This window comes from Armigeres subalbatus, chromosome 1, assembly GCF_024139115.2.
Source record: "Armigeres subalbatus isolate Guangzhou_Male chromosome 1, GZ_Asu_2, whole genome shotgun sequence".
Classification (NCBI taxonomy): domain Eukaryota; kingdom Metazoa; phylum Arthropoda; class Insecta; order Diptera; family Culicidae; genus Armigeres; species Armigeres subalbatus.
The window spans coordinates 219,032,080-219,104,168 of NC_085139.1; the positions used below are offsets into that span (position 1 = coordinate 219,032,080).

At 41.0% G+C, this 72,089-nt stretch overlaps 5 protein-coding genes across 5 annotated transcripts in view; 3 read left to right on the forward strand and 2 right to left on the reverse strand.

The window, feature by feature from the left end:
- Window positions 1-4,689: 4,689 nt before the first annotated feature.
- Window positions 4,690-6,304, reverse strand: LOC134211065 (serine protease Hayan-like). The gene is made up of 2 exons (XM_062687643.1): window positions 5,912-6,304; window positions 4,690-5,854 (listed from the first exon to the last, which is right to left on the reverse strand). Exons 1-2 carry the CDS (start codon window positions 6,024-6,026, stop codon window positions 4,854-4,856), a joined length of 1,116 nt encoding a protein of 371 aa, XP_062543627.1. The 5' UTR covers window positions 6,027-6,304; the 3' UTR covers window positions 4,690-4,853.
- A 21,591-nt stretch (window positions 6,305-27,895) lies between these two features.
- On the forward strand, window positions 27,896-30,614 carry LOC134205778 (ubiquitin-like FUBI-ribosomal protein eS30 fusion protein). Its single transcript, XM_062681362.1, has 3 exons — window positions 27,896-28,057; window positions 28,404-28,486; window positions 30,161-30,614. The coding sequence occupies exons 1-3, from the start codon at window positions 27,910-27,912 to the stop codon at window positions 30,482-30,484; spliced, it is 555 nt and encodes a 184-aa protein (XP_062537346.1). The 5' UTR covers window positions 27,896-27,909; the 3' UTR covers window positions 30,485-30,614.
- A 1,828-nt stretch (window positions 30,615-32,442) lies between these two features.
- Window positions 32,443-33,375, forward strand: LOC134207001 (uncharacterized). The gene is made up of 3 exons (XM_062682741.1): window positions 32,443-32,564; window positions 32,637-33,024; window positions 33,364-33,375. The coding sequence occupies exons 1-3, from the start codon at window positions 32,443-32,445 to the stop codon at window positions 33,373-33,375; spliced, it is 522 nt and encodes a 173-aa protein (XP_062538725.1).
- Window positions 33,376-34,403: 1,028 nt separating this feature from the next.
- On the forward strand, window positions 34,404-35,338 carry LOC134207002 (uncharacterized). The gene is made up of 2 exons (XM_062682743.1): window positions 34,404-34,714; window positions 34,771-35,338. The coding sequence occupies exons 1-2, from the start codon at window positions 34,611-34,613 to the stop codon at window positions 35,336-35,338; spliced, it is 672 nt and encodes a 223-aa protein (XP_062538727.1). The 5' UTR covers window positions 34,404-34,610.
- Window positions 35,339-47,994: 12,656 nt separating this feature from the next.
- The window catches only part of LOC134211073 (dehydrodolichyl diphosphate synthase complex subunit nus1), a 44,397-nt gene continuing 20,302 nt past the window's right edge, over window positions 47,995-72,089 (reverse strand). Inside the window, exon 2 of the mRNA XM_062687656.1 lies at window positions 47,995-48,808. Coding sequence (XP_062543640.1) covers window positions 48,327-48,808 — 482 coding nt within the window. The 3' untranslated portion in view covers window positions 47,995-48,326. The remainder of the gene's footprint in view (window positions 48,809-72,089) is intronic.

Sequence of the window (72,089 nt, forward strand, 5' to 3'; positions counted from 1 at the left end):
AGAGCGATGGAAAATGCAAATGGCGAAAAGTAAAAAAAAACGAGAGTCGCTTATTATTTCCACGTGCTATATAGAAATATACGTCCATAAGAAGTACAGTAATAATGGCACAAATATATTTCAAGTTTTGGATTGAATTTGGATTAAATTCGGATTGGATTTGGATTGGATATGGATTCAATTTGGATTGAATTGAGATTTGGATTGAATTTGGATTTGGATTGAATACGAATTGGATTTGGATTGAATTTGGATTTGGATTAAATTCGGATTGGATTTGGATTGAATTTGGATTGGATTCATGTTTGGATTCAATTTGGATTGGATTTGGATTGAATACGGATTGGATTTGCATTGGATTTGGATTAGGAATGAGTTTCGATTGAATTTGGATTGGATTTGAAATGAATTTGGCTTTGGATTGAATTCGGATTTGGATTGAATTCGGATTGGATTTGGATTGAATTGGATTGGATTTGAATTGAATTCGGATTGGAATTGGATTGGATTTGGATTGAATTTGGATTGATTGGATTTGGATTTAGATTGGATTAGGATTTGGATTGGATTTGGATTTGGATTAAATTCGGATTGGATTGGATTGTATTCGGATTTGGATTCAATTATTTTTGAATTTGAATTTGGATTGAATACGGATTGGATTTGCATTGGATTTGGATTAGGATTGAGTTTGCATTGAATTTGGATTGTATTTGAAATGAATTTGGATTGGATTGAATTCGGCTTGGATTTGGATTGAATTGGATTGGATTTGGATTGAATTTGGATTGAATTCGGATTGGATTTGGATTTGGATTGAATTTAAATGGGATTTGGATTGGATTTGGATTTGGATTTGATTATTCTTAGATTGAAACTAAATTGTATTTGGATCGGTAGAAAAAGAAATTTGTTTTGATTAAGTTTGGATTGAATTTAGTTTAGATTGGTATTGATTTCGATTGAAATGAATTTGATTACTATGTGATTTGGGTTTGTAAAGATTAGAATTAGTGTCAATATGAATTCGAATGGTGCTTGGATTGGATTTTGAATTGTTTTATATTTGATTTGGTTTGGACAACGACTGTATTGAGATTAGTGTGCGTTCGATTCTGTTTAGCATTTGGTTTGAACTTGATTTTCGTCGAATTTATAGCATTTGTTATTAAATGTGAAATTCATTAGAATTTGATTTGGCCTGAACAATAAAATCTCCTTCAGATGATACATGCCATAGAAGTAGAGAAGAGGAAGAATGTGGAGAATGAGATGGGTACAAGAACAAATTTAAAATACTTGCTCAGAAATGATTATTGTCATTTAATTATTCAGAGCAGTTTTATAATTTGCGGAAATGTTATGCTCTGTTTTGGCGTGTTTTTAGTAAACGTGTAGAGGGCTAACTTAAATTCAGTGACGGACGGCTTAGCCCGTCAATTTTCGGAAAAGGATCGTAGCAAAACGAAAAACCAAAAAAAAGTCAGTTTGCTGAGTATTGTTAAGACGGACGGTCTAGTCTGGCACGCTCGTCCGGGTCACGACAACCGGTAAGACGAGGAACCGTATCGGGATGCCTTTTGCCCCTCTGGACAGCGTTGGATCCGAAGATTTTTAACAATAGAGCCAAAAAGAAAACTATCATTACGAAGAGCTAGCTGTGTTTTTTCCAAAATAATGATGGTCATTGTCGTATTCAAATCGATTTACTTTAAATGACTATCAACAATCACCGCAGCTACACCATAGACGAATCCAAGTAAAAATAAGAAGAAGACACACGACGGTGTTAACTTTGACAGATCCTACAGCACAGCATAGGAAGATCATTTTAAAATGCTTATAATAAATTCTAGACAAATTGTAATTAAAATCTGATTAATGTAGGGTTCGGAAAAAGTTCTGAATTACATATTCGGAAGCTTATCTCAATTTTTTAATATTTTCCAAAAATGTATCTATCATACAGTTCAGAACTTTTTCCGTATCATGCTTCAATCAGATTTTAATTACATTTTGTCTAGAATTTATTACAAGCATTTTAAAATGATCTTCCTATGCTGTGCTGTAGGATCTGTCAAAGTTAACACCATCGTGTGTCTTCTTCTTATTTTTACTTGGATTCGTCTATTGACGACGCGACCAACATCAACGCGGCAGCCTTTGTCGCTTGGAATGCAACCGAACGAAATGTTTACTCCCGTGAGGCTGCCGTCCCGACCGTCGCTCCACCATCGTTGACTGCCGCCTATCCTGCCGTAATCTGGAAAAGTGACGTAACAGCCATTTTACAACATGCATGTTTTCCATTTTTCTGTTAAAGAGCTCGATGAGTAGTACTCGTTAACACCATTTTTGGAAAATGGCGTATACGTCACTTTTTCAGATTACTCCGCCCGACAATCGCGTCCAATGCTGGTTCAAGGCTACAAATGAAGCATCGTGTTCGCTTTCTGAGAATGCTCGAATGAAAATGACGCGCGCGTCCGAGACAAGAGTCTTTTATGCATAGAGAAATGGAGCAATGGGCGATAAGAACCGTAACTTATAACAAACTGATGTCCGTTTTGGGGATGCAGGATTATTGATTGGGTCTGAATTTTTACTGGGTTTGGAAAGAATTGAAATTTCCACTAGTTTAACGTTGATAATCAAAAGTTTCAATAAAATTTGCAAATTGGTGGCGAGTTTCCGAGGTGCTTGATATATGAATCTCAAAAATTCATCAAAAAATTAAGATTAACGTTTGAAATCTTACATAATTACGTGACGGTCCCCAATTTTGAGATTTTCATCTTACGCCCTGTATCAGAGCCTCCGCCTTAGACGTATACTATAGTTCACTTCAAAATGCGATCACATTACCAATTTACTATTCATATGAATATATTTACAGCTACTTCGACGCACGCTTGTGATTCCACTTCTGACATCAAACTTCTGCCATCGCCATGCGATTATATTTTGTGCTTTTGAGACGCAATTTTTACGATTGAGATCCTTTAGATGCGATCTTTATGATTGATTTTTCGGTTGTGTTTCGCACTTTGTACAAAATTACAAATAACAGCAACCAAACGATTGCTCGAAGCTTGCGAAAAAAAATTACTTGTTGCTGACAATAACAACTAGATGATTTCCTATTTTTTAAACGAATTTACTCTCAGTCTAACCCATTTTCTCTCATGTAAAATGTATGGCCCTTAAAAGGACCGTTTGATCTTCGATCATGCGGCTTTCCAATCACTAGCTCAACAGCAGCCAACCGATAGTCCCAGTCTTGCTAGAAAATTGCACTCGAGTGCTGCTGTCGCCGATGACCACAAAATGATTTCCATCATGTTGAATTTTCAGCCACAACCTTTCCGTTGGAAGCGCTACCCACGCCATCGATGGGAACGAATTTTCTGCAGCAAGAACGCTGACAACCACCACCCATGCTGATAGATACACAGCAAAAAATAATGAAAAGTAAACAGCGCGTAAAACTTACGTAAAACTACCGTTGTCCTGTTTACCGCCGAGTATTGTCCGCAGCACCTTACGCTCAAACACTCCGAAATCTCTCCGATCAGCCTCATTTAACGTCCATGTCTCATGGCCGTATAAAGCCACCGGAAGAATCAGAGTAGTATACAGCGCGAGTTTTGTTTTCGTTTGCAGACTACGAGACGCTCTCCGTGACATCCAGCATGAAAATGACGCGCGCACGCGAAACACGGGGCTTTTTATACACAGGGAAAACGAAGCAGAGGATCAAAAAGCCCGTACCTTACTGCAATCTGATGTCCGTGTTGGGGATTTATGAACGGGATTGATTATTTCTGAATTTTTAGCCCGGTTTGGAAAGAAGTAACATTTTCAATAGTTTTACGTTGATAATCAATAGTATCAATAGAATTGGCAAATTGCTGGAGAGTTTCCGAATCGATTGATAAGCAAATGTCGAAAATCCATCGAAAGATAAAGACGTTATTAGCGTTTGAAATCTATCCTAATTTCGTGACGGTCTCGAATTTGGAAATTTACACCCTGTATCTGCGTCTTCCCCTTAGACGTAGTTTACGTCAAAAACGAAAGCATTTGGTCATTTTTATGAAAAGTTGTTCAAATTTTGCGTGGCCTAGAAAAAATCTTACAACATACAAACCGCCCTGCAGAATAAATAAGGTTGTCAATCCAAAAAATAACTCACCACATAAAGGTCATTTGTCTAGAGGATCTACATATACTAAAAAATACGCTAGAACAAAACTACTTTAGTTCTCGATAAAACAGGGGGTGATCAAGTCTCCCCGGGGATCAAGTCTCCCCACCTTCCCCTACGACTTCTGGTCGAAGACGGCCCAAGTAACCATGAAGCTATATATGCTTGTTAAAACACAACCATAAAAGTTGACTTAAAGTGGAAAAGGGCAATTATAAGACCGAATTAATGGTTCATTACTTTGGCATGTTGAAATAAAGCATCAGTAATGCGTCGCTGCATTCGTATTGCTGGTTTAGAGTATCGTTGTCTGACAGTTGATAAATAAATGCAACTTTACATCGTTAAAACAAATCTAATGCAATTAGCATTTAGCATGCCGATTTGTGATTGATATATGTGCAATATTGTAATGCTTGCTGTTACTTGGGGGTGTTCCTGTCTTTTAATATCTCGATACCATCATGCACTGATTTCTCCTAGTTTTTTTGCTCCATGAAGAAGTAAATCACATATCCAGAACTCTCGTAGTTTCAACAGATAATACAAATAAGAAATAGTCCGTAATTAGATACATCACATTGTTCACACAAATCATGGAGTTTATTTTTTACTTTACGTTTATATTTTGATACTTTATCTCTTATCATGACCACACGATTGACTCAATCCAATCGATGAACTGCGACACCCGGGTATAAACACTTGGGAATCTCGTTCCACAGATCTTGCCAGTCGATGTCAAACCGACGATGTACTTTCGGCGACCCAGGGAAAGCTCCAGCGGTCCACCAGAGTCACCCACGCACGTATCGTTCGTTTCGTTGTCGTTCAACTTATTCCTACCGAGCGCACACAACTGATCGTCATATAGTTGGACTTGTCTCTTCCAAGATTGTGTTTGTACTAACGTGGCGTTGCACTGATCTCGTTCGTACGTTGTTATCTCCGCTTTCAGTAAGATAGGCGACATGATACCATCGTTCGAGGAATCGACGCCACCCCATCCAGCAATTGCCAACGGTACGCTCGGCAAGGGATCGGACGGTTCCGTGTACAGACAGGCCGGTATCAGGAAGTCTTCATCAACGGTTCGATTCAGTTTGATCAGAGCGATATCGTTTCTGATGGGGCGTCTGGTGTAGTTTGGATGGATGATGATGTCCTCGATGCCAATGATAACAGGTGGGTCATCGTCAAGGTTGTCCAGGAGACTTAACACTCCCAGTCGAACGTGGATTAGTTTCTTGCCTATCAAACAATGGGCAGCCGTCAGCATGAATCGATCCGAAATGAGGTTGGCTCCGCAACGATAAGCTATCGTAGACGATTGCAGATCCTGCAGTGCCAAGGCGCCCAGATATGGGAAGTCCTCTATGTCAGCTATCGTTCCGTTGAGGATGCTGTTCTTTGTTTGAGGCATATCGGGAAAGTTGGCACACTTCTCATCGCTCTTATGTTTGAAGTGACCTCTGACGTCTTGAAGGGAGCTGGGCTGCCGATCCATACAGCAAACCAACGATGAATTTTGGTGGAATGAACATATTCTCCAGTCCTTCTGTGGAATGGTCTTCAGGTACAGACAGCTTGTATCTCGGAGGCACGTTCCACGGGTTAGGCCATCCGCCAAGAAACATGTGTCGCCCTCTGGAAGAAAATGAATCACTCACATCATGTTCGATATCGAGAACATCAAGAACTCACCGTAAAGTGTAGAGTCATAGAAAGATATCCTAAACGCTGACACGAAACATATGATATTCAACGCGATTAGAATTAGCGCCTGAAACATTATGAGTTCGACACTTTCCCCATGCATATCACAATCAATCAAGTAAAAATTATCGCACTTTGCCGCAAACGCAGGTATAGCGTGCCGGTCGGAATATTTTAATACTTTTGTAGTGATTTCCGCGTACTGTGGAAGTTGATAACATCTAAAGGCTCGAAATAATCAATAATGCATTTCCACTAACTAATTCAGAAATTTAATTAATAATCAGTTAATAAGACGTGCTCTAATCTCTGTGGAGCTCGTTCTCTGACTGTTTGTCGAAAATGATCGATTCTAATGGGGAATACTCTGAGAAGCTGATAACCATCACCATCCGAATGATCCGTTTGAGAGTATTTGCAATTATAAGTGTTGAACTGGTATGAATTCACCACATGGGTACATTTTCAGGATCGTTTCTGTGAGTTACGGAATAAAAAGATGTGTACGTAGAATTGTTATGTTTATTGGAATTCATTAGGTACTACGGTACGGTTGCCCCGCAAAAAGTAATCAGTAATTTGTCCAGACATCTGGTTTTCAAGTTTTTTTCTCCGGTGCTTTCTCCATCTGCGGTATCTGATCTTCCACTGCGCTTGCGTATACAAGTGGGCGGAATCTCGAAGAAGAAGAAGGGAAAAGGAAGAAAAATAAGGAAGAAGGAAGAAATAAGAAGAAAGAAGGAAGGAAGAAGAAGGAATAAAGAAAAAGGAACAAGGAATAAGGAAGAAGAAAGAAGCTATAAGGCAGAAGGAAGAAGAATAAAAGGGAGAGAGAAAGAAGGATGAAGGAAAAAGGAAGAAGAAGGAACAAGAGTGAAGGAAGAAGGAAGAAGGAAAAAAGGAAGAAGAAAGAAATAAGAAGGAAGAAGGAAAAAAAAAGAAGGAAGAAAGTTAAAGACAGAAAGAAGAAGGCACAAGGATAAAGAAAGATAAGTGAAAGAATAAAGATTTAAAAACAAAATAAAGAAGAAGGATGAAGGAAAAATTAACAATGAGAAAGAAAAAGAAAGAAGTAAAAAAGTTAATAAGAAGTAAGGGAAAAAATTAAAAACAAAAAAAGCAAGAAGCAAGAAATGATAGATAACAAAAAGCATGAAGCAGCAAGGGAGAAAGATGAATAAAAAAAGAAGGAAGAAGACAAAAGAAGAAAGAAAAAAACGAAGAAAAAAAAGAAAGAACTGGCTTCTCATTTCTCATTATCCCTCTTTTATTTCGTATTGGGCTTAATGGCCATTCGGCCTAATGGCTTGATACCTGTTTCAAACAACAGTCGCGATTCGCTGGTTGGGCCACGACCTCGGCCCAACAACGAATTCAGTTTTTTAGTTGGGTCAACTGACAGCCATTTGAACACATGTATTTCGACTTGAACATCACAAATGATGTCCAGTGACTCCCAATCCCGTTTTCCGTGTTTACATTGAATTTTGACGTACGGTTGCTTTTTAATTGGGCCATGGTCCAACCAGCGGAGGCCCAACTAAAAAGTGACCCAAGTATTAAAATCCCAACCAGCGAATCCCGACTGTATATGACTTTGTCCCCGTGTAGAAGTATTTATCGGATTTCCAGACTCCCTTTATACTTTTAACCGGATAATTGCGTATAGCATGAGGAAAACGACTTTAAACTGAACACTTCTTAATTTGAACCCCGTTTGTTTTTACATCGTTTAAATTAAAAATGGTTCAAACGTCAAAAAGAAACATCGTGCAATTAATAATGATTTAAAATCACCATAATAAAATTAATAAAAATGATATTAGTACATTCTGTAATGGAGCGCAAATAACCGGGGCCAGGGGTATTCCTGTGGGGGCAGCAGGGACTTTGTCCAAGGGCTTGACGACCCCTCCCCATGGCCACTGCGAGTTAGACCGGGACCATCGTCCCTAACCCCTAATCCCAAGGCGTCAAGCGACCCGTGCCGAGGGGATGCATGGCCAGGGGGGTGAAATAATAAGCTAGGCCTTTAACGGAGCCTGTGGGGTACCTGGGCACCCTCCACAGTAATTGTCCCTTACCGCGTCATGCTGGGCTCTGGCGTGGTGGACCTCTTTTCCCGAGCAACTCGTGGGACCAAAATGGAAAACCAAGTTAATTCTTCAATTAGTGGTAGTAGTGTAGGCGACAACCCCTTCGCAAGAGGTGGCTTGTTCAGGTCTCCGCCTAGGAGGCCAGAGGCAATAGTCGGCAGCTCAGTGCGCAGCGCCAGCGTGGGTCACTCAACCTTCCTCTCGGCGAAAAAAACGCCGGTAGGGGATATTGACGGCCCATGGCTTGTAGATGCGATGAACCGCAAACGCGATGGGCTTTCGGCCTTCGAGGTGGCGACGGAACAGCTGGACGCCATAATCGACTTTGCGTCATCGAAGCATAATTTATTTATTTAGTAGTAATTGTCATCTGACATCTGATGTCTCAATGACTACAAGGGTAAAACTTATCACTGAATCTAACAAGCATACACATAATACATAATCATAATACACAAGAATTAATCACTACAGTAAAACAGAACTTAACAAACTACGTTTGTGTCAAACGGTGTCTCGAAAGTGTGTTGTGAAAACTCGCTGTAGATTTGCTGGCGATAGATTAAAATCAAAGAGGTGGAACACTGCGTTGAAATTGGATGACATATATCGAACTGGATCATGCTGACCATATCGACTGTTTCGAGCACCAAGCTGAATGAAGTCCCTTCTCCTCAGCGGACGCATAGGAGCGTAAAAATTCATCTTACTAAGTATTGCTGGAGAGTCAAAAGCACCATTGAGGATTTTCGCTACGAACATGGCCTGTGCCACACGGCGTCGAACATTTAAAGTATCCAGCCCAAGCAGCCGACAGCGGTTTTCATATGGAGTGAAATGTTGGCCATCACGCCAAGGAAGATTGCGCAAAGCAAAGCGCACGAACTTTTTGCACAGATTCGATCCTCGAGATCCAGGTGGCTTGATAAGGGCACCACACAGTGACAGCTCCAGTGTTGATCGTACAAGCGCACAATAGAGCGATCGCAGGCAGTATGGGTCACGAAATCCTTTGGCGATTTTCATTATGAAGCCAAGTTGTCGGTTTGCCTTAGAAATCACGTAATCGTAGTGGAAACGGAAGGTTAGTGCGTCGTCAAGTATAACTCCAAGATCCCTGATTTGTTGCACTTCGCTCAAGAGCTGTCCCAGCCAGCATGTAATTGTAAATAATAGGTTTTCGTTTTCTGCTGAACGTTATTGTCTGACATTTATGGATACTGAGTGACAAATGGTTTCGCTCGCACCACCCTCTAAACGGGTTAAAAGCATTTGTAGTTTAATGCAGTCCTCAAGACTATTGACGACAATGTATATCTTTGCATCGTCAGCATAGAGTAGCCTCACTCCAGGTGGTAGCACCAGTGTCACATCGTTGACAAATATTGAAAACAATAATGGTCCCAGATTACTCCCTTGTGGTACCCCAGATGGAGTAACGAAAGGATCCGAAAAAGATGATCCGACTTTCACACGCAATTTTCTATCCGTCAGGTAGGATCTAAACCAATCCACGCACGCAGAGGAAACGCCCAACTTCTCCAGTTTACTAAGTAGAATACCATGATCAACACGGTCAAAAGCAGCTTTGAGATCTATATATACAGCATCCACTTGCCGCCCGTTATCAAGAGCCTCAATGCAAGTTGTTGTGAATTCTGTCAAGTTGGTCGCGACCGATCTCTTAGGGAAAAATCCATGCTGGTCCGTTGAGATGTACTGCTTGCAGCAAGCGAAGAGCGTGTCGTTCACTATGATTTCGAAAACTTTCGAACAAGCGGAGAGAGTGGTTATTCCACGATAGTTGCTCACATCGCATTTGTTCCTTTTCTTGTGTACTGGGAAAAGGTATGACGATTTCCAGCGCATGGGAAACTTTCTGGTTCGAAGCGAGAGATTGAAGATTTTTGCTAACGGTTTGATAAAAGCACTTGAACACCGGCGCAGCAAAGCAGCGGGTATCCCGTCCGGCCCAGCACGGAAAGAAAATTTCAGTTTCCGAATCGCCCGGCACACATTTTCATCACTGATGGGAAAGATGTCTAAATCCAGTACATCACGAGGAGCGTCGCGAGAAGCCTCAACGGCATGAGAGAGCGGAGCTGCGAAATCGTTGAAGGAGGTCTTGAACTGTGTAGCAAAGAGCTCGCATTTGTCAGCGGGAGTGTCAGCAGAGACACCATTCAGTTGCATTGACGTAGGAAGACCATCTTCGTTCCGTTTGGACCTAACAAATTTCCAGAATTGCTTGGGATTTAGACGCAGATTTCGTTGTGTGCGGCTGATGTATCGGGAATACAAAAACTGATTATAACTTCTGTATACACTGCTGGCACTATTGAACTGCTGCTTGTTGTACGTGGAACGATAATTGCAGTATCTACGAAGTGCAGAAGAACGGCGACGTTTAAGTATTCGTAATCTGTGGTTGGACCACGCAGGCTTCCGTGCAGGTCCTACAATCGGAACATGAATAGCAAATGCACGAACGATACTGTCGGTGAAAAAGTCCACGGCATCGTCGACGTTATCGAAAGAATTGATGCAATCCCAATCAACTGCAAGTAGCATTTCATTCAGTGCAGAGTTTACTGCTTTTCGGAAGTTATAACTGCTCGAATCTTGTCCAGACTCAAAGGTAATGGGCGGCACGTACGACACCTCCAAGGTAAGCGGAGGATGGTTGACAATCAGCAAGGACCTCAAGAGGAGCTTGCAGAAACTTCGAAAGTCGATGCTGGACGCCAAGCTGGAGAGGGCGGTCGGGACGGCCAAGTGTAAACCCGTGAAATCGGTGGAGTCGAGGTCTACCCAGACTGAGGCCCAAGGATTCGCGGACTCGGGCAAGGTCGAATCGACCGAGGGCGTGCCAGCGAAGACGGTGGTACCAAAGTCTACCCAGACTGAGGCTCAAGTATTTGCGGGTACGTCGGGGGTGACTGCTCCAACGGAGCAGACACAAAAACGAGGGAGACAGTCTCCAGGGGATGAGCTCCCTGGGGGCCGCTCCAAAACGCGGATGGTTACTACCCCGAACAAGGGTAGTGGGGCTGGGAAGCTGAACCCCGGCCAGGTACCTCCAAAACCGGGGGAGGAAGGACCTGGAAAGGTCCGCAGCTCAGTGAAGCTGATGAAGCGAAAAACGTACTCTTTAAGGTACTTTTGGTTACTTGGGCGTCCACTCAGGAAAGACGGTGGTAAGGGGTTACGGCAGGCTGAAAGTTCTCAGCCGCACCAGACCAGGGAAATAGGGGGGATGGCGCCTCTTGGACCCTGGTCAAGAACAAGAGGAAACAGAAGACGTCCAGGGCCGAAAAGAAGGCCCAGGCGAATGAGGGTTTCAAGAAGTCTAGGGTAGGCGCCAATCGCTCCAGGGGCGATGTCCTAGTCATCACGGCGGACGAGGCTAAGTACTCGGACGTTTTGAAGGCGATGAGGAGTGACGTCAAGCTCGGTGAACTCGGCGCCGACGTACGTCGAATAAGACGTACCCGGATGGGCGAGATGATCCTCGAGCTGAAGCGGGGCGTCTCGCAAAAGGGCGCCGCCTACAAGAAGTTGGCGGAGGAAGTTCTAGGCGAGACGGTCAAGGTGAGGGCACTCACTACGGAGGTGAATCTAAGGGTCAAAGACCTGGACGAGATCACCGAAGTCGAAGAGCTCGTCACGGCGTCGCAGCATGCGTGAAACTATAAAAATGACAGTTGTGCGTTGCTTCCGTATCAAGTGGTTTGCCCTCAAAAACGCGAGCACTTTGAAACTTGGATTCCGTAAGGAGTGATCTTAAGGTCACTCCTGACGGAATCCAAGTTCCAAAGTGCTCGCGTTTTCGGGGGCACACCACTCGATTCAGAGGCAGCGCACAACTGTCATTTTTGTTGATTTTGCTTTGCTGCGTCGCAGCATGCTTGAAATGATAAAAATGACAGTTGTGCGTTGCTTCCGTATCGAGTGGTGTGCCCCCGAAAACGCGAGCACTTTTAAACTTGGATTCCGTCAGGAGTGACCTTAAGAAGTTTGTTCACCGATGGTTCAGCGAAGTTGTGCTTTCTAACAAATTTAAGTTAGCACAACTCCACAATCTTTCCATCCCAAGGAAAGAACTTTGTGCCGCGTTATTGTTGACCCGATTAACTTCGAAAGTAGTGCCATCGAACCTTTTCTATTTTTCTCAAAATACAGTTGCTTCCGCAAAACCCAACGTTTTGCGGTTTGCTGCTAATTGGCGACTAAGCAACCCAAGCGAGCGAAAGAGCTACGTCAGGCAACCAAAACCATAATCCACGTAATTCAACTGGTTCAATTTGGAAACGAGATTCAACGTATTGTTGCTCGTAAACCCTGTAAGAAGTTGGGCAATTTGAACCCAGTATACCTTGACGGACTTCTTCGTGAGGGCGGTCGACTCGCTCGTTCCCAGTTACCCTTCGTTTGTCTTCGTTTGGATGACTACCAAGGCGGTTCATTTAGAAGCGGTATCCGATATGAGCACTGATGCCTTCTTGGCATCTTTGCAGCGATTCATAGGACGACGAGGAATGATACACCAGTTGCACTCAAATAATGGCACTATTTTCAGAGGTGCCCATCACGAGCTGCACGCTTTGTTCAAACAGTTTCAAGATCAGCAAACCGTTGACAACATCGAAAAAATCTGCCAAAACCGTGAAATAGAATGGTGTTTCATCCCTCCTGACGCTCCTGAATTCTGGGGTCTTTGGAGGCTGCCGTTAAAGCCGCCAAGAGCCATCTTAAGCGAATCATCGGGAACACGAAGCTAACTTTTGAGGAGTTATCCACAGTATTGGTTGAGATAGAAGCGGTGCTTAATTCACGACCACTATTCTCCGTTTCCAATGATCGGTAGATCCGCTGGTGATTACGCCAGCGCACTATTTAATACGACGCCCTCTTACCGCTATACCGGAGCAATCAATGGAGAACGTTAAGGCTACCCGTTTATCGAGATGGCAGCATCTACAACTAATGCGCGAACATTAAGGGCGAGCGTGGAGCCGAGACTACTTGAACACTCTTCAACCCAGGAAGACAAATCTCCGAGTCATGACGAACATCCGTGAAAACATGGTTGATTTGCTTTACGACCGAAACCAACCTATCCTTCTGTGGAAATTAGGTCACATCACAGCTGTGTATCCTGGAGATGATGGTTTGGTCAGAACTGTCGATATCTTGGTTGGAGGTAGGGCTTCCATTCCCGGAAACGATTTCCCGGGAAATCATATTTCCCGGGATTCCCGATTCCCGGGATTTATGTATCAGTTTCCCGAATTTCCCGGGAAATGAACAACTTACTAAAATATTTTGTAATAATTATCTTATTTTTTTTTAATTTGATGATAACGGGTTTTGGGGTATCAATTACATTTTTTAACTAGCATCATCTCACAATTTATTTCACTTTTGAAGTTTAAGAATCATACGGTGCATTCCAACACGTGTTGAAGAGAGGCGAGACGTCGGTAAGCGTTGTGAAGTCGAATTAAAAATTTAGTGTCTGTGGTGAAACAGCAGAGCTATCAATGTTCGCAAATACTGAGGCAATAGCAGTGACCGCGTTGGTAGTTTTGTCCTATTATTGTAAAAGGTTTTTAAGACCTTCAATCCTTTTTGATTCAATTTCCGAACAGACTCATATTCCACAGACTCGTTTGTATTTTGAGATATTTCTGAAATATTTCATTTGAATATTTTATAATATCCCACATGGAAAGAAATCGAGCATCTCACAGGAATCTACCTTATTTAGACACCAACCCATGAATGTGCTACGGGTTTCATTCTATCCATTGCACATTTGAGCATTATCACCATATTGTTTTCAAACCGCTAGCCGAAAGCACACCCTTCGTCGATCCCCTCGCCTAAAATAATTTCGACGAGCTAAACCGAAACGGCAATAACGGTTATAGCGCTGTCAAAATAACTTCCCTCGTGTTTTTTTCTCGTCGCCATTTTTTTTATCTCCGTGGTGTGCTGTGCAGGATTGCGAAGGAATCCCCAAAGTGTTCGCACTGAAAAAAATCTCCGCAGTATTTCCGAAGTCATCCCAGCCGAACTCCCGAAAAAATTCCCGCAGAAGTCCTGAAGAAATCTCATCAGTTTTCCACATACAGTCCCGCAGCATTCCCGAAGGAACCTCCACAAGATTTCCTCGCAGAATTCCCGATGGAATCTTTAAAGGATTCTTAGCAGTATTGCCGAAGGAATCACCGCAGTATATCCGATAGAACTGCTGAAGGATTCCCGAAAAAATCTCGGAAGTGTTCCAGAAGGAAAACCAGCAAGATTCCTGAAGAACCTCCCGCAGTAGTCCCGAAGGAATTGCCACAAGATTGCCAAAGTTATCCCCCCAGGATTCTTAAAGAAATCCACGAAGGAATCTTTGCAGAATTCTCAAAGGAATCAGGATTCCTAGGAAGGATTTCCAGCAGGATTGCCGAAGGAATCCCCACAATGTTCACAGTTAAAAAATCTTTCCGAAGACAACTCAGCAGTACTCCCGAAGAAATTCCCGCAGATAAAGGTTAGAATTTGTTCCGGAATTCATTCAGGAATCCTTGAGTTTAATGAGCAATCCATTTTCTTCCTTTACCGCCAGGAAACTTCTCTGAATTTTGCAGGATGCTTTCTGAATAATTCTTAAGAGCTGAGCAGAGGATAAGTTTGCGTATGTTTTGACAATTTTTCCATGGAAAAACTGTCAAAACGCATGCAAACGTATCCATTCTTCTCAGCTATTTACTGCTGTGGTTTTAACAACAATTCTGATGCTGTATGAAATTGAGTATTACTGAATGTTTTTTTTCTTTTCAGAAAGTTATCTTCGGAATATTTCATGACAATGTTCCCGGATTCACATGTCCGATATTTTTCAACTATGGATTGACGAATAACTCGATATACGCTATAACATTGCCTGAAAACAGTAAATGAATATTACATATTGTTGAATATTATGAAAAACAAAATAAATAAAAAGAAATATCCACTGATTAATATTTAAAATGATTCCATGTTTTCACTGTACAAAAGGAAGCATAAAAAGCAACAAAAAGAAGAAGAATCATTAGGTATCAATATCTATACCATATCTAGCAAAAGTCTAGAAGAATTGTGGTTCTCATGTCTAAGAGATATCTCTGCTAAATCTAGAAGATCCGATATGTCAAATTCCTTTCGGTTCAAACGGTTTGCTCGTCTAAAACTCGAGGTAGACACCGGTGTAAACGGTTGTTGCATTTGAGGCGGATTTGAGGTGTGACAGGTTCTAGACATCGAAGAAAAATATCTAGGAGACTCAACTTTTTGTCTCAGAGATATCGCGGAGATGTCTAGAACAAATTTCCGAGCGGGATTGGTGGGCTAACAGATCTTGATGGAAAAACAGATTTTATGTCTTAAGTATGCGATCATTACAACTGTCTTACAACAAATACTCGCAATGCAAAAGTTTGATGCGTTTTAGGTGCTGTTCGGCATTTCAAGCAAAGTTTGACTGAAAAAAATGGTATAGTCAGGATCATTAAAGTACGACAATCAAGCACTCGCATGACAGCTCTTTTTTATTTCGAATGGAAGAATTCTCATTTCAAATATTTCATCTGCTTTAAATACAAAACGTGTTCAAATGACGTACATGAATAAAAATGGTTTATCTTTCCAAGTTGACCAGAAGATTCCATGCATTAAAAAAGTCGTCGAGTATAAGAATAGTTCATGTTATGAATGTTTTGGCGATAATAGAAGAGAATCTCTCGAAGCCGTCGTTGTCCAAAAACTGAAAAACATGGGGATATAACCTGAAACAGTTCTTTAAAAAATATGGAGAAGTAGCACATAGTGGAGCTCATCAGGACACTGCAGATCTTACTCTTGATCCAGAGCAGATGCTGATACTTATGACATGGCGAACGTTTTGTAGAAGGAGTAAACGCTTTTCGAACTGAACAAAATCTTTCTCAGGCTTTCAACAACTATTTCAACATTTGAGGACAAAATAGCAAGCCTCCCTGATGTCGAATGTATATTTTCAAACCCATATTTTACGACAAAATTTTAACTACGATTTTATAAAAGACAGGAAACTACGATTATTATTTCATTTCCCGTTTCCCGGGAAGTTGATTCCCGGGAAAAATGGAAGCCCTAGTTGGAGGTTCAATCTATCGTCGACCGATCAATAAGCTATACATACTACCCATCGAAGATAATTCACCGCCTCCTAATAATAGTTGAGTTATCTCAACCGGGGCTAGTATGTTTCGTCTTCATCGAAAGTAAGTCGAGAAATGCGCCAGCGTCAACCAACCGAAAGAGGTATACGGGGATGCCTCATAGAAGTTCGTTGAGTTTTATCAAAGTTAATTGCCTATTTCCGGGGATTAAACCACCCGACTTGGACGTTAATTTACAATGTTATGAAAACTCATATGTGAATATGTACGTTATGTGGAAGATATTGATTTGGAAAATGTATTGTAGGTAACCACATTCCCTTCGATGGGACTCGAACCCATGACCCTACAGTACGCTAGACTGGTGCTTTAACCAACTAAGCTACGAAGGACCTCCGTCGGCCTTCGCAACCTAGCGGCTACTGAACGAGCTCGAGATTCCCAAATTGGACATATAGCACTCGCAATCCATTCCTCAAGCCAACACTTCCACATGTGTATAGTACACGTCCACATTAGAGGAGCGTGAGTTTTCATAACATTGTAAATTAATGTCCAAGTCGGGTGGTTTAATCCCCGGAAATTGGCAATTAACTTTGATTGAACTGAACCTGAGTTGCGTGCTCTTGCCTACGAAATACGGTCGGGTCTGAGTTTGGATTGCGAGTGATTTGACTGATTTGAGTGATTAGCTTAGTTGGTTAAAGCACCAGTCTAGCGTACTGTAGGGTCATGGGTTCGAGTCCCATAGAAGGGAAAGTGGTTACCTCCAATACATTTTCCAAATCAATATCTTCCACATAACGTACATATTCACATATGAGTTTTCATTTGATACTTTTTAATCCGGAAAATTCCGAATTAGCGAGATCCGGACTAACGAGTCGTCGGATTAGCGAGGTCCGGATAAGCGGGGGGATACTGTAAATGAAATATGGATGTTTCGAATTGTGAAATCTGGTAGTCAAATGCTACCAGAATATGAAAATTGGTAGAATTGATAAGAAAATATTATGAGTGGTCGAACCAAAACAATAATATCCATGTTTGCTTCAAACATTTAGCTGGTTGAAAAAACTTGAAACGCACATTTGATTCTGTAATGACCGTAAAGATGTTTCGGTGAGATCATAATTAAAAGACGTGTTGCACAGTTTAGTGTCTGAATACTTCTGACAATGTAGAACATTTATTGATATCCTCTTTAAATAGGGTAAACATCTGATTCTTGTCTGATCCGAATGAGGGTGGTCACAACAACTCCTTCCCCCTTGAGTTGGATCACATAACTCAGAACGGTTTATTATTAAGCTTTTATAAACCTAAACAATCATAAAGTAAACCAAAATGTATGTACAAAAGCGATTCTTAATTACTTATGAAATGTCAAAATTGATTTTTTTAAAATAATTCTGTTTGACGTTATTTAATAAACATATAAATAATAAATATATTCCTACTGCAAAAGTAAAATAACTGCAACTGCAGCATTCTAAACATATGTTGTAAATAACGATTAATAACGATTTTGTAAAAATATATATTTATTTACACCAAAACACTGCATTAAATATAAATTAAATTGGGTGCAATGGAAAATTATAAATCGCCACGCTACACTAATGGGTAATAAAAGGAAAATACCGTCAACAACGTGAACACTGTTGCAAAAAGGAAAACAAACACAAAGTATAAACCATGCAAACAAATATAAAATCAACAGCGATGAATCTGCATAAATGATCTCTACGATTACATAAATACGTGATAAATTGCCTTAAAATAACAAAGAATTTCGCCAAGACGATCAAGGCAATCAGTTTTACATGTTTCAAAGGTCCTAAGACATAGCAGTTTTTTTTTCTTCATTTAACCACGTGCTGATTAGCTCGCTGCTCACTGCGGAGGTGATAGTTGTATGGACGTCATTCTCATTCTCATCTTACCACCTCGTTGAGTGACTTGAATGAGTTCGAGTGCTGGGATTCAAAACGCAACTCTCTATCATCGACGTCGCTTGCGTTCTCCACAAATACACATAAGAGCAAAAACAAGAACAAAATAGTCGAACGGGTCACACTGTTGTACAAAAAGCAGGTAAAAGCCATGGAATACAAAAGAATCTATTGATTCAAAATGACACCCTCTGCTATACATACTATGCATGTTCTAAACAGTTCTAAAAAAAGTGCTCGGAAATATGGATAAAAACTCAAAGGTGCAGCCAAAAGATATTTTAGTTACTAGATAAAGCCCACATGGAAAGAAATCGAGCATCTCACAGGAATCTACCTTATTTAGACACCAACCCATGAATGTGCTACGGGTTTCATTCTATCCATTGCACATTTGAGCATTATCACCATATTGTTTTCAAACCGCTAGCCGAAAGCACACCCTTCGTCGATCCCCTCGCCTAAAATAATTTCGACGAGCTAAACCGAAACGGCAATAACGGTTATAGCGCTGTCAAAATAACTTCCCTCGCGTTTTTTTCTCGTCGCCATTGCAAAGGAATCCCCTCAGTGTTCGCAGTGAAAAAATCTCCGCAGTATTTCCGAAGTCATCCCAGCAGAACTCCCGAAAAAATTCCCGCAGAAGTCCTGAAGAAATCTCAGTAGTTTTCCACATACAGTCCCGCAGCATTCCCGAAGGAACCTCCACAGGATTTCCTCGCAGAATTCCCGATGGAATCTTTAAAGGATTCTCAGCAGTATTGCCGAAGGAATCACCGCAGTATATCCGATAGAACTGCTGAAGGATTCCCGAAAAAATCTCGGAAGTGTTCCAGAAGGAAAACCAGCAAGATTCCAGAAGAACCTCCCGCAGTAGTCCCGAAGGAATTGCCACAAGATTGCCAAAGTAATCCCCCCAGGATTCTTAAAGAAATCCACGAAGGAATCTTTGCAGAATTCTCGAAGGAATCAGGATTCCCAGCAGGATTGCCGAAGGAATCCCCACAATGTTCACCGTTAAAAATCTCTTTCCGAAGACAACCCAGCAGTACTCCCGAAGAAATTCCCGTAGAAAAAGGTTAGAATTTGTTCCGGAATTCATTCAGGAATCCTTGAGTTTAATGAGCATTTTCTTCCTTTACCGCCAGGAAACTTCTCTGATTCTTTCTGAATAATTCTTAAAAGCTGAGCAGAGGATAAGTTTGCGTATGTTTTGACAGTTTTTCCATGGAAAAACTGTCAAAACGCATGCAAACGTATCCATTCTTCTCAGCTATTTACTGCTGTGGTTTTTAACAACAATTCTGATGCTGTATGAAATTGAGTATTACTGAATGTTTTTTTTCTTTTCAGAAAGTTATCTTCGGAATATTTCATGACAATGTTTCCGGATTCACATGTCCGATATTTTTCAACTATGGATTGACGAATAACTCGATATACGCTATAACATTGCCTGAAAACAGTAAATGAATATTACATATTGTTGAATATTATGAAAAACAAAATAAATAAAAAGAAATATCAACTGATTAATATTTAAAATGATTCCATGTTTTCACTGTACAAAAGGAAGCATAAAAGCAACAAAAGAAGAAGACTCGTTAGGTACCAATATCTAAACCATATCTAGCAAGAGTCTAGAAGAATTGTGGTTCTCATGTCTAAGAGATATCTCTGCTTTATCTAGAAGATCCGATATGTCAAATATCTTTCGGTTCAAACGGTTTGCTCGTCTAAAACTCGAGGTAGACACCGGTGTAAACGGTTGTTGCATTTGAGGCGGATTTGAGGTGTGACAGGTTCTAGACATCGAAGAAAAATATCTGGGAGACTCAACTTTTTGTCTCAGAGATATCGCGGAGATGTCTAGAACAAATTTCCGAGCGGGAGATTGTCGCTGTCGTCGCTGTCCGGAACATCCCGCTTGGAAAGATCTTCTAGACTTCTATCGTGATATCTCTGAGACAAACAAATTAGTCTCCTAGATATTTTTCTACGATGTCTAGAACCTGTCAGACCTCAAATCCGCCTCAAATGCAACAACCGTTTAAACCGGTGTCTACCTCAAAATTTTAGACGAGTAAACCGTTTGAACCGTTTAAACCGAAAGAAATTTGACATATCGGATCTCTAAGATAACTCAGAGATATCTCCTAGACATGAGTACCACAGGTCTTCTAGATTTTTACTAGATATGATGGAGACATGGGTACCTAGTGATTCTTCTTCTTTTTAGTTCTTTTCATACTTCGTTTTGTTTACATTGTAAAATTTTGGAATCATTTTAAATATTTTATTAGAATCCTTTTTACATTTCTGTACAATATTTTAAAAATATATTCTTTTCGAGTTAACATCCATAAATTGATCGACGAAGAGAAACAAATAGAACCCGTCGGTGGTGAATAGTCGATGACCCTGGTATTGGAATTGGCAATTCTAAGCTACGGCTTCCAGGAGTATATTTAAAATCATTAAGGGTTGCGATATATTACAGCAGGATTTTTCTGGATTCCATTCGGATAGCGCTTAAAACCTTTTGATATCATTCAAAATTCTTTGAGGCTCCTCTGTTAAATCCTAGGAGGATTCCTTTGGGAATCGTGGGAGGATTAATTTGAAAATCCTGTGAGGATCCAATGAGGAATCGTGGAAGTATACGCTGAGTAATCCTGCAAGAATTATTTGGGGAATCCCTTAGAGGATTCTTCGGGGAATCCTTGGAGAAATACTCGGCAAATATTGTAAGTATTCCTTTTGGAATACTGAGAGGATTCCTTGGGGATTCATGAAAGGATTCCTTGGCGACTAATGGAATTTTTCCTTGGGGAGTCCTGGAGGGAATCCTTGGAGAATCCTTGAATGATATCTAGGGGAATCCTGGAAGAATTCCTTGGGAATTCCAGAAGGATCGCTTGGCAACGGCGGAATCCTGGAAGGATTAAAAATCCGGTTGTATTACAGAAGAAAGGATTTCAGATGGAATATGGAAGTATAACAGACTAAATCGCGAAAGCATTTTGGTGGGAATCTAGGAAGAATTCCAAGAAATATTCTGGACGGAATCTCGAAAATATTCTAAAATGCATCTCCTTACTTCCCATTCGTGCGCTTTTTATGCAACCCAAGTCGGCAGGATCGGAACATTTTCATTAGACAAGTCGGCAGGATCGGAACATTTTCATTATACTTCCGGTGATTTCTTGATAAAGATGTTCTGCGTCGAATGCAGCTTGTAGCAATTCAGCCTAACTTGATGTGCATTATGAAGATCCATCTGAAAACAATCAGAATTATTGAAAATTGTGCACTTGAAAGCGATAAAAACTTATTTATACCAGAGAAAGTTGTTTTCCCACGGAATCTATCCGTTGCCGTCATGGATATGCAACACGGATACAAATTTCATCCATTTGCTTCAAAAATATACATGTTTATTTCCAAAATGGTAATATGTTTGAATCAAACATATTTATTTTTAAAACTAAATTAAATCCCTGTTTGTTTTATACATTCACTAGTGGGCAGCCCCTCGCTCTTGCAAAAGTAAACAAACACTCGAGTTCGGATCGGATCCGATCGGAAGCAGCAGAGGAGTAAAAGCAAGAGTAGAAGCAGATGTTTTCTTGCTTCCAAATTCATGATAAGGATGTTTTTCAGGTACAGAAAGGTAAGTAAATGAAATATGAATGTTTGGAATTGTGAAATCTGGTAGTCAAATGCTACCAGAATATGAAAATTGGTAGAATTGATATCAAAATATTATGAGTGGTCGAACCAAAACAATAATATCCATGTTTGCTTCAAATATTTAGCTGGTTGAAACAACTTGAAACGCACATTTGATTCAAAAAAAGTTTTCGTTCAATTCAAATGCAACAATATGTTTGAACCAAACATATTTATTTTTGATGCCAGAACAAACTGAATTTATGTTTGGATTTACCTAAAATATTGTTGTTCCTAACGTAGTTTTTTCTGCGTGTAAGAAATGCATTCGCAAATTTGCCGGATGAAATGTAAAAACGGGTTAAATTTTATTTGACCAAATCACCGGAACCTGCAGATACTAATTCACGCCTTCAAACTGCAGAACTGTCTCGACTGACTTGACTGACTCGACTTGGTGAAAAAATATGGCGACGAAAAAAGCGCGAGGTTTTGCGAGTCGAACCGCTTGATTGTTTGGCAGTATTAGTGTACCGGTAGCACACACATGCACGATCATGCTTGGTTCAAGCGCAAGATGAAATTGAAACTTGGCTAAGGTGGTTTGCGTCCTATTCAGGTAGATTCCTGTTCGCTTTTAGACATCCTTCCGTGCGGGTAAGTTATAGCATGCCATAAAATGAATTGAAGTATCAACCAAGCAAGCTCTTCTATTCGATTTTGTACACAACTTTAGTACAAAAATTGCAACGCAAGCTTTGATTGCATTAAATTAATGATTTCGTGTGTGTTACTTTCTACGTGAAGTTAAACGATTTACAATGATATGGAAATGCTAATATCATCTTCCAAACTTATTGGACGTACATGTTCATGATAGAATTAGAGGCGAAAGTATAGAATTGATAGTTCCGTTAGGATACGGCAGGCATGGAGAATGTTTTTATAGAAGTCGATTTGAAAGCGAGCGGAGGGCAATATTTGTGATGGCACATATCACACGACCTTCCTTCTGCCAAGCTCCCGTATGAAGGGGGAGGGAAGAATATCAGTGTGGAAGCTGATATATAGCCAGTGGAGATATATCAGCTTCCACACTGATATTGACCTCAGAATTGCAAAAACGGCAGTTGGTATGCTACAGAACAATTTCACAGAACATTGTATGATGATCAAATAAACTTTTATATGGGTTTCGGCTGATGCGATGCGATCAAAAAACCCAAAAATACCCAAATCAGCTCCTAATAATTCAGCCGAAAATTATATAAAAGTTCATTTAATCATCATGCAATATTCTGTGAAATTGTTCTGTAGCATACCAACTGCCGTTTTTGCAATTCTGAGGTCAATCGAGCAATCAGAACCAATTTCCAGATCGAATGAGTGACGGAGGTGTATTTTCCTATACATTTTGGCTGAAATCCCCATACAAACTTCAAATCAAATGCGCCAGCTTATGCAACAAGTGATTGAGCTGAAATTTTCAGAGTTTGATTTTCTCACCCAAAGACACAATTCTGGGGGGTGCCCCGTGGAATTTGACAACATTTTTTTCTCCCCATAGTAATCTGGGCCAGTCTAATGAACATGTACGTCCAAGTTTGGAAGATGATATTAGCATTTCCATATCATTTTGATTGCATGCAAGTTACGACGCATAACGCCATATAACGTTTCTGCAGCTTTCTGGTATAATAAAAAAAGTCGCATAAAACACGCACGCTAATAATACTTTACTTAAATAAATCAAATAAAATCAATAAAACAAAATTATTCAGCATTTCAACAAATTTCCCGATAATGCATTTGATTGTTTGATTGGGTTGTTTAATAATGCACGAGAAAGGCACAATCACTGCTAGGTGGATCAATCTGGGTTTTTCTTCTCTCTTCTGCCTTATTCCTTGCTCCTTTTTCTATATTCCTTTTTCTTCCTCCATTCTTTCTTCTTATTTCTTCCTCCTTTCTCTTCCTTATTTCTCTTCCTTTTTCCTTCTTCCTCTTCGAGATTTCGCCCACTTGAATACGCAAGCGCAGCGGGGGGGAAATGCTTATCTAATCTTCCGGTCAATGTCATCATATAGTGCATATACTCCTGTATATATACGATTGTGATGCATCACCAGTGCTACGATGTGCACGTATTACCTGGCAATCTAACTGCATTGATTGTCTGCCTTTTCAGAATTCCCAATAAAATTCCGTTGAAATATCACAAATGATGGTAATTGTTTGTGGAAAGGGAAAGAAAAGTGCAGTGGGTACTGGCCAAGTTCCCCCTGGCGGTGCTAAAATGATAAGCGGGAACAATGCCTAATGTCATTTAAATCTTTTAGTATCATTAGTGATTAGCACACGTTATTATTTTATGTGGGGGGCAAGCATGGAACATATTTTTCAACGCGGGTGTCAGGCGGCTGACCCATGCTCGACAAAAATAGTAAAATTTAGCTAGAATATTTTAATTTTGTTTGATTGTTTGCTCTTGAATTTTATATCAGAAATCGCGAAAATACTTGAAATAAAACTTTGTAAAATGTTTAGTATAATTATCTTTAAAAGGCATGGTTTTTTGTATTCGATGAACCTAGAAGAATCGTTTTGCTCACTGAGCAGAAAGTACAAATTTGGTAAATTTAGATTTGTTCAACGGATATTTGTTGATAGATTGAGGTTAAGAAATCGTCTGTAAATTATTTAAAGAATAAACTGTAAATAAAATTGATATTAGCATACTCTTTCGACAGCCGGCTGGCAAGAGTTTAAATAAAAACAGGTAAACAACATAGTCTGTGGGTCGAATTGCCAGCTTGAGGCAAACCTCCATGACCTACCTAACCCTACCAAACCACCAACTCCGTAGAACTTATGAGGGCGTCGCCAAGTCAGGGCCTCTCGTTAAGTAAGTTCTACATCAGCATTTCCTTTCCTATCCCTAGTTATGGTGAAAATGAGCGTGGCCGGGGTAGTAATCCTCATGCTTATGCCATTTTTATCTTAGATTGGAATCAAGGGTAACTCCCCACCTTGATTTCTGATAGCAATCTGGATAAGGATTCCATAAGAAACATGAGTATCACTAGTGTCCAATCTACGAAGTATACCGTAACAACGCTAACGCTAACGCTAACGCTAACTTGAATACGCAAGCGCAGCGGAAGATCAGATACCACAGATGGAGAAAGCACCGGAGAAAAAAACATGAAAACCGGATATCTAGACAAATTACTGATTACTATTTGCGGGGCAACCGTACTACGATACCTAATGAATTCCAATAAGCATAGCAATTCTACGTACACATCTTTTTATTCCTTAACTCACAGAAACGATCCTGAAAATGTACCCATGTGGTGAATTCATACCAGTTCAACACTTATAATTGCAAATACTCTCAAAAGGATCATCCCGGATGGTGATCGTTATCAGCTTCTCAGAGTATTCCCCATTAGAATCGATCATTTTCGACAAATAGTCAGAGAGCGAGCTCCACCGAGATTAGAGCACTTCTTATTAACTGATTACTAATTATATTTCTGAATTAGTTAGTGGCAATGCATTATTGATCATTTCGAGCCTTTAGATCTTATCAACTTTCGCAGTACGCAGAAATCACTATACAATAGAAGAACAATAGAATTGAATGTTCATCAATAAAAATGTATTTTAATTTTATGATATTGCGCATAAGCCCCAAAATTTTATTCCCACCTTTGGGTTTCCGCGCCAAGCACTCAGCGCCAGACTCGGCGACAAGGAGGTTACGCATAGGGGTGGGGGTGGTTCTGAAAATTGTTACGAGGGAGTGGGGGGTTCTTGAAAACAACGTTTTTGGCGTTACGTAATATTTGAATAGGCCCCAACAGCAGATTTGTTCGGTAATTATTTCACAAAATTTTCGGCGATTTTTTCTTTGTTCAACTGTCAAAACCACCGAAAATCTGTGAAAATATTCACCGAACAGTTCTGCTCTGGGTGCTGCGGATAGAGCCGCTTTTTTGCGCTTAAGCGAGACTAGGGATATTTTGAAATCACTCCCATAAACAAAATTATTTTGCAGTTACTCGGCTGTCAAACATTTCCCGCTCTTCGAATTTCCCTTTCCACGTTGCATGAAGGCGCACAAATGCGCTATACTCTACATGACTTAACGATTGTTTACATACATTCATGCTCCAATCAGCTGCTGAATCTCAAGACATTTTGTAACGAGTGCTTTTTAGATGCATTCCTACTAATTTTCCACTCGAAATATAATGTGAGAATATTTGTTACAAAGAATACAAAACTCAAACAAAGTTTATTTTTATTTTTTCCCCAAATAATAACAATACTTCTCAATATTAGATCAGAAGCGAACATAACCACAATCTTCAATGTTTGGCTCCGGCACAATAGACAATTTTGGCTTCAGTTTGACAACCAAATCGATTCTATCCGCACCACCCAGGTTCTGCTGTTGAGATTTCGGTAAAATTTTACCGAATTCGGCGATTTATTTTAAGTGTGTGAACGTTCGCTAATTGGGGTTTTTCTAGTTGGGGCGCTTTTTAGTTGGGGGTTCGCTAATTGGGGCGAAACCCAATTAAAAAGCAGCTAAACGTCAGAATGTGATGTCAAAAACGTGTTGACGTTTTGTTTCCGTGTTTGGCGGGATCGATATTTTCTGGCGCGTAAAATTTTCCTTTGTTCAATGCAAAAAGTAAACAACATTGACGCTTGTCAAAGCGCCCCAATTAGCGAACGGCATTCGCTAGTTGGGGCGAGGTCGTGCCCCAATTAGCGAACGATCACTGCACACTTAAATAGATTCTATGAGTTCGGTAAGACAAATTACTGAATTCGTCGGTAATCCAAAAAATTACAAACATTTCGGTGATTTCTCGGGTGATCACTGAAAACATTACCGAGTTTCGTGAATTTTATTCAATTTTACCGAGATCGGTAATCTTTTTTACCGACAAAGAATGTAAATTGTTTGATTTACCGATTTCGGTAAATTATCAGCTGAAACTTCGGTGAATTCAATAATCCCAACGCAAAACGTCATCGCGCCAAGTTTTTTCTTCAACTCATAGTTCCTGTCGTTCCAGTGAGGATCCGCTTCGTCTGCGAAAAATAATTTCAAGAGCCAAGGTAAATATAGTTAATATTTTTTTGTCGTTATCGAAACGAGTTTCTGACACTGAGTATTGGTTTTTCTGTACTACAGCGCCTGTGATGATTCGTTTTTCCAAGGGATAAGCCTGCTGAACATTCTTCATCCAACCATAAAAAATAACGACCATCGGACTTCAAATTCATCCGGTACCCGAAATCTGCTTCGCTAAACTGTTCAAGCACATTGGCGTGTATGAGCGTGCATGACAGAGAAGAATTTTAATCTGCATTTACATCTGGTACCTGAACTTTTGTCTTGAAAATGGTTTTGTGTTATGTCTTTTAGGTATTAGTGGCATGTCCGAATTGGATTTTGGATCAATTAAAACACATATTTGGCATGTATGGCATCAATAAAAATCATGTTATGCATAAATCAAACGAACTGTCTCGTTTTATTAAAAACAATAAATCCCAGAATTACAATATTTTCGGTAAAATTTACAAAATTTTCGGTGATATGCCATGTTTTCGACGATTCCAGTAAATTACAGATCTTGATTATTTTTCGGTAAATGTTACCGAATTTTCGGTAAATTTGACAAACGATGCCTCTGATACAGATTACAAACTTTTCGGTAACATCTTAGTTTACCGAAACGTTTACCGATCGTTCAGCTGTTGAGAATTCGGTGAATAATTTACCGAAGTCGGTAATTTATTCTAAGTGTGTATCTCAATGGTCCCTTTCAATTATCGAGATGTGTAGAGGCGACTGTAAGTTTAAACGTCAATGAAGGATTTTCATACGATTTGATAGTTCGGTACCCAACAAGTTTCGGACAGCAGAACAAAGGGGACCGAAGCGACAATCTTTATTTATCTTGTGACTAAAATATCTTTCCAAAGTTCTTGCTGATTTTTTACTCGGGGCTCCCAGTCTTTATATGTTCCACTTCCTGATGTTCCTTACGCGCCGAGGCAACAGCGACGCTCAACTGCGATTCAACGCGTCGCGTCAATTTTTGACAGCCAATCAACTTCCGTTCGGTACTGTCAAGCGACCATCTTTCTTTTCTGATTCGTGCTGTGCTAGAAGTAAGTGCCGTGGTTCGTGAATTCTGTCTTAATTTCGCTGTTTTGCGGCCGGAACGCCCCGTTTCCACCTGGGAGATGCAGAAACTCGTGTCGGAAAAGTGCCTCAATATGGATTGCATTTAATATTGAAGGTTGACGACGGAAAAAAATGAAGATGCCCTTTCGCGTCGGAACGGAATGATCTTCCCGTAGTGGTGCGTGTTTTTTTTTAAGTGTCCCGGGAGTTATGTTTTGATGAAGCCACATCAACAGAATGGTGGAAGCGCGGAACCGGTGGCCACAGCGGAAAATACTAACTAGTTTACATTTGGAACCAAAATGAATGTTGACCTCTGATGCATGTTGTTTTCCTTTGTAGACGCCAGAATGCAGTTGCATATTCGTGGACTTAACACTCACGTCTTGGACGTCCTGCCCCAGGAATCCATCAGCCAGATCAAGGTGAGTACTATCATCCGAGCATTTACCGCATAAATACGAATTGTTCACGGTTCTCGATTCGCAGTGGAAAGCAAAATAAAATCTCAATTCGTTTGATTCCATAGAGCCGGTGTCGGTGTTCAACAATTATTATTGTTGCTGAATCATTGATTACCTTAGGATAAAAATTGAAAATATTTTTTTAATGTCCTATGCAACGTAAAGCAGAATCCAGCCGTCCTTCTGGGCTGAGTTCCCTAGAACCGTTGCTATATAAAAACACTGATTGTTTGACCCGCTGCTTTGTTCTATCCGATACGAGCAGCGGGGTTTTAAAATCAGTACAAACAAATTGATCTACTATTAGAAATAAAAATAACAAAAAAATACGCAAATAATTTACCAAGCCAACGAAGTAATTCTCCACTGCGTAGATCGTTTGGTCTAAGACTGTTTGCCAGAATAATGTTCCCTGGATGACGGTTCTCAATCGCGTTCTTTGACGCTCTCCGTGAAAAGAACGATTTGAAACACATCCACAGCGGATTCCACTCACGCAAATGACTTTCCTTTTGACTTTGAATAAAAGAAAAAAACAATTCTCACAAAGGTAGCAATTACATTTGGCCCGATGGGTACCCGCCTCAATGGTACAGCCGTCTCTAAAGTAATTGCCAGATCAACTCGCAACTAATCACTATGACTCGTCTGAACTCCAAAACCTTGGAACGGACGAGATTCGTCGGTTAGTACAAACGCCAATAGATAATCGTCAAGGAACATTTGCGCGAGAGCGATCCGGAAGCAATCACATTTGGCCCGACGCGTACTGGAAAAGCTATTTCCAATGGTACGGCGTCTCTAAAGTGATTGCAAGAGTAAAATCTAGCCACTATGACCCGGTCGAAATCCAAATGCTTGGAACGACCGGGATTCGTCGGTTTAGGACAAATGAATTGATAGAAAATAGGTTTGGTTTGGACGTTTGAGGTCCATTACTGTTGTAATAAAATGCTTTATGTCTATGAAAGTTAGATTAATTTTTCCAGTTTCACCAGAATTACCTAATTAACGAACTCAAAACAATATTTATTACTCGAAATCCGCACAGCTCAGGGAAAGTAGTTTAATCCCATATGGCAAACCTACTTACTGATGCTGTGCCAGAGTAAACGTAAAACAATCGGAACTTGAGACCTTCGTTTACCAATTATTGGAAACGACAGGGAGCGTAAGTTCCGGACAACGATTTATAAACAATTTCCCCTGGCTACTGCAGATTCCAGCGGATGTCATCTGTTCTACCCTGGATGGCTATCCTCCTAAACAAGTTGCATCTGCTAGAACAAACTTGCCCGAACCGTGAGAATCGTACAGCTTCAATGTCCTTAAAATAGGTCACATGGACTGTACGAGGTTATGTTTGTTCGGACATCCACTTCCCGAAACTCGAGAACCGTGAGCATTCCCGTAAACAGCAGATTCCAGCGGAACTAACATCCATCTCCAGATGTTTATTTCCTCCTAAATCAAATTCTGCCAGAAAAACGCTCCCAACCGGAACAATGAGACTTGAATTGATCTTGGAATTCAGTAACAATTCGAGGTGCTTGGTTCCCGACAGTCATTTAAAAATTTTCTCCCACATAAATCCAATCATCTAATAGAACTTTTTCTTATAACCATACAATATAGGCCCGCCTGGCCGCGCTCGAGAATGTCGAAGACGCCGCCCATCTGGTGCTGTCCTGCGAGGGTGCCATCCTGGCTACCGATGCCCTGGTAACCGATCTGTCCTCGGCCGAGCTGGATCTCACCATCCCGCTGCTGGGAGGTAAGGTGCACGGTTCCCTCGCCCGTGCCGGTAAGGTCAAGGGCCAAACGCCCAAGGTCGAGAAAAAGGAGAAGAAAAAGAAGAAGACCGGCCGTGCCAAGCGTCGCATCCAGTACAACCGCAACTTCGCCAACGTGGTGCAGGCCTTCGGACGCCGCCGCGGACCGAACGCCAACTCGACGTAAGAAGGTATGCCCTGCAGGGGTGATGGGTGCGTCTGAACGTGGTGGGGAGTGATGAAAAGCCGGGATGTGAACACCTTGGTGATGATGCGCGTAAGGAAATAAACGGAAATCCTTTATTATTTAAGATGTAGATTGCCCGACGGCATTGGAATTTATTTCGAAAAGCGATGACAAACCCTTAGTGGGGAATACCGATATTTCGAAATATCGATAGCAAGACAGCACCGGTGGTTGAGTGATAAGTCTGCCTGGGCTCGATTCCAGTCCATCCGGTACCAGTCAGATCGATTCCTCGGTTCAGATTCACTTTACCGAAAGACGTTTTTGCACTTTCAAGGTGTTCACTTTTTTATAACCATTCATTTACAATTTTAAATTCTTTCTGCCAGCGTTCGCAAAACTCGCCGTTGCCAGGGTTGGAATCCAAAGGAGAATTAAAAAATCTTTCACTTATCATGTCTGTATACACTTTCTATAGGTAGCACACCGTGAAATACGTTTTTCGGAAGCTGTTAAGATAAAAAACTGATTCGGGAGGCTATATCACACGGTTCATTCATTCATTTATTTAGTTTACATCTTAACAGATAACACTGAATCAACAATGTGACGCCACAATACACGGTTCGAGGCCGCATCTCTCCTTCCTCGAATGCTCCCCACGCTCGCCAAGTCGTTTTGCACCTGGTCAGCCCCCCTTGCTCGCTGCGCTCCACACCGTCTCGTACCTGCCGGATCGGAAGCTAACACTATCTTTGCAGGGTTGCTGTTCGGCATTCTTGCAACATGCCCTGCCCATCATACCCTTCCGGCTTTAGCTACCTTCTGGATACTGGGTTCGCCGTAGAGCTGGGCGAACTTGTGGTTCATTCTTCGCCGCCACACATCGTCTTGCACACCGCCAAAGATGGTACTAAGCACCCGTCTCTCGAATACTCCGAGTGCTTGCAAGTCCTCCTCGAGCATTGTCCATGTTTCATGTCCGAAGAGGACTACCGGTCTTATCAGAGTCTTGTACATGACCAGGGAATCAATATTCGAGCAACGCCTAACAATATACCCTTTGTCATCAACAGAGTTTGTTACTGAAAAAAAGCACCTCGCAACAAGCCTTTATCAGAACCAGAATAAAACAAGACAAGAATCATTTGCCTTGCATGTACTGATGTTTCCTATAGATAGTGGAATATATAGATGAGCGAAGATAAATCCTCTGTCTCCAAACGAACTGTCATACGTGTCTCCAAACGAGCATGACGTCACGATTTCAAAGAAAATGTTAAGGGCTGTGACGTCATATGCGCGCGTGCACGGTCAAAAAAATCGACTCAGCCATGCTTTCGCTCATCTATAGATTCTACTATCTATAATGTTTCCAAAAATATGATGCTATTTTTTGACGTAGGACTACGTCTGTCTTTTCTTTATTGGGGTACACTTTACGATTGCGAAAATCGGAGACCATCACGAAATTATGATAGACTTTGATCGTTAATATCTCAGCCGTTTCTCGGTGGATTTTCAATTTTTTTGGACCATTCTATCAAGGATGAGTCAACGCTTCTTTGTATTCATATGAAAATACTGATTGTTAATTGATAAAAAGTTTAGAAATAGGTCACCAATCACGTACATGCATTACTAGCACAAACATCAAAAGTCAATCACTTGCGGGTTTGGATCTAATCCTCAGTTTGAACAATTGATTTCACGCAGAGCAGACATATCAAAGCGATCGCAGCGGAGCGGACACAGCATCTCGGAGGCGCTGGTAACATTTTCAACGGAAATGGTGGTCCTCGGTGTGTGTTTTTATATGAAGAAAGGGTTGACTAGAAAAATAGCACTGTTGCGATCCTGCGCCGCCACTGGCGATGATTAAAATTTATTAATTCCCCAGGAAAATTTGAGCCATAAAAATTGAAATGTCAATTTGAAAACGGTTTACATCTGCCGGCATGACACTTCCCGGGAATACCGTGATCAGCTCTACCTGGTGCACCTGGAGCACGGTACTGGAATGGAAGTGGCTGACCCAAAGTGTGCAAATTGTGGGGAAAAGCATCGGGCCACCACAAAGGTCTGCCTGAATCGTGCGGAGTTCTGCGAAATCCGCAAGAAAGCTTCCACAAAAAAATCGTCCAACCCGAAGCTCGCCCCCATTGCTCGACGAACGAAACTTCCCGACAATCCCGCTTACGCGATTGCCGATCCCGCTCCTTCCGCCACCGCAAAAAAGACTCACAGCTGCTGGTGCCTCGGTCCCACCGGAAGTCAAGCCAAGCAAAGCAACATCCAGCCCATCCACTAGCGAATGGTCGCCGCTCCCTCCCCCAAGATTCCGCGAGCAGCAAGATGAGCACCCTCTACCCCCGGAGGATTCCGCTCCGCTCTACACCCCGAAGCAGCTGGCTCCGATATTCAGCCAACTTGCGACTCGGCTTCGAAGCTGCAAATCCCGGTTCGACCAGATTTACACTCTGGGCCTTTTCGTAATTCAGGGTGTCGAGTACCTGGAAAAACCTGGAGAGTCAGGGAAGGTCAGTGAATTCCAATTTGGACCTGGAATGTCAGGGAAAGTCAGGGAATTTCGATTGAGGTCAGGGAAAAAATCACAAAACCCAATGTTGAAAATTTATAGTGATTTTTTTTATTTCGGGCAGTATACTACACACTTATGACAATGAAACGCTGAACCATTTTAATTCATTGAAATAGGATCAATAAAAGTACCGAAACTTCGGATCAGAATTAATATAGCGTTTTAGCTGGTAATCAGACTGCATAGCCGATAAACAAAACAATACTCCGAGGCAGTTACAGTCGACAACCACTTTCACTATCAAGCTTTAACTCTTTTTTTGTGTGACCGTTGACAGTCTCTAGATTAAAAGTTTACTCCGGGCCCATTCCATGTACCCTTGGTAATCGAGTTTGTTTCTATTAATCTCTAAGCAATAACACAGGTTCCAAATCCATGTTGTTCAAATGATCACTGTTGAGGCCTGATACAAATAGATTGCGTGGTTTTGTGTCAGAGTCGTTTTTGGTTTTCTTTTGCAGTTTCCTCATCTAACGTTCAAATATTTAATCATCCATCGCGAGAGTCTTAATAAAATTATATTAATGTGCTTATGATATTGGAAGAAATGCGATCTATCTTGATAAATTTAAATTGCTGATTAGTAACTAACAATATATCATATTTCCCTTTGATGAAAATTCAGCGCCAAATTTTTTGAAAATTATCTAGTCTAAGCAATCTAAACTGAATCAAATGGCTGAAATTTGCCATAGTTCAGAACCGATCCACAAATAATCATCAATAATGTTTACCTACAATAAAAAACTAGATATTCAAAGGCTTGTTGAAATAAACGCCGAATATCATCTTTGTGTACCTTTGACAACACTCCACAGCATCGGCATCATCCCCAAACAAGATTCTGTAGGGAATGTTTTAAAAACATTTTGTGAACTTTCATTTGATGATGGGCTTTTAAGGTCATTGGTCGATCCTCACGTCCTTAGGTACTAGTCATGTAGAGAGAATGACAGTGGATTAAAGCATCATATAAACTACCTCATGTACGTAGGTGGCGATGGTCTCAATAAAACGTTTTCTCGATACTCACTAACTATAGTCGGACGCAAGAATGTTTCAGTTTTACATTCGCTCCTTCTGATGTTTATAAAAACAATTTCATCAGGAAATAGTCTGGTAGATCTTTGAGAATTTTGTTCAGAAATTACTCCAGTGAAAATGCTTTAGGATATCTTGTGAAAATAATTATTGTGGATTTAATCGAAGGTTGGATTCCATCCCTGAATACACCGGCAATTCTATAAATTAAGGTTGATATTTACCTAAATGGCAACATTTTGATTTATCTTTGAATTCTGATAATTCTGGCAAGCTATAAGTGACAAAAAGTATCTGTTCAATGCCTGAATTAGCAACGCGTTGATTTAAAGATTTTAATTTGAAAAAGATTGATCAACTACAACTTCTGTCAAAATTATTTATATTTGTAATTAATTAAATATTTATCTTCCATAATTATTTCAACTTTTTTTCTCTGGTGGATACGAGCCTTAAAAATCAAAATCATAACAAATCAACCAAATGAAAATTGTCCAAAACAAAATCTCAAATCAAAACATAAACAATATCGTAGTGCAAATAAATACAATTTTATTTCGTATCCGCAACGAACTCTCTGTTTCCATGTAAGTAAAATTATATCCTTATTAATAAATTATATAGCTTTATGTTTTACCTATAGAATGGAAACTTCTGACAGTGAAATCGAAAGTGGCGAACCAAGGATTTCGAAGAAAAAGAAAGCCGATCTGGATCCATTCACTGAGGTTGAATTCCTTGACTTGAGTAATTTATCCGGGACCGGTTTTGAAGACGTTTCCGAGAGCGATCTCCTAGCCATTTCGGCGAATGAAAACAGTTTTCCACCAACTCAGCAAAAGGAAAACAGTGGATCTCTTCTTAATATGACCGTCAGTGTACCCATCGGTCACTTCAAGAACAAGCAGTTCCATTTCGTTGGTGTGTTTTATATTCGTTTATTCCGATCGCAGCATTTGACAGATCCGATACTTCACAAGGATGTGTACGGAAATTGTATCAGGAGTGTGATGACGTGCATCTGGGAAGCATCCAAAAACTCCATTGCGCGAGAGATAAAGGTGGTGTACAATGACAATGAACAACTTTTAAGATGGTCTACTAAAGAATGCCCAGATGAGACAGATTTGGATAAATTCGTGTTACTGAAGCACGAAAAAACAAGAAGTTCTATTCCATGGAAGACATTCGGGATAACGCCAAACTTTTGACTCATTGGCGAGGAAAGCGGATTCAAGTGCATGTGTTTAAGTACTCTCACTCTATTGCTACTCTATCCATGTGGGAGAAGGTCAACAAAGAACTGCTGCATCCGGAACGTAAAGATAAAACTGGTGCTCCAGCAACGGAGGAAGTGTTTGGGTATGTTCAGCAGCTAAAAGAGATTCATTCTCACTATACTGCACTGTTTTCGTCGTGGGAACGATGGGCGAATTTCATTCTCTCGCAACCTGCTGACCGACGTCAAAGGCTAATGAAAGAGGCCCCTCCCGACGAGTATCTCCACTTGTTCCGTGCTGCACCAGTTTCTGAAGCTAATCTGTTAAGCAACACTCGCTATGGACTACATGTAGCGAACAATATTACTGACAGTATTTCAACAGCAGTGAATAATTTGTGCATCAAAGTAGACTCAATTGTGGACAGCGTGAACCAGATTCAAAAGGAGATGCATTGTCTTAAAACGCGGGTGGACACTTCTCGTTCAATGTTGGATGCTATGCAAGAATCTTTGCCACCGGAAGAAACACAGTTCAGTGTGAAGCTGGCATCACTTGTCACAGACATGCCTGATATCGATCATAATGATTAGTTTTCAATGTGCGCCATGATTGGTTTTGATTACTTATGTGAACTTTTGAAATAAAACAATTTGATTGTAGTTTTTTTGTGGTTTTTATTTGAAGCGATTATTCGAATATTTATGTAACCAAATAATCACAATTCGGTTATTTAAGCTTGTCCAACCGAAGGATCAAAAATTCCTCCTGCATACCCGCACTTCCGAAAAAGACCCGTACATGGGTGAATCATGAATTTAGTGAGGGCGGCAGCAACAGTTAGGGACAGGGGAGTTTTGTCATTTTCCTTATAGTGACGTCTCAAGAACCGTTTCACCAATCCGAAAATAATCTCGATCGGATTATAGAACGGGCAATATGCTGGCAGAAATATTGGGATAATGCCAATTGATCTTAAATACATCACAATATTTTTATCGCAATGTATACGAGCACCATCCATAATCCAAACTGAATGTTTTCCGGGGTACTTATTAACCATACCACTGTGAAGAGCCATTTTAACACAGCAGTCGAAAAATTTCTTCCTGTTAAAAGTGCCTTCTGTTTCGTAAGATTAAAGTATTCCCGTTTGACCCATGAAGCAGAGGCATGAAACTCGTGGCTTGCGTTGAAATTCCCCTCGGTAAATGAGGCTCTGCCCAACACGCCCATAACCTCGATTTCGAGCATTTCTCGGCTGGCAAATGCAACCTCATCCAAAAACACAAGTTGTTCCACACTCCACGGGAAGCTGTTTAGTTCGTTGGAGAAGCGCATTATGTCTTCCTGTCGAATTTGAAGAGCTCTTCTCTCTAATGCTTTCCAGGACATCTTATGAGCATGAAGAATAAGGCACACGGAAGCTGCACTAATTGAAACACCAAAATGCTCAAAGAAAAGTTGACGTGCTTCACTCAAATACAGCACAGGGCGCCTGGTGTACAAGTCCAAAATCCATTGTCGTTTGGTTTTATCAAACTTGGAGAACACAGATGTCCTCTGAGATTTCGTTAGAGATCCATCCCGTTCGTAGGCAGCAATCCATGACGATATAGTGGTTTTCGATTTATGATAAAGTATGCCTAGTTGGGAACGAGATAGTCCCAAGAAATAATAATCATACAAGCAGTAATACTTGGTATTGACACTAGCTTGCTTGTTCCGTACATTGTTTAGAATTATATTCTCCATATCCTGTCCTGTTTAGGCTTATTCCCACAGAAACTAAATAAATATAAATCGAAATACCAAGAATGAACACTTGTTAATAATCAACAATAATTGCTTGTATGAAATGTAACGTTAAAATGACAACGTGATGACAGAAAGTATTGTCAAATCGTCGACCGGCTATTTCAACGTTGATTTCCAGGACCGGCGATTTTAATTCGTCGGGTCCAGTTTGCAATTCAACGTACAATATTCCCTTCAGAAAATTGTCTAAATTACTTCAGAATCTCACTGAAACATAAAGAAAAATCCTAGTGGATTTCCAAGAGCTCGCTCAATAGTTTAATCCTGGAGCTCCTTGATGGATGTTTAATAGATATTTTTTTTCAAAGCTCCGCTCCATAAACTTGCTAGATTGTATGGTGTTATTCAAATTTGAATTGAAATGTCTTCGTGGAGGTATTCATATGAAAAATATAACAAGGAATCTTCAAACATGTTTCCACGAGTTCTTCAAAACACTCCATTTGATGTTCCTTATAAAGTTTCATTTCTTGTTGTACTTGTCTGACATCTAGTTGATAGTAGTTGAACTTTTTATAAATAAAACAATCCTGGAATGTCAAGACAATCGATTCACTTTTGGCAAACAACTAAAATTCGATAAAATATATTGAGTAGGTGTAGCACTCCTTAAGGAGTAAAATTTAGAGTAAAATCAGCAGTGATTCAAATCGTTCGGGGCTGTCAGTTTGAATATGAATCTGAAACATTGAATTTCCCAGCAGCTGTTCTAGATTCAGTTTTTATATCAGTCAACTGTCAAAAAAATAAAACTGGTATAACGCTCCGTTCTATTTTCTGCAGATTTGAACCACGATTGAATCACGAGATTCAAATATTTTTCAATTGTTTTGGTGTACACTCTAAATAATCATCACGTCATATTCACGTGAAAAATCACGTAACTGAACTGTCTTGAACAAACGACGATTGTTACGTGACGTTGGTAATGTTCACCTGAAATTCACGTAACTTTTACTAAAAATCTTGGTGAATATGCTTGTATGTACTCGTAAACAACTTAAGTGAGATTGTGTTAGTGTGATTGCAGCTTCGGCATTTACGGAAAACCAGCATTGTAAACAATCTTCACGTCAGATTTACCTGAAAACAAACGTGGTTATCATCCACCATACTTTTCACGTGGAAGTGACTTGACAATCACGTAAGAATGAATGATACATAACCTAAACATAGTTAGGCTTCGCAGAGGTAAAGGATATTTTAGGTGCAACTAGGCGAGAATTTTCCGAACCTCCGTTCCCTCCTTGGAAAAAATATCAACGGAAGTCGCATGAAATTTAGAAGATTCGTAGAAAAGTGATTTGGAAGAAGTTTAAGCTACATGAAGTCTAGAACTACAGTTTTTCGGTAGCGTTAGCATAAAAAATTATTTCAGATTTCAACGCAGGGATGCCAGATATACAGACATGTCTGTATTTATACAGACTTTTGGTCTTGCATACAGACATCATGCAGATTACAGACATTATACAGACTTTTGATTGATGTTACAGACTTTTACAGACATTTGTTATCTTTAGAGGAAAACCGAAACAGAAAACCTGAGAATCTTCGATGATGATTTCAGTATAAATTAAAAACTAATGTTGCTTCTGAAAACATTACGTAGGGAATCCTGAGAGAACAACACCAAAGAAAATCGAATCAAGGACCCCGGAATTTTTCGTTCGGAATTCTTGAAGTAAGCCTGGAATATGCTTAAATGTATATTCTTTAGAATAATTGTACAAACTTCATAAAGATTTTATAAGTAATTCGAAGGTGAACTTGGACACTTGAATGGAAGAACTTGATTTTTCAAGCATGCGCTGACAAAATGCTCTACAGAGTTGCTAACGTCACAGACATTGCAGATAATACAGAAAAGGCTCCTGCCGAAATTATGCAAGGGCCGCCTGTGTCCGATTCGGAGCCGGGAGATGATCTACGGTTCTTTAAAATAGGGAACCTATGTCCACGACGATGTGGTCCCTTTAATTTTCCGGAGGTAAACGGATGTAGTTGTCCAGTTTTTCCCAGTTTTCTCAAATAATTTTCTTCATGCAGGTTTTGACATCACCAAACGGGACGTATGTCGTGAAATGTTGGCCCTGATGTCCTACTTCGGCAAGTAGATCTGCCTTGTTGTTGCCAGGCACTCCGCAGTGCTCCAGGATCCAAGAGAAGGTCATGTTCGAGAGCATGTTCGCTAAGATGCTTTGGATTCTGTTGTGCTTAGGCTTATCACTCTGGAATGTGGAGATGGCGCTGTCAGAGTCTAAAAGTACGAGGATGGGTTCCCTGGACGGGTAGATGACGGCACCGTGGCTGCTTCAGCCGAAAAAATGCAGCTCATATCTGGGAGGCGGTCCGAGATAGTGAAACCGGTCCCAGTGACCCCAATGCCGACTCCACCCATCCGTAAACCTGTGTTCATAGTTATGGAAATATCAGTGGCTCAACCACCGCTCTTTTAAGAGCCACGGAATTGTCACCCCTGCGGAAATTGCAAACTATTTATATTCGCCGCAGGTCGTAGTGTGTCGATTCCGGCCCCCTTCAGCTAGGAGAGGGACCTTGTTTGCTCCAGCATTGGCTGCGGCGAACGAGCCGGCTAGCGGCAAATGGCCACCATCGTATGGTGGCAGAAAGGCAGAATGCCAGCCTCGGCTGGTGTTGCGAGTAACAATTCTGAGGCGGCTCGAACGTAGGAATTGAAGGACCTCCTGTTGTTGGTTCGATGAGGATGAGACAAGGTCTGAACCACGCTGTCTAGGGTCCGACAATTTACTTAGAGTTCGCGGAAGTGCGAAAGGAAAGAGAGTCTCCGATCAATGGAGACTCCGAGAACTTCCACAATATTTTTGTTGGAGATGGGCTAGTCACCCAACCAGCGGAATGAGGATGTGTCCTCGAACGCATTTGCTGGTTACAAAGTCTACCAAGTTCCGGATAAAAGCTAGGAGGTTGCCGGAACATCCCCATTCTTGCCACTGTTAGAAATCCTGACGAAAGCCTTGGAAATGTTCTAGATCCGCGTGCTTGCCGTCGTTGTGCAGTACATCTTCCAGATATGCGAAGTATGTGCCCGTGCCGTATTCCGGGCGGAACGCTTGTTAGCGAAAGCAGAACCTATTATCAACATCGAAACCTTTCCACGGATTTTAAAACACCTTTTGTCAGAGAAATAGGTCGGTACATTGTGACGTCTCGAGAGGGAATGTTGTTTTTGTGGATGGGTACAACGAGGGTTTTCCGTCATTCATCTGGAAAGATTCGATCAGACCATGCTTGGTTGATCAACCCCAGAACCAGATTTTGGCGGAGTTGGGAAAGTTTTTGATGATAAAATAACCAACCATATCGAGACCTGATGATTTTCCATTACTCATTGAGAGAGTGAAGGCAGCTCTGAGGCAGAAAACGTAGAATTGAAATTAACGTTTTGTGAATCCGTGGGACTCGAAAGATGGAGAGTGGCCGCTGAATCTCAGCTGGATAATCGCTAACGGAAAGTAAACGAATTACAATTATTTTTATTATACATTATTAATTATTTCATGCAACGAAATCTTATTTCGAATTTCAGATTATTGAAGCCTTGATATTCGATGATATCAAAAACTCGATCAAAAATGTATGGTTTTGAGTAATTTTCTATTTCCAGTATACCTCTGCAGCGCAATACAGACAAATACAGACATTTTACTGAGATTAACACAGACATTTAAAAATTGTATCTGGCATCCCTGTTTCAACGTCCAAGGATGGACTACCTTTTGATTGGTTCAACATCGGAAATAGCAGCAATGTTTGTGAAAGAATCTAGTTTCAACATTGCTGTCCAAATCTGATAAATTTCATTCGACATTCGTTGATTTGTTCTCCAACAGTGTTTTAGCGATAACTCCGAAGTGCAATTGCCGAATGACAGCATTCCTTGTCTAATATTAGAGACATCATTTTGCATCAAATGCATTTCAACGCATCAAGCGCATCAGCAACGCGAAGAAGTTTCCTATTTACGGCTGCTGGCAGTTACTAACTTATTTTGCATTCATTAAAAAAAAAACAATTTTGTAATATATTTCAAAGCATACCTGAATCATGTAGCTTTCACTAAAAGTTCACGTAACCAGTACGTAGCAATCACGTAAGGTTCACCTGATCAAACACGTAACTACTTTCAAACTTCACGTCATTAGTACTGGAAAATCCAGTCAGATTCACCTGATAAATCACGTAACTCACCGAAGCTAAGTTTTTTTCAGGTTACATGCCATTCAGGTCACTCTTACGTGAAAAGTGTGGTGGATGAGAACCACATTTGTTTTCAGGTAAACATGACGTGAAGATTTTTCAGAGTGTATGGATGCGTCATTTTATCTACGGATCAATCCACTTTGCAATTCCGGCGCCTTTCTTGGCAGTAACATAATGATTTCAGTTAATTGAAAATTTGAAAAATATGAATAGAACACTGCTGGGGAAACCAGCGAGTTTGTTCTATTTTGCTCCAGATTCAAACTAGAATAGTGGTCGAAAATTCAGAATCAAACTGAATCACTCCTGATTTCACCCTTAGCATATGAGACTAGTTATAGCACTTCTTCACAAATTTTTCCATGGGGCCATTGGCAAAGGCCACAATCGACAGATATTAAACGACCTGAGTGTATTCAGACCAACATATTTATAGTATTGCATGGCTAGAATGTTTTTCTAGGCTGTAAGTTAGGGTGGCTCAAATTAGTATGGGAAAAACTTTGTTCAATTTTTTTGATGGGCCGAAAACTGAAAATCACTGTTTTTGGAAGTTTCTGCATACATTTTTCCATATAAACTTCCAACGAGTTTAGCACTGCCCAAACGTTGACCGATTTGGCTGAAATTTTGTCCAGAGCATCAGGGCATCAAATAGAACCGAATAAGAGGGCGGCCCATCAAAAAATTTGAAAAAGTGTTTTTTGAGCCACCCTACTGTAAGTGCTGCATGGATTTATGTGATCTTGTGGATTATCTGTAAAATTGCAGCGTTCGTGATTATTTTTAGAAGTCCATTAACTCCACAGAGAGTGAATAAGAGATCTTACTTCGTAAGTATTCTTGAGACCCAATGGAGGTTTCTCGATGTCTACAGAAATACCTAACCTGTAAGTTTTTTTTAACGGAATTAGAAGGATTTCTAGAAGCTCCCACGATAGTTAAAAAGTTGTTCAAAAGTCGTGTCAAAAGCGTCGTGTCAGTAGTCTTGGAGGTCTATTGCGACTCCAGAAAGTCGGTCTGGAAAGTCAGGGAATTTCATTCTCAAATCATTCTCAAATCGACATCCTGGTAATTGAAAATGGCTACTAGGTTGGGTCTGGTAAATTGGAATGCTTGCTCGCTCAAGAGCAAAATCGTCGAGCTCAGCGATTTCCTTCAGGAGAAGGAGATTGACGCGGCTTTCATCACCGAAACCCACCTGAAGCCCAAGGTAAGCGCAACAATTCCGGGTTTTAGGCTGGTGAAGTTCGATCGAACAAGCTCCAGAGGGAGAGGAGTGGCAATCGCCTTGCGGTGTACCATCGCCTTCCGCCTGCTGCCGGATAAGCTGAAAATCATCGAAGCCATTGGAGTGGAAGTCATCGGTCGGAGTCGTCACGTTCATCGTGGCTTACTGTCCCACACAAGTCAAAGTCGACGACGGCACATCGGCTGAACTACGAAGTGATATAGTGAAGCTCACTCGGCGGCAGGGGCAGTTCATCATCGCTGGAGACCTGAACGAAAAGCACCAATCGTGGGGAAACACCGTTTCGAAGCACAACTAGCTGGAGGGCCACCACACCATCCTGAGCTCTGACAGCCCTACCCGGTTGACACTGTCCGAGGCCCATGCAACATTCGACATCTTTATCACGAACATGAACGGTCACGTCTTCCAGGAACTAAACTCGGACCACTATCCGGTGGTGGCGGAAGTTGGAACTTCGGTGAATCGGCACTAGCTAACCCGGCGAAGCTATCACCAAGTCGACTGGGGTCGGTTTCAACGGTGCGTGAACTAGCTCCTTAGCCCGCGAGCAGAATGTACCAAAGGCCCAGCAGGTAAGCAACACCCTGACCACAGACAAACAGACGTAACAGTTAGAAGAATTTCTTGAAGAATTCATCGCCCAGTTACTTTATCAACATCTCGCGTGCATGTTCCACGAAATGTTATTTAGTACGATGTCAATGTCAACAGAAGGCGCTAGTGTGAGATGTTGAATACAAAGGTAAACGATGCGTGCGCCTCTAGGTGTGAAACGAGTAATCAGTTTAGTTAAAAACGACCGTTCAAAGCATGGGCGATGGGAATTTCATCAGTGTTACGTCTGTTTGTCTGTGCCCTGATACAAAACCATTGATACACTCACCAAAGATTTGATACGTCTGCGAAATGTCACTTGCAGGCAGTACCAACGTACTGGGCTGCCTGCGCCTAAGACCCGGTGCAATCGCATGACTAAAATTATCCAAGGCAGAATGGTGGACCTCACGAGACCTCAGAAATAGTGATTTTTCCAATAAGATCCGCGCTCTCCCAGACTGTGCTAAGCCGTTTAGGAATGGGCGTTTTTCGGAAAAATATCGATACTGCCGAATCGACAGTGAATACATAGTCTAAAACTAAATATTGCTGCCACTATTGGCTTGATAAATCATGAACGTCTAAAGAACAAACAATAAATAGAATAGATATAGGTATATACTCTTTCGACAGCCGGCTGGCAAGAGTTTAAATTAGAAACATATAAACAACATATGCTATGGGTCGAATTGCCAGCTTGAGGCAAACATCCTTGACCTATCTTACCCTACCCAAACACCAACTCCGTAGAACTTATGAGGGCGTCGCCAAGTCGGGGGCCTCTCAGTTATTAAGTTCTACATCAACATTTCCTTCCATATCCGTAAAGATGGGCGTAGCCGAGAGTAGTTATCCTCATGCTTTTGTTATTTTTGTGTTAGACTGAAATCAAGAATCCCTCCCCTTCTTGATTTCTGATAGCATTCTACATAGGGATTTCAAAAGAAAAACATGAGTATCACTAGTGTCCAATCTATGAAGTATACCGTAATAGCCTATTCAGATTACGCCATTAATGACATAATAATTGGCGTTTCAGGGTAAATACGCTTTATGATGTCATTATTTACGTAATATTCCATACATTTTGCGCTGTCAAAAGATACCCGCTAAAAAGAGTCATGAAGAATTTATTACGAACAATTATTACGAGAGAGCTTTCGTTCCAACTGGGATGCAGGGAGAAATTCAACAAAACAAATCTGGCTCTCTTTGCCAGAGAGAAAATTCTCTCTGTTTTCATTTCGTTTCGTAGTTGACAGTCATTCTCTTTCTGTCGCAGCAGGGTCGAATGCATGTTAGATGGAAATCTTCTGAGCGCTAAAGAATAACTCGGATTGTGATGGTTTTTATTCTCCACTTATTCAACATGAATTGTTTAAAAAACAGATGCTCTCTAGAATTAACATGAAGTATTTAACTTAATCCTAGATTTAATAGAACAAATCGAATAAATTTTCAAAGTTCAAGGGCCAATGCGGAAGACAATTTAAAACGTAGGAATGGTTGTAAAACGAATATATTTGATGAATAAACATGATTTCATAAATTGTTTCAATTCTGCTCCTTGAATGGCTTAATATACTTTGGATTTCAACATTTTTCACGTGGGACAACTGTACGATTTGAATGGGATGTATATATAAAGTAGAATAACCTTAAATAAAACGTGGATTGGTATGTAATGCATTAATTCATCCAAAATCCAATTTAAATTATATCACATTCACACGATTCGATTTTGTTAGAAGCTGTATCATTGATTGTCGAGTAGAACGCAATGGTTCAGTTTCCATTTTTGAAAAAAATTAAATTGCTGAGTTGCCCTTCATACATGGAGATACTGGTGGAAATACATTTTAGTTCGATAATATTTCTTGAAAATTGGTCCAATCGTCCTTTTTTATTTATTTGTGAGAATTCCCAAAAGTATCTAAATTTTTCTATCAAATCTCCGTTCGATCATAGTACAGAATCAAAATACTTTTAAACTTTTAAATAAATTGAGGAATAGTCTGATTCCCCGAAGAACGGCGCACCTAACTAATGAATGTAGCTTCGCTCATTATCCTTAATGAGAGCTTCATATTTTCTTTTTATATTTTTTTTTTTCGTAGAAACTTTGTTTAGAAAAAAATGTTCGATTGTCGCCACACAAATGCTTGATTTCGCAAATTAAATTTTAAAACTCTCCTTGAATTCAACCCTGTATTAGCGTGCAAATGAGGAAACATGGAAACGTCAAGATATATTATCTTGCTGCAGTCTGAACACCTCGTAATAATTGGATACCCTCTCACTTAACAAAGTCATAAATAGCCCAATCTGAATAGGCTATAACGCTAATATCGAATCGATGTTTTTATTTTCGAAATATTGATACCGAAAAATATTGGCGTTGAAACATCGATATTCCGATATATCGATACCCCCAAAAAATTAAAAGCACGAGCACGATTCCCGCTCTGGAAGTTGACTAAAATTCTATAATCCAAGCCTCGGCCCATTCAACCTTTAGTGCCACTAGACAACAATGACTCTGAGAATCGCTTGATAACTCCTGCAGAGAAGGCAGCCGAAATAGGTCGCCATTTCTTCAGCTCACACAATCTTGGACAGAACATCATCAGTCCACATGAAGCAGCCGTTAGCGAGCTTGCAAACAACATCCATCTGACTCCAAACGACTTTTCTGAGGAGTTGGAGATCTCAGCTGGCGAACTGACGGCCTATATCAAATCATTAAAAAACATTAAGGCTCCAGGCTTCGACAGCATCCTGAACCTTGAGCTCAAACACATGAGTGCTCCATTCTTTGAGCACCTTTCGCTGATCTTCAATCAGTATATGCGACTCAGCTATTTCCCATCGTCCTGGAAGTCTGCGAAAGTCATTCCCATCAGTCTTCTCTCAGGATTATCCAAGCTGTTTGAAAAAGCAATTTATCACCACCTACTCGAGTCTGAAGAACAACATAACATCTTGCGCGATGCGCAGTTTGGTTTCCGACGTGGTCGATCAACCGTACACCAACTGACCCGAGTTACCAACGTCCTCAGACGGAACAAGCATGTCTCTCACACATCCGCCATGGCCTTACTCGACGTCGAGAAGGCATTCGTTAATGTATGGCATGATGGTCTGGTGTCCAAATACATCGCTACAATCTTCCCAGCTACCTAGTGAAAATCATCCGCAACTATCTGTTAGCAAGGACATTCCGGGTCTCAATCAGCGGAGCGAGTTCCAATGCGTACGACATCGTCGCAGGCGTCCCGCAAGGTAGTATCCTCGGGCCCCTGCTGTTCAACATGTTCACCTCTGACATGCCAGAACCTCAAGATGGCGGCACTTTGTCACTGTTCGCAGATGACACCTCTATCGTCTACAAGGGACGATTCATACGAGCGCTCGTGGCAAAACTCCAACGAGGCCTGGATGCCCTGACAGAGTACCTCATCAGCTGGAAAATCTGTATCAACGCGGCGAAGACCCAGGTCATCATTTTCCCCCACTCCAAATCCCCTAAACATGTTCCGCCTGGGGACTTTAAAATCATCCTCAATGGCACGACTGTGGAATGGGCCAATGAGGCCGACTACCTTGGCTTGACCCTCGACAGCAAGCTTATTTTCAGGCAACATGTTGACAAAACGGTGATAAAGTGTAACGTCTTGTTGAAACTACTGTACCCTTTGATCAACCGCCGGTCATCATTGTCCCTGAAAAATAAGCTTGCTGTCTACAAGCAAATCATTCTCCCTGTGATCGAATACGGCATGCCGGGGGAACCAGGTCCCTGGAATGCCACGGAACCTGACCAGCACTACTTGGGTATCTCAAATTAGACTCTATTGAACTTGTTTCACGAAATCATGAAGTTTGAGACGTCGCAAGATGGGTTTCGGATAAAATCGAAAAGTGGCCACTTCCCCGGGGGAACCAGGTCCCCGGAATACCACGGAACCTGACCAAAACAACTCAGGTACCTCAAATTAGACTCTATTGAACTTGTTTCGCAAAATCATGAAGTTTGAGACGTCGCAAGATGGGTTTCGGATCAAATCGAAAAGTGGCCACTTCCCCGGGGGAACTAGGTCCCCGGAATGCCACTGAAGCTGACCAGCACCACTCAGGTACCTTAAATTAGACTCTATTGAGCTCGTTTCCCGAAATCATGGGTTTCGGATCATATCGAAAAGTGGCCACTTCCCCGGGGGACCAGGTCCCCGGAATGCCACGGTACCTGACCAGAACCACTTAGGTACCTTAAATTAGACTCTATTGAGCTTGTTTCGTGAAATCATGAAGTTTGAGACATCGAAAGATGAGTTTCTGATCAAATCGAAAAGTGGGCACTTCCCGGGGGAACCAGGTCCCCGGAATGCCGCAGAACCTGTCCAAACCCACCAGAGAACCTTGGAAGAGGCACTATTGAACATGTCTCGTGATTTCATGAAGTAGGACACATAAAAAAATAGTTTTAAGACTTTTAGCAAGGTCATTTGATTTGAGAAAAAAATTTACCCAACTCGACCCCGGAATTATTCCGGAACCAAGAGGCCAATGCCGATTCTCTTCTCATGTTTAAAAACTAGAGACCTAACTGGTTCGTTTGGTAGGTGAATCGTCAAAATCGGTTGAGAATCAAAGGAGTTATGATTTTTTGAAGTCATTTTTTAGTGCCAAAAGTATCAAGGGAGGATAAGGGTTAAATACGACACGCGGAATGTTACTAATTCATATTCACATTAACTTTATTAGCTATACAATCAATTACATGGACATGATGTCTTTTCATTTCGTAATCGAAACAGTTTCCATTCCCTATCTTATAATCTACGTTGGATAGTTCCTGACTCGCATGCATTCAAAAATGCATTTTCGTAATTTTCTTATTCTTAATCGAGTTCTCACTAGTGGATTACCATAACATGGGAGTGCAACTTTACCAGACTTTTCCCCATTTCTGAACCAGTTGCAATATGTACACACAGATAACCATTCACGGCTTAAACGACGAAGGAAAACATGGATGAGTACCGGTGAAGATTCATCGACGGATCACTTTCCGCACCGCTGTTCGCATTTGGCGAATCTGTACAAACAGTTCACAAAATGGTCGACTTTAACGTCCTGCAATCGTATCTCCTCCATAGGAAGAAACTCCGTCAACCGGATCTGCCACGGAAGCATCCCATAGGTGGAGCACACCGTGCCAAAATAGATAGCCAAATCGGGATCCGGGATGTGGTGAAAATGCTCCTGCAGTCTTCTGTCCACCAGTTCGATGGTGATGTCCGCCGGCGACGGAACCGAACCCAACTTTAGCTGGTTGCTGATTGTCTGTGCGGTTTCCACCAGATGGCGCCGCCCGTCTTCCGGAGCGAAGAAACTAACCACCACCCGCCGTCGGTAGCCGTTGCGCGGGGGCAGCAACCCGCTGGCAGTTTTCAGCTGAGGAGTCCAAACTATCTGCTCGCTGTCGGCTCGTGGCTGTTGACTGACAATGTTCAGCATTTTATGGTGGTTGCGCTTCAAGGTGCCTGGAATAGAAAGTCGTTTGAGATTAGAATTCTTAGCAAAGGGAGTTAAGTTCAATTAGATGCAAAAAAGTGCATTAAAAAGTTCATGAGAACCATGTGGTGTGAAGAAGAATTCTGAGACTGCAGCGAAAATTATCCAACGTTACAAGAATTGAGTATCATCCAGATCCATCGGAATGAGCTTATATATACTCAGGCTTCCACGGGTTTTCCGATGACAAGGGTTGCGTACTTGGCTGGTAGTGTAGCCGGGGTACTGTCTTCCTTCTGTCATCAGCTAGAGTAAAAGGATGAGACCTGAGAGCCTGCCCAGGATGTAGTGGGGTTTGACAGTGTGCTCTTTTGAACTTCTATAATACGCTGGATGTAATCCGCAAGTGATCGCATCTTCGTGCTGAGAATTAAGAGCAAGTTCTTCAACTACAGCTTGATAAATGCATACGCACCAACCAAATACAAACCCGATGATGTAAAGAATGAGTTTTATGAGCGTCTAGACAAGACCTACCACGGAGAATGCCCAAAACACGAAGTGAAATTCATCATCGGTGACGCAAACGAACAGGTCGGAAGGGAAGAGTTCTTTTGCCGTCAATGGAAAGGGGAGCCTCCTTCTCCTACCAATGACAACGGCCTGAGGCAAGTCGATTTTGCCGCAGCCATAGGAATGGCTATCTGTAGCACCTAGTTTGCACGCAAGAATATTCGAAAGCACACCTTAAGACACCCAAATGGCGATACGTGTTCTCAAATCGATCATGTTGTAACAGGCCCTACGTTACAATTGGTCGGGGTTCTGCCAAACTGACTTGTGGTATTTTGTTCATACAAGGAGAATTTTGTTCATACAGAAACACATCTTTTGTGGGATATCCTCAGTTATGTGGTAGAGGGCTATCCGATATGATTTGCGAACAGTTAAATCTGCTAAATAAATCTTGGTCAGAAAAATGGGTGGCGCTTGGTGCGATTTGGCTGAACCCCTAGCCGACCAATTATTTTATACTAACATAAAGATACACAATCTACATGTAATAAGAGAGGTGCCCGAGAGAGACGGCTAGGTGGTGCCAATTACGGGATATGACGAGCTTTCATATGTGGTTTTGGTCCATCAGCCACATCCTGCATAAAAAAGATGACCTTCCGGGGCCCAAATATCGACTCTGCCCACTGGTGGTATGTAAGATTCACGCAAGGTTGTCCAGCATCATCGGTTCTAGACGTGAGAAAACCATGCGGCTGAACACGTGAGCCGTGACTCCAGGCGGCTGCAGGTATCTGATGACGCTTATCGACGATTTTAGTCGATATACTGTCGTATATGTCTCTTGCGACAAAAATCCGATGTAGCAGACTGTATATAATCGATATTGTCGCGCTCTTCTCAAACGCTCAGATCTTCGCGGTGGTAACGCGCGCAAGCAAAGATTGCGCAGCAGCGCGCCCATAAGCTTGACCACAGGGTGCGAGTTTGCGCTATTTAATTTAATAAGCCGCCGAAAGGGGTTGCTATAGTTGAAGAGCCGCCTTGTGTAACACTGTGTGCAGACATACCGTCGTAAATGCGTTGTACGCCTCAAATTGTATGTCTGTCACCATTTACAACGCTAGAACCACGGAAGCAACGCGATCAGGGATGCCAGAGAATATTTTCAAATGTCTTCACAGTCGTTTAAATATGTCTTCAATATAAAAATTATGATTATTAACGAGAAATTTCAAAATCCAATAGGTTTGTAAATTCAATCATTTCCTTGTTTTATAGATGTGGAATGATGTTTATTTTTTTAACATTTAAATTGATAGAATTCAAGAGAATATTCTATAAAATTTTCACGAGATAGTGTATAGCGAGTTTCCCTGGATTTTATACTGAGTCTGGTTAAAATTCCACCGGATTTTTTAACTGAATTTCCATGTGGAATTCTTCCAAATTTATTTTTAAAGAATACCCTTTACCTAAGGTTTCAAAATTTACCGTGAAATACTTGAAAAACATCCAGACGAAATTTCCCGAAGAATTCCTTTTGGAACACCCAGAGGATTTACTGAACAAACTTCTGGAGAAATTTCTGAAGAAACTTCCGGAGGAATTGCTGGAGGATTTTCAGAAGGAATTCTTGGAGAAACTTAAGAAGGAATTCGTATAGGAACTTCGGGATGAATTCCGGAGGGATTTTTTGGAGAAATTTCTGAACGATATTCCTGAGGAATTACTGAAAGAATATCCTGTGGAATTCCTGAAGGAATCTCTAGAGAAACTTCCGGAGGAATTCTTGGAAGTAGTTCTGGATGAATTCTTGGAGGAGCTTCTTGAGATATAGCTGCAGAAACTTCCGAGAGAAACCCTGGAGGAAATACCAGAGAAATTCCGTACTTAGTATAGTTCTGGAGGCATTCTTGGAGAATATTTCGGCAACACTCTTGGAGAATTTTCCAGACGAATTCCTGGAGAAACTTCCAAAGGAATTTCTGGGGAAACTTCTGGAGGGATCACTGGAGGAGCTTAAGCGGGAATTTTTGAAAATTCTGGGGGAACTTTCGGAAGAATTTCTGGAAGAACTTCCGGAGGAATTCCTGAAAGAACTGCTGGAGGAATTCGTGGAGGAGCTACCGGAGTAGTTAAGGAGGATCTTCCGAAGGAATTCTTGGATGTTCTTTCGCTGGAATTCTCGGACGACCTCACGGAGGAGCTCCTAGAAGAAATTCCAAAGGTATTCCTGGAGGATTTTTCGGAGAAATTCCTGAAACTTCCGGACAAATTCGTGTAGGAAATTTGGGAGGAAACGCTAAAACGATTATTTGGAGAAATTCATAAAGGAATTAAGATAAAATACTGGAAGAATGTCCAAAGATATTTCTTGAAGAATTACCAGAGGAATTCAAGGAAGAATTTAGCGAAGGTGGGTTATAAGTTTCCTCCGGATTTCTTTTAAGAACATTTTCCCGTAGTAATTTACCATGGAAGATCTGAGAAATATCTATTTAACACCAAAACAATTTCAATTTCTTGTCGACATTCGTAAGAATTTTCTATGAGAATTTATTGAGGCAAATTTCTTGTGGAAATCAAAAGGGATTTTTTGTGGGAGCTCAGTAAAACTTGGGGAAATTTCCCGTTTATTATTTGGAGTATTTCCTTTATGTCTTTTTAACGGAAATTATTATAAATTTCCACGATAATTTTAACTGAATTTTCAATTTTTATTCTCTTAAATTTAGAAAAGAAATTCCTCATCGGAAATTCTCCTTATAAAATTCACGAAAAATTCTTTTAAATTTTCACTGAGAAGTCTTTCAAAAATCCACGGGATATTCAAAGTTTTTCCCGGCGGATATTAAGAGGAACGTGGAATGATGGTATGCATATGCCATTCAGAATGAATTTAGAAAAAAAAACTGGTTCTAGCTCAACGGTTGAATAGATTAAATCTAGTCATAGAAGAATTTAGTCTATGTTTGCCGCAAATTAGGTCATTGCGTTCCGAAATGATCGACATACCATTTTAAAGACGCCGCCAAGAAAAATACAAACGAATACTACCATCGGGAATTTTTCACCAGCGCACAGCACGAAGTTAAGTGTGTATGAGGTCTTAAATGCGTTGCAGTTATCAACCGTCTAGTGTGAATGTATTTTATGTTTGAGATTCTAAGCTCGAGACAAAGACTATAATAACTTTTGTAATATTTATATACCTAGTTTACAAAGAGATCGCAAAATTTATAAGCTTAAAAGTAAGTAATGAAATTGTATTTTCTATTCGCTGGCTTATTGATTGTCTTCAAGTGTCTTCAAATAAGTAGATAAGTCTTCATATATTTTGAAAAGTCTTCAAAATGTCTTCACGAAATAAATGTCTTCACAGAGATTCAAATGTCTTCAAATTGAAGACATGTCTTCAAATCTGGCATCTCTGAACGCGATACCTGCGTGGTTTCTGTATTGTCGCGCTTATCTTTTTCTAGAGTGCTGCGGCGGTCTTACACTCGCAGGCTCGACTGCGAAGGTAAACGTCAAGATAGCCGCCGTGTTAAAAGATAGGCAGAATTTTCCCGCTCAAAACAAAACCACGTGCTTTTCGCGAAATGACAGCAGTGTTCGATTGTATTAGTGAGAGGCAACCGGAGTCACTGAGTACATGGAGAGTGTTTATCATGGCAAGTGCATACGGTGAGTGAGATTTTCATTGGCTCTGTTGTGTTTAGTGACCGTTGCGATTACCTGAGAAGCAACCAATAGGAAACCGCAGTATTCTATTTTATCTCGAGATGCATAATACCATCATCGTACAGCGTTGTATGTCTCTCTCCATCCACAACGATGAAATCGAATAGGAATCATGCGCTACAACCGTTGGACCCGTACCAACCTCGATGTGCGTTGTACCAGCGTTGTTCTGATTGAATCTCGCATTTTCAGAAGAAAAAACCCAGATTAATCCACCTACAGTGAGATTTTGACCCTTCCTCAGTTATAAGGAATTTTATTCCAGACTCCAGTATTTAAAACGAGATAAAACTACTCAGCTTCCCACGGCGATTTACCGTGAAAGTGACAAAATAACTGCCTACCCAAAGGCGGATGTCTTGGGTTGAGTGACAACTTAACGAATGATAACGTACTGTACTTCATGCTGCCTATCTATAAGGCGCTCGTCGGATTGAATAACTATTGTGACATGGTTAGCAACTATCGTAACGCTGGTTGCATATATTGTACTCGTAATTTCCAGAGACCTCGATATTAATTAATCCAGAACTAACTAAATCAGTCATTGATCTGAGCGAAACTCAATAGCGTTCAATAACATATATTTCGCCTTATGGATGCCTAATTTGGTAAAACTAAACTTGTTCAATATCTTAAAAATGAGCGAGATTTTTATGGTAGTAAATTTCAGAAATTGCACACATACGCACACATACATGCATACAAGTGATCTATTAGTGTCTAAAAACATGCTCACATTTGCTATCTACCTTCCACTGAAGAAATTTTTGAAATCCCTTTCAATTTTTACGTTTTTGTTTTTCTGAGAAGATTTTTTTGTACATGCTTCTATATGTTCCTCAATTAATATCATTTGTTTCTTTGAAACAAATCAGAAAAATAGGCATAATTCCATATCATATCATTTGTTATAATTATATTTTCAATGTCAAAGTGAATTTGTTTTAAATACCATACATTTTATTTAATAATTAACGAGATTTCTTGATAGATTAATACGTAACACACCTGCGTAACGCATACAAAGTGAAATTATAGACACTTCCGAAGGAAGGGTCAAAAAGGTTTCTTTCTCATTTGATTACTATTGGTTAGATTTCAGATACAAATTTGATTCATTGGATTTTAAAATATACAAGTTTATTTTGAAAATGTTCGAATCGCGTATATATTGATTTATATTTCAAACAAACTGGCATATATGTATTCATACACATATGTGCTAATGAGGAGTTTTGCACTCGTTTCAAAGATAAACAAGAACTAGAAAACTTATATACCATATAATAAGTGGAAGATTTTTTTTATCTATAATCCAAATAATGACTATGTATATTCAAGTAGAGGAAAAGAAAAACACAAGAAATATGGACGATTTAAATAGCCTGAGTTTTTCTGACTTTCCAGACATTACTAAGAAAATTCCATGCATGAAAATATGATGAATCCAAAATATAGAAAGTATCATTGCTTACAGAAATATATTTCCAATTTTTCATTTTCTTTTTGTAAAGCGGTCAAAGAATCGAGACATATTTGTAACTCAAGCATGCACTATTAGTACTCATGAACACTATTGGAACTCATGAAATTCCTGAATTTTCAAAATAATTATTTGCATAAGGGAAAATGGAATGTTAAAATAACTGGAACGAGACATAAACAAGAACCCAGTTAAAACTCTCAAGCGTCCACAATGTAAGTCGGACTGAAAGTCAATTAAGATTTTGTATAGCCTAATATAACGATCCTTGCAAGTTTGAATCCTCGAAGTTATCCTGAGTTAAGGTAAGCTAGGTATATAGCAAGAAGAATTTGTAGAATGCCGGAAGTAATTCTGGACTTCCCTTGAAGGTTAATGTACATTAATCACATCCATTAATAAATACGATGATAAAGTTGAAAAAAATCACATGTTTAAACATTGTTTTCCTATACTGTTATGGACTTTTTAGAATTATTATCAATATTGGAATTTGAGAAACAGGAATATAAACATTTTTCAAAGAAATTCATGGAGTTTCGTAAACAATATACTAGACAAATTCATTGAGAACTCCTGAAAAACAAACTATCGAGAGAGCACTCGTAAAGTTTTATGAGATAGTTGAAGACATTGAATAAGAAACTTTTAAATAAACTCCACAAATATTCCGTGAAGATTGTGTAAAAATCATTAACGTGAAAAATTGTAAATTGAAATAAGTTCTGCCACCACCTGCTCTATGATATAACAAATATTTTTTAGACTCTCTCTCCAGTACTTGGATATCTCGACCTAGAATACGTATAATTATAAGATGACAAGCACAATGCTTTAAAAATAAAAAATAATACATTGGACCAAACTCTGCGTCTTGGTAATTGATCCGTTGCAGGAATTCGTATACTAGATGGGTTTCTATACTTTCTAAACTTCCTGCTCCGCTTGATCAATAATTGTTTTTTTTATGTTACTCTGAATGCCATTCGGCATTATTAAACTTGTTTGAACATTCACTAAAATAATTACCCCTATTCTTGTTTACGTACGCACGTGCTTTCGAACGAAAGTTGAAGCGCATTCTCGTTTACGCCAGCAAAATCAAATGGAGAAACCGTTCGAATGAATCACATTCGTTCGAAAGTATCGTTCGTCCGTAAACAAAAATAAGGGTGAATAATAGAACATCAAACCGAAATCAAATATCTTTTGAATGACTTGGAGGGGTTATACACGTATTACGTAAGCGATTTTTTGAGCTTTCTACTCGAGACGAGCCAGCCCAGGGCTGAAAGTCTCGCTAATAAAGACAAAAAAAAGCTTTCTACAGTATTCCCTTTGGAAAAAAAATTGGATCGTTGGAAAATGATAGCTCTGACGTGGTTATTTTTGCGTAAAGTACTTTATGAACCTTCCCAAACACAATTGAGATTATTCAGCCCAGTGTTGAGAAATATCATTTCAGTGTCATAGGATTGGATTGCTAGTAACTATATTTTAATTTGTTTTACAATTTTACATAGGACTACACAGATAAAAATATGTTGTGATTTTAAATGTATTTTCATGCACATATTTGGAGCATGCAAAGAAACCTAAAATTCAATCGATCTTACTGTTCTATTAAATTGGAATAAATTTAAACTGTGCTTGCATGTAAAGTTCAGTCAAATTTAATTGAATATAGAATGTTAATTTGTTTGATTGGATAAGCTGCAATGTTACACGTCATTGAGTTTTCAAAATTATTTGCTGTGTAGCTTTTAAGTAACTTTATTTCAAAGATTTTATGATGTTGATGAAGCGAAAACGCTTGAAGGATCCTATACCGTTGTCTAACAAATTTTGGTTATAAACACAAAGTGTAGGGCACAAGAACGTAACTCCAAAATTTTCACAAAGAGTAATATCCCGTCTGACCAACTTATAGGATCATTGAAGTTTTTCAGGTTCATGAAAATTCCGAATTGGAAATAGCTTTTGGAAAAAGTTAAAAATAAATAATTCTCATAATACCTAAATTACATTTCTCAACACTGCTCAGATCCAGAATGTTCGAGTGATGAAACTTGAGAAATAAGTACATTTCTATACATTTGTCGATGCATTTACAATGAAGCTTATATAAAAGCAAAATTTCTAGAGGAACTTTTGTCGGAATTTTCTGTCGAAATTCTATGAAGAAGTTTCGAAGATATTCATAAGCAATCTCCCGAGAAGCTCCTGAGTGAATTCCCGGAGAAATTCCATGAGGGAGTCTGGGAAGGTGTTTCTGGGTAAATTCCTGGACAATTCTCGGAGGAATCTGAAAGAATTTTCCTTAGAATTATCAAAAGACCTGATAAAATTTCCGAAAGAATCCTTAGGGCGTTTTTACGGAGAGTTTTTGATTTTTTTGGGATGGCATTCCAAAGGAATTTCTTGAAAATCTTTTGAAACATTCCTAGAGAAAATTCTGAAGGGTTTCATTAAGGAGGTATTTCTGAATGTATTGCTGGAGGAATTTTCCAAAGGAATTCTTGGAGGATATCCGGATAAACTCCTGGATTAGTTTTGGAAGAAGTTTCGGAGTTATTAACGGAAGAATTGCTGGAGATTTTTTGGAAGAAGTCCTTTAACAAATTCACGAATTAATCCCAAGCAACCAAAAGTTCGGATAAGAGGGGATTTTTTGGCTTAATCAGCTCGCATTTTAAGTAATTTTGTGTATGGTGGGAGCGCAAAAGCGAACTTTGAAGTTCCGTTAAGGTGCTTGGAACTCAATATGAACCAAAAGTGAACCAATTAGTTCGGTTAGGAACAAATTTAAGTAAAATCTGAACTTTTGGTTGCTTGGGATAACTTGACCAATTTATTATCCCGAGAATATATAAATCAAATATTCTTTATATTATATTCTTTTACAAAATACATTGCTTTGAGATCTAACTTTATCATAAATCAGAGACGGTTCATGAATGTATTAATATCGTTATTTCAATTAGTTGTAGATGCGTTCGTCTTTGAAACGTATATCAACGATTCATGGTGATTCATATCATTATTCTTTTTCAGAAATGATTTAGTGTAATTGAATATCAACTAAATTATTTCCTTTTGCATAAATAACTTTGATATAGTTTGACGATGATTGGTCAATAATAATAAATAATCAGCTATAGGTCATTTTAGGAAGCAAATTCGGTTAGCTGATCAAAATTGTATTATTAACTGATAGGACGCCTAAATCTTTTGTTTCGCATTTTCTCAACTGTCTCTCATTGGATAAATAGAAAGTAATTTTGGATTTACAAAAAAGGATTATATTCCATCAATGATATTTCCATCAGCTGGTCAAAATTCGAACCATTGCGATTTTTCTTCGCTGCCCCTATCGAAGTTCGGCACAGCCATAATTTATACCATGCTTTGATTTTTTAACAGTGAATTATATTTGCGGTACTTCTTATATATAATTTTCACATCATTTGCAAAATCTTGATTTTCAGAACAGTATTTTCAGTATAAATGCGTACTTCCCACAGCGATATATGGTTCACTCTTGTTGTGTATTTCTCTCTATTTTGTGTGGTCGAAATGAGAGCATGGTGGTGTTTGACAGTTTCTAATTGAATAGCGGGAGAGTTTCCAATCAGAAACAAAACCTATGTGAGCATACAGGATACCAATGAAAAAACAACACAAATGAATGCCAACAACCATACTCGCATCAGCTGAAATCTACCCGTACTGAAGGTTGTTCTCTCTTCGCTTTTCTTCCTATTCTCTCAGGTAAGAACAAAATGTATGTCTGTCACCATGCTCTGTACACTTACAGCGCTGTACGCTTACAGCGCATTTACAACGGTATGTCTGCCCCTAGTATAAAGTACTAGATTCGACGGAGGCTGATCGGGATGATCACGATCTGAGTGTTTTTCTTGGGATGCATAATATGTAGCTCACCTTAGAACGCGCTTCGGAAGGGCTCCATGTGTTATCCGGTCTGACGGAGGTGGAGATTACCGTTCGGCGTATTGAAAGCATTCTATGAGAAGGAAGGTATACAAGCTCAATATACCGCAGCCTACAGCCCCCAAAAGAATGGTGTGGCTGAGCGAAAAAACCGCACGTTGCAGGAGATGGCAACATGCATGTTACTAGACGCAGGCGCAATTTAGTCCTCAAGACTGCAGAGGTAGCGATCCAACGGAAAAGGCGAGGAATTCGATACTGTGCGTTGGTGACACTGGACGTGAAGAACGCATTCAACAGCGCACGCTGCGATGCCATCGCGCTCTCGTTACACCAGCTTAGCCTGCCGGTGGGACTGTACCGGATCTTGGAAAGCTACTTCCAGAACCGTGTGCTGCTATACGAGACCGATGCCGGTCAGAAAAGTGTTCCCATTACCGCAGGAGTCCCGTTAGGGTCAATCTTGGGCCCGGTACTATGGAACCTGATGTATGACGGGGTTTTGTAGCTAAAGTTCCCTCCTGGTGTGAAGATCGTCGGCTTTGCTGATATAGTCACATCACATCACATGATATAGTCACATCACTGAACCGCCATATCCGAGAGGAGTGTGATCAAGCAAACTTTAGCAAATTTAAAGAAACGCTGCGCACGCTTAACGATGACCGTGACACACTCTGGAGAATCACCAAAGCTCTACGCAAATCTACCAAATACAGCCCACCATTGCGACAAGGAAACAAAATTATCGCATCATCCACGGAGAAAGACCAACAACTGGCCATGAGTTTCGCACAGGCTCATCGCAACCAAATGGAAGATGATCCAGATACTGTCGCTGCAGTACACGAGTCGTGATGATGGTCACCTGTGTTTGATTCATCCCAAGGAAGTCGCACAAATCATTCGAAGACTCAAGTCCAAAAAGTCTCCCGGTCAGGATAATATTAGAAACTGCTTACTGAAGAATTTACCTCGGAAGGCCCATATTGATCTAGCGAAAATCTTTTCGCTTGTCTTCGGTTAGGCTATTTCCCGTCGAAATGGAAACACGCAGTAGTTGTTGCAATCCCGAAACCCAACAAAGACCCCACAATCTCCTCAAATTATAGACCCATAAGCTTGCTACCCAGTCTTAGTAAACTTTTGGAGCGGATAATCCTGAAACGCATTGAGCAACACCTGGAGAACTATCGGATTATTCCTAATGAGCAGTTCGGCTTTAAAAGAGGGCATTCAACTAACCACCAACTAGTCCGGCTTGTAAAAACAGTACGAACGAATTTTGCACGAGGAAAATCTTCAGGCATGGTGCTTGTTGCTCCCAACGACTGCGAATCAAAATTCTATGAAATTCTTTTACGGTGTGGCTTAAAAATGTCGAAGAAATCCACCAACTCCGGACGGGCAGCTATCACAACTGGTACGACAGACGATGCAGCAGGTAACGTTATCGGCACAGTTGAGACCGCGACGACACCGGTCATCGCAGGCCAAGTCCCCAGCAAATCGCAGGTAAATTCGAACCTAGCTCCATCGGTACTTGGAACAGGCTGTACCGGAGCACATAATAAAGCTCAGAAAATTGATTCCCATGTCAAGAAGTCAACCCAGTCCGTGTTCAACGTGAAACGAAATCCGGTACGCGATGTCAGAAGGAAACAAGATTTCCATTGTCAGTTGTGTAGTGAGCGTGACAGTGATCAAATGGTGCAGTGTGATGGTGATGGTTGCAAGCAGTGGTTCCATTACGAGTGTGTCGATGTTACTGATGACGTGGCGAACGTGTCCTGGATCTGCCCTATTTGCAAAACAGCAAAGGGTTCAACACCAACTGCGATTAACCCCCCCACCAGTATCACCCAGCGAAATGACCAGCAGCAAGGACAAATCGTGCCGGCTAAAAGGGATAGTGGCACAAGTCGACCGAAGAGTAGAACAAGTTCGAACAGAGGCGAAACGAGGAGGATCAGGGATTTGGAAATGAAGCAGCTAGAAGAGCAGTTTGAGATGGAAAAGCGCTACCTCGAGCGAAAGTACCAATTGTTGAAGGAGTACGGAAGCGAGACGTCTACCGAGGCTGGTGATCTTGAAGACAACGCATCGAAAATCGAGCAGTGGTTATCAGAGACAGAACGTCATGGTGAAGATTCTGGATTAGCGGTAGAGGATGCAGATGGGCAAACGCCGAATCCATCGGAAAGGCTCGAGGAGCACCATGCTCCGGATGTTATTCAGCGTCAGCAAAATCCACCAATTCTTCGCAACAATCGCTTCGATCAGGGTTACCAGAGTGAATATTCTCCGCAGTGTATCCGCCCAGCAAACCAACCGCCCGTGCAATCGAATCATGGTGCAATGCACAATCGTTTTGCGCAAAATTCTTGTCCACCGCTAGCTGCACAGCCGCAGTCTAGTTCAGCAGGTCCGCGGATACGGTTTGAAGCCCTGCCATCAGATGGGACATTGTTCCTTCCAGCGGTGACGCCAGAAGTTTGCTTCAATCAGCGTCAACAACAAGCAAGAGAAGCAGACGCACGTTCGTTCAATGCGTTCGCATCGGAACTGAATCCAATCATGCAACGCAACGGTCAGCTTAACGATATGTATAATCACGCGCGCATACAGCAAGCATGTGGAGCCAGACCATCATTCGCCCCATCGATGAATTTTGGTACCCTGGATGAGGACAACCAATTCATTCCAGGCCAGCGCTCGACTCCGGTTCGATTGGAGCCTCCGAGACTAAGTACGTCAGCCAGAAATGCCGAGGAGGCCGTCTGCATTCTTAATCGAAGTCAAATTGCAGCACGACAGGCGGCGTCAAAGGATCTGCCCGAGTTCAGTGGGCAGCTGGAAGAGTGGCCTCTATTTTACTCCATGTTCAACTCGTCTACGCAGATGTGCGGATTCACGAATGAGGAGAACATACTGAGATTACGTAGATGTTTGAAAGAAAAAGCGCTGGAGGCAGTGCGATGTGAGCTACTTCATCCGACAAACGTAACGAATGTGATGTCCACGCTGAAAATGCTTTCCGGACGTCCAGAAGCAATCGTACAATCGATCATAAAGAAGATTAGGAATCTACCCTCGCCGAACATGGAGAAACCTGAAACGGTGGTAAATTTTGCTCTAACTGTGAAGAACATGGTTGCTACAATCAGAGCATGTGAAGTCGACGACTTTATCTTCAACGCCTCCCTGCGTTGCGAGCTAGTAGAGCGGCTTCCGTCACCATTAAGACTAGATTGGGCGAGATATGCCCGGAATATGCCAAACCCAAACCTCGTCACCTTCAGTTCTTGGCTGTATATCGTAGCAGAAGATGCAAGTGCGGTAATGGTGGACACGGGTCGCGATCAACGAAACTGTGGTGCTAAACAGGATGGGTTCCTTAACTTTCATTCCGAGTCAACTGCAAGTAGAGTGCTTGAATTGTCCAACAAATCGAAATCGTCCGGTGCAAAGGAGCCGAATAAGGATCGGTGTTTAGTTTGTAAAGGAAGTTGTCCTTCCGTAGCAAAGTGCAAGCGTGTCGAGGATTTCAGCTATGATTTCAAATGGGCAACTGTAAAGGAGTGTAAGCTGTGCCGGAAATGCTTGCGAAAGCACAATGGGTCATGCAAGCAATCGAAACAGTGCGGAACAAACGGATGTGAATTTCTGCATCATCCTCTGTTGCACCATAGCTGTAACGTCCATCAAGGTCAATCTGAAATCCTTTTTAGAATCGTTCCGGTCATGCTGTATGGGTCTAAGAAGACGATACGCACATACGCGTTCATTGACGACGGATCTGAGCTGACACTTATTGAACAGAGCCTCTCTTATAAGCAGGAACTAACAAAATCGCTTTGCTTAAAGTGGACCGCCCGAACGCAGGAAATGGAGAACCAGTCACAACGAGTCAACCAGCAGATATCCGGCGTGCATAGCTCGAAGAAATACGAGTTGTCAGGTGTCTACACGATGCCTCCATTGCAAATTCGTCCACAAACTCTGTTGCTCGCGGAACTCCAAAAGAAATACCCGTACTTGACAGGGCTACCTCTCGAGTCATACCACGACGTCAGTCCCCGAATCCTTATTGGTCTGGACAACGCTAGACTTGGTCATACTATCAAGAGCCGTGAAGGAAAGGACCATGAACCTATCGCCGTTAAGACACGCCTAGGCTGGATCGTCTTTGGAAATAGCACCAGCCAGGAGAATGCTGAACGGTATGTGAACTACCACAGCACGCAAGTATGCGAATGTAACCGAGATTCAGACGAAGACCTTCATAAAGGTGTTAAGGATTACTTCTCGTAATGTCGTGTCGGTGTCGGTGTCGTAAAATCGGACAAGGCGTTGGTTTCGCAGCAGGATCAACGAGCACAAATGCTCTTAGAAACACTTACTCGACGCATAGATGGCCGATACGAATCAGGCCTTCTTTGGAAGTACGAGGATGTCCGACTCCCGGATAGCAAAGCAATGGCACTGAGGCGGTGGAAGTGTTTAAAAAATCGCTTGAACAAAGACCCCGTGTTATCCGAAGCATTAAATGCGAAAATCACCGATCACATTAGTAAGGGGTACATAAGGAAGTTAACAGTGGAAGAGCAACAAAATCCACGTTCCCGCGTGTGGTATCTTCATTTTTCCGGTGGTCAACCCAAACAAACCGGGCAAGATGAGACTCGTGTGGGATGCCGCAGCCACTGCCCACGGAGTGTCACTCAATACCTTTTTGCTGAAAGGACCTGACCAGCTGGTATCTATTCTATCCGTGCTGCTACAGTTCCGAGAGTTTCGCGTAGCAGTGTGTGGTGATCTCCGCGAGATGTTCCATCAGGCAATGATACATGAAACCGACCAACACTGCCAGCGCTTCTTCTGGATGGACGACAACCAAGCGACGAAGCCGAGTATCTACGTAGTTCAAGTGATGACCTTTGGTGCTTCCTGCTCGCCTAGCATAGCACAATACGTGAAGAATTCTAACGCTAAACAGTTCGAGCGAGATTACCCGGAAGCTGTGAACGCTATCGTCAAACGGCGCTACGTGGATGATATGCTCGTGAGCGTAGAATCCGAGGAGGGAGCAATCCAGCTTGTAAAGGACGTGAAACAGATCCACGCATCGGCCGGTTTCGAAATGCGGAACTGGATAGCGAACTCTCGTAACGTCCTGGAAGCGGTTAATAAGGATACGACGAAGGAGAAAATCTCGACATCGGCGAGGAAAGTATCTCTGAAAAGGTGCTAGGCCTGTGGTGGGATACGATGAAAGACTGTTTCACCTACAAGGTCTCCACACGATATGACGAAGAACTCATCTCAGGGAATCGTCGTCCAACGAAAAGAGAAGTTCTACGTACGCTAATGATGGTGTACGACCCATTAGGACTCATCGCGCATGTTATGATGTTTTTGAAAGTGCTACTCCAGGAGGTCTGGCGAACATCAGTAGGCTGGGATGACCCGATTGAAGATCCGCAGTATGAGAAATGGTTGGCATGGCTTGCGATCTTCCCGCAGATAGCAACAATTGAAATCCCACGCTGCTATCGAACTCTAACACCGAGTGGAATAGCTACCGTAGTACAAATGCATACTTTCGTCGATGCAAGCGAAAATGGCTTTGCTGCAGCAGTGTATCTACGGTTCGAGAACGCTGATACTGTTGAATGCGTATTGGTTAGCGCGAAAACAAGAGTTGCGCCGCTTAAGTTCTTGTCAATTCCGCGGTCCGAGCTTCAAGCTGCAGTAATCGGCGTGCGATTAGCTGATACAATATCAAAATCACTTTCAATCCACGTCAGTCAGCGGATGTTTTGGACGGATACAACCAATTTGTCGCATTCCGTGTCAGCGAAATCCTTGAGACGACGGATGTTTTTGAGTGGCGATGGGTACCGACGAAACATAATGTCGCTGACGAAGGAACGAAGTGGGAGCGTGCCCCGAACTTAGCCAGTGACAACCGCTGGTTTCGTGGGGCAAAGTTCCTTGTCCTCGACGAAGAAAACTGGCCCGTGAATCCGTTTACTGGAGGAAATACCGAGATAGAGCTTCGACCACATCTACTCCTCCACACGAAACCTATTGATCCGGTAATTGATCCACACGACTTCTCACAGCCACACAGCCGTGCGGTAAGATGCGCGACTACAAAGCAAGACCATGCTGAGGGTGGCTGGGTTCGATTCCCGGTGTCGGTCTAGACAATTTTCGAATTGGAAATTGTCTCGACTTCCCTGGGCATAAAAGTATCATCATGTTAGCCTCATGATATACGAATGCAGAAATGGTAACTTGGCTTAGAAACCTCGCAGTTAATAACTGTGGAAGTGCTTAATGAACACTAAGCTGCGAGGCGGCAATGTCCCAGTGGGGGATGTAATGCCAATGAAGAAGAAGAAGAAGAAGACTTCTCAAAATGGACCGACCTGCTACGTGTAACCGCGTACGTTCTGCGATACATGAACAATCTGAAGCGCAACTGTCATTGGAAACCGCGAGTGTCTGGACCACTAACAAGAAAGGATTACGTCGACGCAGAAAACCATCTGTTCCGCCGTGCTCAGTCCGCCGCTTTCTCAGACGAGATAGCTATCCTCTTGAAGAACCGTTCGTTGGCGAACCCAGTTAAAACGATTTCCAAATCTAGCTTGCTATATCAATGGTGTGCCTTTCTGGACGAAAACGACGTGCTTCGTGTAAACGGACGAACAAAAGCATGTGTATTCATCGATCGCAATGCAGCCGAACCAATAATTCTACCCCGTGATCATCCTGTAACGCGCCTAATCATTTCTGACGTTCACGAGCGGTTCAATCACCAGAATCACGAAACAGTTTTGAACGAGATACTACAACGCTACCGTATTCCTCGTTTGAAAGCAGCGTACAACAAGACTGTCAAAAATGCAAAATAATGTATGCCAAACCACAGCCTCCCGCAATGGGTGACCTTCCTCCAGCCCGCCTATCCGCCTTTACTCGCCCTTTCACCCACATGGGAGTGGACTACTTCGGTCCGATGTTGGTGTCGGTTGGAAGACGCACTGAGAAACGGTGGGGGGTTCTCGCCACATGCTTAACCGCTCGCGCCATCCACTTGCAGATCGCTCACACACTGACCACAGATTCCTGCATAATGGCCATCCGAAACATCATGGCCAGAAGGGGTGTTCCTGCAATGATCTACAGCGACCGTGGAACCAATTTCCGAGCTGCGAGCAAGGAATTGCAAAGCGTAACAAAACTGAACCACGATGCCCTTATGAAAGAATTTACATCGAGCCGCACTGAGTGGTCCTTCAACCCGCCTGTCATGCCTCACATGGGTGGAGCGTGGGAGCGTTTGATCCGGAGTGTCAAACAGAACCTGGAACGATTACAGCCAAGCAGGCTTCCGACCCATGAAACACTGGAGAATACGTTGATAGAAATCGAGAACATTATCAACTCTCGTCCTCTAACTAACATTCCCGTTGATGGCGACGATTCCCTGGTGTTGACTCCCAATCATTTTCTGGTGGGGTCAGCCAACGGCCTGAGATCGTGGGTCCCTCTGGACGACAGTGGGTCATTGCTTAAGAACAGTTGGAAGCAGTCGCAAATGATGGCGGACGCCTTCTGGAAGCTATGGGTTCGGGACTATTTACCTACGATTACTCGTAGAACTAAATGGTTCGACGCGGTGAAGCCGATAACAGTTGGAGATTTGGTCATCATCGTGGATTCGAAGCTACCCCGAAATAGTTGACCGAAAGGCCGAGTGATAGCCACATGTCCAGCTAGGGATGGTCAAGTAAGATGGGCAACCGTGCAGACCGCATCTGGAGGTGTTTACGAGCGACCAGCAGTGTCCTTAGCTGTACTCAACGTAGGCGTTGAGACGAATACGCTTCAACTGAAGTCTTCGCGCATTCCGGGGGAGAGTGTTGGTTGCGCCCCGTCGATAAGTTCAGCATCTGTTCCGACTGTCAATCTATCAACTGACGGTTGAACTCAACCACACCCGCCGACATGCCAGGGATCGTCGCGCGATAGATATCACAAAGAGTAATAAAGACAAAACAAACCACAAGGTCTGAAGTAAATTGTTGGCAAGTGTTAAATTACTAAATTTGCTTAAACTACTCTCTTAAAACTACCTTCTATATCTAGTATTGCTTATACGCTAATTATATATACTTAAGTAGGGTAAAATGCCCAATAGTGGACCCTCAACCAGTAGTGGACCCTCCAGGCATTTTTTCATTATTACAGGACAATGGAAACATTTTGCTATGAAATTCCATCGGGAGAACCTACCTTACAGTCCTATGATTTGATTACATGCATTAAAAATGTTATGGAAAGTAAAATTAGATGATTTTTTACAATTCTATAAAACATAAACACGAAAATGTCCATTATAGGAATATTTTGGGGGGTCCATAATAGGGAAGAAGAACGTCCCGAAACGAAACATGAAAATCAAATGAAGTGTCGACTATAGGGAAGCAATTTCCTATTATGGACCCCCAGGGGGTCTACTATAGGGCAAATTCAGTCCGACTTTACAATGTTAATTTCAAAGAATAACGTCGAGTATTTGAGTGTTTTATGTATGTATCGTGAAGAGGAGATGCAGAGCTTGATATTAGATATCACGCAAAATTAATATTTTGAAAATTTCCTTTCCTTATGCCAGGAAGAGCAAAATTTCGTTACTAGGGGGTCCACTATTGGGCATTTTACCCTACTACATAAAACTATGAAAGGTGAGAATTAAGTGTAAAGTGCAATCATATTCTTATCCTATGTATTTTCTTAACCTAGAAAGTGAACTACTAGCAGTACTAGGTGAATACTTAACAAGTTATATTTGCTTTCTACTAGCCGCAGCTCTGAAAAGGTGAGTTTTGTACAATCTAAAACATAATCCTAAAGCCTAATATAAATATGTACATGCATAGGTTTCTACGGGTTCATACTTGCAAGCATATTTACTGTGATGCTGTACCGTCAATAGGTAAAATTTTGTACTCTAAAAACAGCAGAATCACTAAAAGTAAGATAAATTTACATAGCTATTGAAATTTAGCCTAACTATTTATAAATACTTTCTCGTTAGGAATTTTATAACTTTCGCCAAGAAATAAACTTATTTGGAAGGAAGTTCATAGAATTGTGCTTCATAGTGCTTCTTGATGGGAAGAAAGTCTACGACGAATTCCATCCATTGTGGTAACGGAACTACAATAAGCTCAAAATACCATCGAAAGCTACCAGAAAAAGTGGAAGATAAAGAATGCCGGCAAATCGAGACTATTTTCTTCACTCGCAAGCGAAGCGCAAAACTTCCGCAAAGCGAAATATCCGTTTGGGTCTCCCAGTTCCATGGTCGGATGAGGTTCGATACCAAGACTATCAATAGACGAAACTAACCTTCTACCCACATAAAGCACAGCCGAGTAAATGCGACAAACTCATTAGAGTGCTCTATCCGCTCATAAACCGACGTTCATATGGACGTCAACTCCAAGATCCAAGCCATCTCTAACCTACGGCTTCCCATACATGGTATAGCTGCGCCGTAGTCATAGGAATAAAATTCAAGTGAAGCAGAACCGGATATTGAAGACGATCCTGAATTTGGATGCATTCCATCCCACCAATGACGTCCACAGAATCGCGAAGATAGAACTAATCGACGATTGGATCCAGCGTATACTCTGAAATTTTGGATGGGATGCTATCTGCAAACCCGTTGCTACGGCGTCTGTCATAGTCTGATGTTAGGGTATAGAATATAAGAATTTTAAATTTTCCTTTAGCTATCCCAACACTTTATGCTATTTCAAGGTTTTTTTAAACTTTCCTTAAATGCCAAAACTGTAGATAGAACCAGACCAGTAACTTTCAATATTATTTGAACATATAGCTGTTGAAAGGAATTCAGGAAAACAAGAAAATAAACTATACTAAACTAAACTAAATCATTTCATGGCTCTTCTTGCTTGTACACTAAGTGCTTAACCAAAAGGCTATATGTTTAATGCAGAAACGAAGTTTTGATAGAAGGCTTGATTCCATTCTAGTGTTATATTATCATCCGATTATGACAAGACGAATGAAGCTGATGCCTGACTGTGTGTATGGACATACGCATAAAAACTCACTCATCTTTCAGGCTTGTTTTAAAGCGATTCAATCGCAACTACACGTGATTATTCTTAATAAACTAAACTAAACAGTTTGTATTCGCCAGAGAATTTAGTCCCATTGTTCCCTAATAGAAAATGGGTAGATAAGATAATGACCCAAAAGTTATGGTTCGACCCAAGCTGAGTTCGCCGGCAATTCTTGAAATGTGAATAATGGAACTCATTCACATATCAGCACTATCATCGCTAGGTTGATAAATAGGGATTTTTTATGCTGTATTTATTTACTCCAAGATATCATAGCATTTTCCGCTTATTTGTTTTTTTTATGTTGATTTCCTCAATCCAATTTTATCTGTAGGTGTCTTTTTTAATTTCCGCTTAACTGATTTGTTAGCGAAACAATTTCTTGAATCAAAATCATTCTCCATAAACAGTCAAAACACTTGCACACGTGATAGTGAAGAAAGGAAAAGTATGCGATAAGAGAGCTCAGAATATTCAAAATCAACACTCATCAAAACTCGAATCGCACCTCTACCACTCGATGGTCGTAGAAACTGATGTGCCCTACTCCGGCCGCCATAGACCAGAATATAACGAGCCAGCTGCCTATAGTCCGGTTCCTCCGAACCCAACATCACCACCAAGTGTGATGGGATCTGTCCAGCCTCTGTACGTCATATCCATTGCATCACCGTCCGCGCCTGTCTGTCCGCGAGGATCCTCTCTGGGCACTGAGCTTCGTCGTATCCAGTGACAGCTTTGCAACAGCTGCAGCAATGCAGAGCAGATGACTACCCAAGAACCAGCCTCGCCGGATGCGCTGTCCGCCGAGGTGTGCACTTTTCCGGACATGATTGTGATTCAGCTGCCAAAAATGTATGCTTTTTATTACTTCCGTTTCCCGATTGTCACTGCTACTATCAGAAGCGAAGCATTGTTGGGAGGCACGCCGATCTGTTATCACTTTTTGAAATAAAATCTAAACTCCGAATTTGCACCGACGACGATTTTTATTGAACTTTGTGGTCACAGGCGGCCACTGGTGGATGTTCTTTCTGTCTCTTCGTTTACGAGAACGTCACCTCTGCTGACAAGGTGCAACTGTTGTCAAAAAACAAGATCAACACACGACAGTTGACCAACGTCTTATATACCGAGGCAAAAAATAGAAAATCGGAAAAGTGCTGTTTTTCAAGATTGGTCTAACATTTTTCAGACCAGTTCACAGTTTTGTTTTCGATTTTTCAAATAGTTATAGAAAAATATGGTTCTCTGAGAAAGTCCTTTAATAAGCCAAAGAATGAGAGAAATAAAACGAGATACGATTTTTGACGGAAAGGTCATTTGTAATAAATATTCTTCAAATTATTTTGATTTTTCACCATTCTGTCTTATTTCAAGTAAAATTAGGTGGAGCTCGAAAATTAAAAATAAATCCCGTAGAATGGCGTGCAATCCTCTGCAATCCAAAAACATCAATAAGGTATGCGTATTACACATATTTATATATTTAATTTTTATTTTGACAGTTTTCCATGGAAAAGTGTCAAAATGCAATCAACGACCCTTCTGCATGGGTCTCAAGTCACACATTTGGGCGTAAGAGAATCTAATTTGATTCTAAACAGTCGGTATCATTATTTCGACGCAACATTTTTTTGGGTATTATAGTTTAAATTCAGGCACAAAAGCTCGTTGAACTAATACCCGATACTGTTCTATTTATGAATTGTCGATAAAGTAGAATCCACAGTACACTCTACACGAAAAAATAAAGGACTTAAAAATAAGTTTAAAGTAAAATAGGCCTTTTCGTCTTACGCTGTCGATCGACGATCTCGAGAATGCGACGTTTCGATGGCGGCCCGATTATTTATATTAGGTAAAGCCCAATAGTGGACCCCTAGTAGCGGAATTTTGCCTTTCCTGTCGTAAGGCAAATTTTCAACATATTAACTCTGCTTGATATCTAACAACAAGCCCGCATCCCCTCTTCACGATACATACATAAAACACCCAAATACAGACGTTATTCGTTGAAATTAACATTTTAAAGTCAACTGAATTCGTCCTATAGTAGTCCCTTGGGGTCCATAATAGAAATTGCTTCCTATAGTCGACACTTCATTTGATTTTCATGTCCCGTTTCGGACGTTCTTCTTCCTATTTGGACCCCAAAATATTCCTATAATGGACACTCTCGTGTTTATTTTTATAGAATTGTAAAAAAACCAGCTAATTTTATCTTCCATAGCATTTCCAATGCATGTAATCAAATCATAGGATAAGGTAGGTTCTGATAGAATTTCAAAAATGTTGACATTGTGTGCAATAAGGCAAAATGGCTGGAGGGTCCACTATTGGTTGGGGTCCACTATTGGACACTTTACCCTATAGTGCTATTTTAGGATACCGTCCCATCTTTCCACCGGTGGTCTCTAGAGGCCTGAATAAGAGAAACGCGGATAGGTACACTCCAAATAATCTAAACGTTGTTTCCACCAATTTTCAGGTACATTTACGTGCACACGAGCTGCAAATGCTTCAGAAAAATTCAGGTGAAACTTACGTGTCCGTGAATTCTATCCAAAACTCAGAATACCTGATTTTCACGTAGAATGGAAATTCTATCAAAAATCAGGTAAAAGTTACGTGATTTCAGGTGGAAAAAATCTACGTACTTTTTCAGGTGGAAACAACGTGTAGATTTTTTTGGGTGTATGTGCCGCCAATCGAACCGTCAAAAACAGCAGCCAATCGAGCAGGAGACCTGTCAAGCAGCCAAAATGTTGGCTCAAATACTGAAAACGCCACGATTTCATGCAAAAAACAAAATTGAATGTATTTTACATTTGTTTGCAATATATATGCACGTCATTTATAGATTGAAATTTATCCATTGTTTATTGGATCTTATTCTTAGGGTCTGTTCACAAATTACGTAACGCAAAACTGAGTTTTGACCCTCCTCCCCTCGTAAAAAAGTACATTTTGGTAATCCCTCCCCCGTATAACGCGTACTGTGAAAATTTTAAGGAAGCGTTGTGACACTAAATTGCAATGATTGTGTCATAAAATCATCAACCACGGATTTGTAGTGGTGAACTCAATACCAATTTAGTAAGCATACACGGATTCATTTTGTTAACATCCAACAAGTAAACATTGCACGCATTCGAAAAATTCAGCCCAACTTAGAGCAGTATTAATCAATACAGTCTAAGCTAGGGATTAACTGATGAATATGTCAGAAAAGCACTCGTTTTCTTTGGTTTAGGTGAATATTTATGAATTGTTTTCACGATGCTGGCTGTTTATGTTACATCCTCAACTGTTGTTGCCAGCTGCTCAAACGCACCAATAACAAAATCATTTTTGCCCTGATTTTTCAATTTTTAACAAACCCAAAACAAAATCAATAAGGTAATTATTAATCAATACATAATGCGTTAG

What these genes read in the sequence shown, in the direction of transcription:
- LOC134211065 (XM_062687643.1), bottom strand. Translation starts at nt 6,026, where the DNA reads ATGCATGGGGAAAGTGTCGAACTCATAATGTTTCAGGCGCTAATTCTA. An exon ending in CTATGACTCTACACTTTACG is followed by an intron (nt 5,855 to 5,911) that starts GTGAGTTCTTGA and finishes ATTTTCTTCCAG; the next exon opens with AGGGCGACACATGTTTCTTG.
- LOC134205778 (XM_062681362.1), top strand. Translation starts at nt 27,910, where the DNA reads ATGTTCCTTACGCGCCGAGGCAACAGCGACGCTCAACTGCGATTCAAC. An exon ending in TGCTAGAAGTAAGTGCCGTG is followed by an intron (nt 28,058 to 28,403) that starts GTTCGTGAATTC and finishes TTTCCTTTGTAG; the next exon opens with ACGCCAGAATGCAGTTGCAT. An exon ending in AATCCATCAGCCAGATCAAG is followed by an intron (nt 28,487 to 30,160) that starts GTGAGTACTATC and finishes CATACAATATAG; the next exon opens with GCCCGCCTGGCCGCGCTCGA.
- LOC134207001 (XM_062682741.1), top strand. Translation starts at nt 32,443, where the DNA reads ATGACACTTCCCGGGAATACCGTGATCAGCTCTACCTGGTGCACCTGG. An exon ending in AGCATCGGGCCACCACAAAG is followed by an intron (nt 32,565 to 32,636) that starts GTCTGCCTGAAT and finishes TCCAACCCGAAG; the next exon opens with CTCGCCCCCATTGCTCGACG.
- LOC134207002 (XM_062682743.1), top strand. Translation starts at nt 34,611, where the DNA reads ATGAAAATTGTCCAAAACAAAATCTCAAATCAAAACATAAACAATATC. An exon ending in AACGAACTCTCTGTTTCCAT is followed by an intron (nt 34,715 to 34,770) that starts GTAAGTAAAATT and finishes TTTTACCTATAG; the next exon opens with AATGGAAACTTCTGACAGTG.